This window comes from Hordeum vulgare, chromosome 7H (genome assembly GCF_904849725.1).
Source record: "Hordeum vulgare subsp. vulgare chromosome 7H, MorexV3_pseudomolecules_assembly, whole genome shotgun sequence".
NCBI lineage: Eukaryota > Viridiplantae > Streptophyta > Magnoliopsida > Poales > Poaceae > Hordeum > Hordeum vulgare.
In genome coordinates, this window is record NC_058524.1 from 576,517,170 (window position 1) to 576,588,947 (window position 71,778).

A 71,778-nucleotide genomic window follows, 5' to 3' on the forward strand; every position below is an offset into this window, starting at 1 on the left:
AGCTTAGGCTTTTGGCCTAAGTTGGTCTATTCCCAAGGAGGGAAATAACCAGATCCGGGGTACTCCGGAGTGGACTGAGGATGCCACTGCTGTGTGAGCTCCTCCGGCTCCCACTAATAAACTGGCGTCTGGTACTCGACTGGTGGCTCGGGCACGGTCACCTGTGGTTGGGCTAAGCCCCAATATGCGTAGATGTCCAAGGGCATAATAGTGTACCTGCCTGCATGAAGATTGAACAAATAAGGAGCAGGCAAAGTAATAATCTCACGAGTACCCTGACTAAATACCAGGTTATAAATCATCCTTCTACTTATATCTCTATCAAGAAAGTCATGGCGAACCATGCTATCGTAATCTAGATATCTCTCGGGAAGAAGAACATCTTCTTCTTCCTCAAGTATAATGGGTATCTCAAAGTGTGTGGCAAGACGGGTAGCATAGATACCTCCATAGACAACACCTTTAGAACGGTTCAGGTTCAACCGTTGAGCTACTATAGCGCCCAAGATATAAGTTTTATCGTTATAAAGGGCTTCGCGCAAGATCGCAAGAGCTGGGGAACTAAGTGACCCAGCTTTCCCACGGCCAATCAAACATTTTCCCACAAATAGTGAGAAGTACCATAGCACGGGAAAATGAATGCTAGCAGCTCTAGCGCAAGAACTTCTCTCTCCTCTCCTATAGCAATTGTACTAATAAAAGCTTCCAAGTCCCGTGGATGAGGTTCATGAATATCCCCAACGTAAGGTAATTTGCAAACATTGCAAAAATCCTGGAGTGACATGCACTAGTGAATATCATAAAGTTTAAACTCAACCATAGGAGGATTCTTCCTCGGATAGAAGTTAAAGTTTTGTACGAAGATATTAGTGAGGAGGAGGTATTGCGAATACTTATCTTCAACGAAGGCGGTAAGGCCTGCGTTTTCCACCAAGTGATAAAAGTCCTCATAAATTCCAGCGGCGCGTAAGAACACGTCGCTTGGCCACTCGCACGCTCGAACTTCTGCGACTCGAGGGACCTGATACTTGGGCTTCTTCTCACTCCCATCATCCTTGGGGTCACGGCTTGAAGAGCCTCTTAAGAACCTCCTCATCTTTTCCCTTTTCTATCTCTCAAAATTTCTAATTTTTTTAGTGATTCTAAGGAAAAGTGAATAAGGCTCAACGAAACTCGTAGCAACTACTCCCACAAGTGCCTAGAGACCATATTACGCATCAAAACTACTTGGGACCAGCTAGAATCAGCATGCAAAGCTCAAGAACATGGTCACCAAGGCAACAAAATTACGCGGAGTATAAGGCACTAGAGCAAAAACTAATTGTACCAATGGAGGAGTCACTTACCAAGGAGTAATTTTCCCAAAACAGTTCGGAGAACGGTGATTTGAGCAAAGAGATCGAAAATCCCAGCAAAAGGAGCAAGAACACGGGTTTGAGCTGCGAAACGATTTTTTCTGGATGTAGGAGAAGCGAATGAGAGCAAGAATGAGTGGAGGGGGTGCCTGTGGGCCCCACAGGCCTAGGTGGCGCGGTCACGGGGTGCCCGCGCCCCTAGGGCTTGTGGCCCACTGGTGTGGGCCCCACATAAGCTCTTTGTCCCAGTATTTTTCAAAAAATCCAGAAAAAATCATACTTGATTTTCACGGCGTTCGGAGAACTTTCATTTTCGGGGTACTTTTCTACCGGACGCTAAAACAGAAAACAAGGAAAACTAATCTAAACCTATAATTTTTCTTCTAATCAACCGAAGGTGAAAGCTTGGAACAAAGGTTTGTGACTCCTCGATTCATCCATCTCATGGTCATCGAAAGAAATCCGTCAATGGGGTTGATCAAGCCTTCTCGACAAAACTTTTCGAATCACAAAATAAGACGGAGAATTTTTGAATAGTCACTAGGTCACCTCAATGGGGATGTGTATATCCCCAACAAGCAAATCATACTTCACCTTAACAGGAGGTATAGGGCATTCAAAGCTCCCAATAAGAATCGATGAAGTTTTTTGATAGCATTGATGCAATGTACTCGATATTGTTTCTTCGGAAAGTGTACCGTATGATCATTACCGTTAACATGGAAAGTGACATTGCCTTTGTTGCAATCTATAATAGCCCATGTAGTGTTTAAAAAGGGTCTTTCGAGGATGACCGCCATGGCATCGTCCTCAGGAATATCCAAGATAACAAAGACTGTTAAGATAGTGACATTAGCAACCACAACAGGCACATCCTCACAAATGTCGATAGGGAAAGCAGTTGATTTGTTGGACATTTGCAGAGAGATCTCAGTGGGTGTCAACTTATCCAGTTCAAGTCTACGATAAAGAGAGAGAGGCATAACACTAACACCGGCTCCAAGGTCGCATAAAGTAGTTCTAACGTAGTTACCTTTAATGAAGCAAGGTATAGTGGGCACACCGGGATCACCTAGTTTCTTAGGAGTTCCACCCTTGAAGGTATAATTAGCAAGCATGGTGGAAATCTCAACCTCAGGTATCCTCCTCTTATTAGTCACAATATCTTTCATGTACTTAGCATACGGAGACATTTTGAGCATATCTGTCAAACGCATCTGCAGAAAGACAGGTCTGGTCATTTCAATGAATCGCTCAAAATCCTCATCATCCTTTTTCTTGGATGGTTTGGGAGGAAAGGGCATAGGTTTCTGAACCCATGGTTCCCTTTCTTTACCATGCTTCCTAGCAGTGAAGTCATTCTTATCGTATCTCTTAGTCTTAGGTTGTGGGTTATCAAGATTAACAGGTTCAATCTTCGCATTCTTATCATTGCTAGGTTGAGCATCAACATGAACATAACTATTGATATTATCATTAGGCTCATGTTCATCACCAGATTGTGTCTCAGCATCAGAGACAAAGGCATCGTTTGGACTCTCAGGTGTAGCAGCAACAGGGTTGCTAGCATGCAAGTTCCTATCATCTTTCTTATTCTTTCTAGGATGACTAGGTGCATCAGTGTTAACTCCTTGAGACTCATGTTCTACTCCCTTCGGATGACCCTCAGGATACAAAGGTTCCTGGGTCATTCTACCGCCTCTAGTAACGACTCTGACAGCATTGTCATTCAACTCATTGAGCAAGTCATTCTGAGCTTTAAGTACTTGTTCTACTTGAGTAGTAACCATAGAGGCATGTTTACTCAGAAGCTTAAGATCATTGACATTTCTGTCCACACAAGCACTTAAATGACTAAGCATACGAGCATTCTTTTCCAATTATCTGCTAACATAATCATTGAAACTCTGTTGTTTGGCAACGAAGTTATCAAATTCATCCAGACATAAGCTAGCAGGTTTATCAAAAGGAATATCACTCTCATCAAACCTACGCAGAGAATTTACTTCTACTACCTGTATCGGGTTATCGAGACCATGGATCTCTTCGGTAGGTGGTAGATTTTTGACATCTTCAGATTTAATACCTTTCTCTCGCATAGATTTCTTGGCTTCTTGCATATCTTCACGACTGAGGAATAGAATACCTCTTTTCTTCGGAGTTGGCTTAGGAGGTGGTTCGGGAATAGTCCAAGCATTCTCATTGCACGAGATGTTATTTAGTAGAATCTCAGCTTGTTCTACAGTTTGTTCCATAAAAACACTACCGGCACAACTATCTAAGTGGTCTTTGGAAGCATCGGTAAGTCCATTATAGAAGATATCAAGTATTTCATTCTTCTCAAGAGGGTGATCAGGCAAAGCATTCAGTAGCTGGATAAGCCTCCCCCAAGCTTGTGGGAGACTCTCTTCTTCAGCTTGAGCGAAGTTGTATATTTCCTGCAAGGCAGCTTGCTTCTTATGGGCAGGGAAATATTTTTCAGAGAAGTAGTAGACCATATCCTGGGGGCTACGCACACATCCAGGAGCAAGAGAAGTGAACCAAGTCTTAGCATCATCCTTTAACGAGAAAGGAAACAGCTTGAGCATATAGTAGTGGCGGATCTATCCCTCACTAGTGAATAGGGTGGCTATATCGTGCAGTTTGGTAAGATGGGCTACAACCGTTTCAGACTCATAACCATGAAAAGGATCAGATTCGACTAGAGTGATTAACTCAGGGTCGACAGAGAATTCATAATCCTTATCGGTCACAAAGATAGGCGAAGTGGCAAACTTCGGGTCGTATTTCATCCTAGCGTTCAGAGACATCTCCGGAAATTTTCAGGACATTCCGAGAACTTTCATTTCTGCACAAAACAACACCATGGCAATTCTGCTGAAAACAACGTCAGTCCGGGTTAGTTTCATTCAAATCATGCAAATTAGAGTCCAAAACAAGGGCAAAAGAGTTCGGAAAAGTAGATACGATGGAGACGTATCAGGTTTCGGACATCCTTTTTGAAGGATTTTTAAGATATTATGTGTTGTTCTAAAACATATGCCCTTAATTTTTGAGCTTTTTCCAAGGCAATCTTCATCGTCGTGTGGGTGTCAAATCGGCCGAATAATCTCGTTCCGCGACTTCTTAGTTGTGTCGGCATCGACTGCGTCGTCGCTCTATCGAGCCAAGGACAACCATATCGGGTCATCATCTCAGTCAGCCGACCAAGAGTTCGGCATCGCGAGGGCCGAATAATCATTAAGAGAAACTCATCTCACGGGCTACTAGGATCAGAGGTTTTTCTTTCCTTCACGTGCATCTCGGGTTTCGAACCGACATGCACCTTGAGGGATACTGGCTATACATATCAGGAGTAAATAAATTATGATGATCGAAAATAAATTCCGCAAAGATCAGCCCACGGCTAAGGTGATGCACCACCTCGGAAGCAGTTCGGCATACAGCTCGGGCACAAGTGGTTGGCTTCATAGAGAGCATTTCCGGCATTAAGCTCGGCTGAATTCCTTCTACTCCTTTAAAGCCTGAGGTAATCTATGATACCTTGGACATCGACCCTCATCAGAGCTTGAATGCACAAAAATACACCTCGGATACAATTCGGCGTTGGAGCTCGGACGCAAGAGGATATCGTGGCACCGGAAACATTTCAAACCCGAGGTATGCCGTGAAAAAATACAAGGCATGAATAAAGGCCGATAACTTAAAGGGGCTCCTTGGATGCCCAACGTGTGAAACTCTTCGGATTCACCCCGACTATCCTCAAGATCAGTGATGTGAAGATTTGTTGAATTAGTATTCAAGACCGACTATCGAAGATGAAGAACAGTTCAGAAGAACCGAGGAGCGACCCCAACTTGAAGACTGATACGACTCCATCGTATCTACTTTTCCAAACTCTTTTGCCCTTGTTTGGACTCTAATTTGCATGATTTGAATGGAACTAACCCGGACCGACGCCGTTTTCAGCAGAACTGCCATGGTGTTGTTTTTGTGCAGAAATGAAAGTTCTCGGAACATCCTGAAAATTTACGGAGAATATTTCTGGAAAATATGAAAAATACCTGCGCAAAGATCCACCGGAGGGGACGAGCCAGTGGGCCACAAGCCCTGTAGCCGCGGCCTCCCCCCTGGTCGCGGCTACCAGGCTTGTGGGGCCCACGTGGCTCTGCCGCCCCCAATTCCAGCGCTATTTATTCCCTTTCGTCCCGGTAAAAATCAGGAGAGAAGATTTCATCCCGTTTCACGATCTAGAGGCGCCGCCACATCCCGTTCTTGCCCTGGAGGGCAGATCTGGATTCTGTTTTGGGCTTCGGATCAAGGAGATCGTCGCCATCGTCATCATCAACCTTCTTCCCTCTCCAATTCCATGAAGCTCTTCATCGTTCGTGAGTAATCTATTCGTAGCCTCGCTGGGCGGTGATGAGTAGGATGAGATCTATCATGTAATCGAGTTAGTTTTGACGGGGATTGATCCCTAGTATCCACTATGTTATGAGATTGATGTTGCTACTACTTTGCCATGCTTAATGCTTGTCACTAGGGCCCGGGTGCCATGATTTCAGATCTGAAATTATTATGTTGTCACCAATATATGTGTGTTTTAGATCCGATCTTGCAAGTTGTAGTTACCTGCTATGTGTTATGATCTGGCAACCCCGGAGTGACAATAACCGGAACCACTCCCGGTGATGACCATAGTTTGAGGAGTTCATGTGTTCACCAAGTGCTAATGCGTTGGTCCGGTTCTTTATTAAAAGGAGAACCCTAATATCCCGTAGTATCCATTTGGACCCCGCTGCCACGGGAGGGATGGACAATAGATGTCATGCAAGTTCTTTTCCCTAAGCATGTATGACTACACACGGAATGCATGCCTACATCACATTGACGAACGGGAGCTAGCCACATATCTCTCCGTGTTATAGCTGTCGCATCATGAATGTCATCCAACAAATCACCGATCCATTGCCTACGAGTTTGTCCCACTGCTGCTGTTACTTGCTTTGCTCTGCTGCTGTTACTACTGTTGCTGCTACTGTTACTTGTTGCTATTGTTACTTGCTTTGTCCTGCTGCTGTTGCTGCCACTACAGTTGCTACTACTATTACTTGATGTTGTTGTTACTTGCTACTGTTGCTACTTGCTACTGCTGTCACTATTGTTGTTCCTTGCCACTGTTGTTACTCGTTACACTGCTACTACCTGCTACAATACTTTTCTGACGCCATTGATACAACAGTTAGGAATAGTCTGCCTTGTCAACAGATCATTTCTGGCACCGTTGCTATCATACTACCTTTGCTGCTTATATCCTGCTTGCAGATACTAATCTTTCAGGTGTGGTTGAGCCGACAACTCAACTGCTAATACTGGAGAATATCCTTTCACTTCCATCGTGTTGAACCAACAAATTTGGGTTGAATACTCTACCCTCGAAAACTGTCGCGATCCCACTAATTGTTCATTGCTGGTGGGCCATTGCAAGACAATTGCTAATTGTTGAGCAACTGGAAGCAGCTCTTTTCTGGCGACGTTGCCGGGGACTGCTAGCAAAGACCTATGCTCGGAAATCGGGAAGTCATCAACGGCCTAACTGGTGTTGGCCGAACATAGATGGGGAGAAGAACTCGCCCCGCAATCCAAAGACTTTGGGTACGAGAAGCAGTTGGGTATCAAGACTACGACATTGGAGGCCAGTTCGAGGGCTATTGAGGGAGTCCAGGACTAAGGGGTCCTCGAACCATCGACCTATATCTACGGGCCGGACTCCTGGGCTAGTTCGGACAAGCGAAGGCATATACGAGGAAGATTCCACAAGACTTGGTGATCAAGACAAGGACTCCTCTCCGCCAACATAGCCGAATATGACTCTCGTTATCCTAGGCCTCCGATGTGTTATATAAGTTGAGGCCAGGCTAGTTGATAGATATTCATTAGACATAATGCCTACATCGTTAGGATTTAGACCACAACATATGATCTCGAGGTAGATCAACATTGTACTCGATACTTCATCATCAATATCAACAAGAGCATGACATAGGGTTTTACCTCCACCAAGAGGGCCCGAGCCTGGGTAAACATCGTTTCCTATGTCCCTTGCTAACCATCGATACAAGATCCACAGTTCGCCCCCCTATTCAAGATCAACCGGTTTTAACACCGACAACTGGAGCAACATCGGCTCGCGTTGCGTCACATCAACGGCGAGCGCGGGAGCCATGAGGCCCTAGCGTCTATGACCGCGACGAGCCGGGACTTCGTCACAGAGCAGTGATGACCCACAAGTATAGGGGATCAATCATAGTCCTTTCGATACGTAAGAGTGTCGAACCCAACGAGGAGCAGAAGAATCTGACAAGTGGTTTTCAGCAAGGTAAAATATGCAGGCACTGAAATTGTCGGTAACAAGTGATTGTGTGGTGAGATGATTCGTAGCAAGCAACAAGTAACAAAATTAGCAACGGTGCAGCAAAGTGTCCCAATCCCTTTTGTAGCAAGGGACAAGCCTAGACGAAGTCTTATAGGAGGAAAAACGCTCCCGAGGACACACGGGAATTTCTGTCATGCTAGTTTCATCATGTTCGTATGATTCGCGTTCGTTACTTTGATAGTTTGATATGTGGGTGGACCGGCGCTTGGGTGCTGCCCTTACTTGGACAAGCATCCCACTTATGATTGACCCCTCTCGCAAGCATCCGCAACTACGAAAGAAGAATTAAGACAAAGTCTAACCATAGCATTAAACTAGTGGATCCAAATCAGCCCCTTACGAAGTAACACATAAACTAGTGTTTAAGCTTCTGTCACTCTAGCAACCCATCATCTACTTACTACTTCCCAATGCCTTCCTCTAGGCCCAAATAATGGTGAAGTGTTATGTAGTCGACTTTCACATAACACCACTAGAGGAAAAACAACATACAACACATCAAATTACCGAACGAATACCAAATTCACATGACTATTATTAGCATGACTTATCCCATGTCCTCAGGAACTAAAGTAACTACTCAGAAAGCATAATCATATTCATGACCAGAGATGTAATGAATAGCATCAAGGATCTGAACATAAACTATTCCACCAAATAATCCAACTAGCATCAACTACAAAGAGTAATCAACACTACTAGCAACCTTACAAGTACCAATCAGAGTCACGAGACGGAGATTGGTTACAAGTGATGAACTAGGGTTTGGATATGAGATGGTGCTGATGAAGATGTTGATGGTGACGAGTCCCCTCCGATGAGAGGAGTGTTGGTAATGCCGATGGCGATGATTTCCCCCTCCGGGAGGGAAGTTTCCCCGGGAGGATCGTCCTGCCGGAGCTCTAGATTGGTTCTGCTCAAGTTCCGCCTCGTGGTGGCGGCCAAACCACGAAAAAGCTCCTCTGTGATTTTTTCCTGGACGAAACCCTCCACATAGAAAAAGAGGGGAGCAAGTGGGCCAGTGGGCTGCCCACAAGCCCCCATGGCACGGCCTCGGGGGTGGCCGCGTCGTGCAGGCTTGTGGGCACCCCGTGGTGCCCCTTGTTGACGTGCAACTATTCCTGACTTGATGCCTCCATGGCAAAGGAGACAGAAAAGAGCTGCTCCCAGTTGCTCAACAATTAGAGATTGTCTTGCAATAGCCAACCAGCGCGTGGGATCGCGGTAGTTTTCGAGGGTAGAGTATTCAACACAAATTTGTTGGTTCGCGCGACGGGAAGTGAAAGAATATTCTCAAGTATTAGCAGTTGAGGCGTCAACTCAACCACACATGAAAGATTAGTATCTGCAAGAAAAGTATCAACAACAAAGTAGTATGATAACAACGGTGCCAGAAACAATCTGTTGACGAGGCAGACTATTCCTAACGGTTGTATCAATGGCGCAGTAAGTTGCCCGTGGACGGGAAATAGTCTTTTCCCGGCAACAGTGCTAGAATAAGTATTGTAGCAGGTAGCAGCAGTGTAACGAGTAATAGCAGTGGCAAAGAACAGCAGTAGTGACAGTAGTAGCAAGTAGCAACAGTAGTGGCAGCAGCAGGACAAAGCAAGTAACAGTAGGAGCAAGTAACAGTAGCAGCAATAGTAGTAACAACAGTAGCAGCAGAGCAAGTAACAGTGGCAGCAACAGTAGTAACAACAGCAGTGGGACAAACTCGTAGGCAATGGGTCGGCGATTCGTTGTATGACATTCATCATGCAACAGTTATAACACGGAGAGATATGTGGCTAGCTCCCGTTCTTCAATGTGATGTAGGCATGCATTCCGTGTGTAGTCATACGTGCTTAGGGAAAAGAACTTGCATGACATCTATTGTCCATCCCTCCCATGGCAGCGGGGTCCAAAAGGATACTACGGGATATTAAGGTTTTCCTTTTAAGAAATAACCGGACCAACGCATTAGCACTTGGTGAACACATGAACTCCTCAAACTATGGTCATCATCGGGAGTGGTCACGCTTATTGTCACTCCGGGGTTGCCGGGTGATACGTCTCCATCGTATCTACTTTTCCAAACTCTTTTGTCCTTGTTTTGGACTCTAATTTGCCTGATTTGAATGGAACTAACCTGGACTGACGTTGTTTTCAGCAGAATTGCCTTGGTGTTATTTTTATGCATAAATCAAAGTTCTCCAAACGTCCTGAAAATTTACGGGGAGCAGTTTTGGAAAATAAGAAAAATATATGCGCCAAGTTCAACCTCGGGGGGTGGGCCAGTGGGCCACAAGCCCTTGCTCCGCCACCACCCCCCTGGTGGCGTGGTGCAGGCTTGTGGGGCCCACACGGCTCTGCCGCCCCCAATCTCAGGTCTATAAGATCCCTTTCGTCCCAGAAAAAAATAAAAAGAGAAGTTTTCGTCGCGTTTTCGATACGGAGGCGCCGCCACCACCTGTTCTTCATCTGGCGGGCAGATCTGGAGTCCGTCTTGGGCTCCGAAGAGGGGAAATCGTCGCCATCGTCATCATCAACCTTCTTCTCTCTCCAATTCCATGAAGCTCTTTGTCGTTCGTGAGTAATCTATTCGTAGGCTCGCTGGGCGGTGATGAGTAGGATGAGATCTATCTTGTAATCGAGTTAGTTTTGATGGGGATTGATCCCTAGTATCCACTATGTTCTGAGATTGACGTTGCTACTACTTTGCCATGCTTAATGCTTGTCACTAGGGCCCGGGTGCCATGATTTCAGATCTGAAATTATTATGTTGTCACCAATATATGTGTGTTTTAGATCCAATCTTGCAAGTTGTAGTTACCTACTATGTGTTATGATCCGGCAACCCCGGAGTGACAATAACCGGAACCACTCCCGGTGATGACCATAGTTTGAGGAGTTCATGTGTTCACCAAGTGCTAATCCGTTGGTCCGGTTCTTTATTAAAAGGAGAACCTTAATATCCCGTAGTTTCCTTTTGGACCCCGCTGCCACGGGAGGGATGGACAATAGATGTCATGCAAGTTCTTTTCCCTAAGCACGTATGACGACACACGGAATGCATGCCTACATCACATTGACGAACGGGAGCTAGCCACATATCTCACCGTGTTATAGTTGTTGCATGATGAATATCAACCAAAAAAATCACCGACCCATTGCCTACGAGTTTGTCCTACTGTTGTTACTTGTCTTGCTCTGCTGGTGCTACTACTGTCGCTTGCTGCTGTTGCTACTTGTTACTGCTGTCACTATTGCTGTTCCTTGTCACTGCTATTGCTTGTTACACTGCTACTACCTGCTACACTGTTGATTCACTGACCATTGACGGGAACTGATAACTTCCGTCAACGTGGCAACGGAGGCGCCATTGATACAATCGTTAGGAATAGTGTGTCGTCAACTAATCGTTTCTGACACCGTTGTTATCATATTACTTTGCTCTTACTATTGTGCTTGCAGATACTAATATTTCAGGTGTGGTTGAATCTGACAAATTCAGCTGCTAATACTCGAGAGTATTCTCTCACCTCCTATAGGCGATCAACAGATTTGGGTCGAATACTCTACCCTCGAAAACTGCTGCGAACCCACGCGCTAGTGGGCCGTCAACAGCATTCTTCTAGTTTCATTAATGGGGAGTGCTATCAGCATTCTTCTCGTGTTGTTGCAGGAGAAGGTTTGTTGTCATAAGCATTCGTCTAGCTAACGCCAGAGATTGCAGATCACCAGGTCATAACACATAGTAGGTAACTACAACTTGCAAGATCGGATCTAAAACACACATATATTGGTGACAACATAATAATTTCAGATCTGAAATCATGGCACTCGGGCCCTAGTGACAAGCATTAAGCATGGCAAAGTAGTAGCAACATCAATCTCAGAACATCGTGGATACTAGGGATCAATCCCCGTCAAAACTAACTCGATTACATGATAGATCTCATCCTACTCATCACCGCCCTGCGAGCCTACGAATAGATTACTCACGAACGATGAAGAGATTCATGGAATTGGAGAGGGAAGAAGGTTGATGATGACGATGGCGACGATCTCCTTGATCCGGAGCCCAAAACGCACTCCAGATCTGCCCTCCAGATGAAGAACAGGATGTGGCGGCGCCTCCATATCGCAAACGCGATGAAATCTTCTCTCTTGATTTTTTTCGGGACAAAAGGGAATAAATAGTGCTCGAGTTGGGCGCGGCAGAGACACGTGGCCCCCACAAGCTTGGTTGCCGCGGCCAGAGGGCGCGGCGTCAGGGCTTGTGGCCCACTGGCCCGTCCCCTCCGGTGGATCTTTGTGTAGGTATTTTTCATATTTTCCAGAAATATTCTCCGTAAATTTTCAGGACGTTCTGAGAACTTTCATTTCTGCACAAAAACAACACCATGACAATTCTGCTAAAAACAGCGTTAGTCCGGGTTAGTTCCATTCAAATCATGCAAATTAGAGTCCAAAACAAGGGCAAAAGAGTTTGGAAAAGTAGATACGATGGAGACGTATCACCCCTCTAGCACTTCTTCGGCCCAGTATTTTTGATAAATCGGGAAAAAATCCCCGTTGATTTTTACGGCGTTTGGAGTTGTGCAGAATAGGTATCTCAACTTTGCTCCACTTTCAGGCCAGAATTCCAGTTGCCGGCATTCTCCCTCTTCATGTAATCCTTGCAAAATAAGAGAGAAAAGGCATAAGAATAGTACCGTGAAGTGAAATAACAGCCAAAGAAGCGATAAATATCAACATGAAGTCATGATGCAAAATGGACGTATCAACTCCCCCAAGCTTAGACCTTGCTTGTCGTCAAGCGAAAGCCTAGCTCAATAAATATGTCCACATGTTTAGGGAGCAAGGTGTCGACAAAACAAGATAAGAACATGCTGTTGGAATTATGCCCTAGAGGCAATAATAAATATAGTTATTATTATAATTCCTGTATCAAGATAATCGTTTATTATCCATGCTATAATTGTATTGAATGAAGACTTATATACATGTGTGGATACATAGACAAAACACTGTCCCTAGCAAGCCTCTAGTTGGCTAGCCAGTTGATCAAAGATAGTCAGTGTCTTCTGATTATGAACAAGGTGTTGTTGCTTGATAACTGGATCACGTCATTAGGAGAATCACGTGATGGACTAGACCCAAACTAATAGACGTAGCATGTTAATCCTGTCATTTTATTGCTACTGCTTTCTGCGTGTCAAGTATTTGTTCCTATCACCATGAGATCATATAACTCACTAACACCGGAGGAATACTTTGTGTGTATCAAACGTCGCAACGTAACTGGGTGACTATAAAGATGCTCTACAGATATCTCCGAAGGTGTCCGTTGAGTTAGTATGGATCGAGACTGGGTTTTGTCACTCCGTGTGACGGAGAGGTATCTCGGGGCCCACTCGGTAATACAACATCACACACAAGCCTTGCAAGCAATGTGACTTAGTGTAAGTTGCGGGATCTTGTATTACGGAACGAGTAAAGAGACTTGCCGGTAAACGATATTGAAAAAGGTATACGGATACTGACGATCGAATCTCGGGCAAGTAACATACCGAAGGACAAAGGGAATGACATACGGGATTATATGAATCCTTGGCACTGAGGTTCAAACGATAAGATCTTCGTAGAATATGTAGGATCCAATATGGGCATCCAGGTCCCGCTATTGGATATTGACCGAGGAGTCTCTCGGGTCATGTCTACATAGTTCTCGAACCCGCAGGGTCTGCACACTTATGGTTCGACGTTGTTTTATGCGTATTTGAGTTATATGGTTGGTTACTGAATGTTGTTCGGAGTCCCGGATGAGATCACGGACATCACGAGGGTTTCCGGAATGGTCTGGAAACGAAGAATGATATATAGGATGACCTCATTTGATTACCGGAAGGTTTTCAAAGTTACCGGGAATGTACCGGGAATGACGAATGGGTTTCGGGAGTTCACCGGGGGGGCAACCCACCCCGGGGAAGCCCATAGGCATTGGGGGTGGCGCACCAGCCCTTAGTGGGCTGATGGGACAGCCCAAAAGAGCCCTATGCGCCATAGGAAGAAAAATCAAAGAGAAAAAAAAGAGGAGGTGGGAAAAAGGGGAAGGACTCCTCCTTCCAAACCTAGCTGGACTCGGTTTGGAAGGGGAGAACTCCCCCCTTGGCTCGGCCGAAGTCCTTAGGGGTCCTTGGACCCCAAGGCAAGGCTCCCCCTCTTCCCCCTATATATACGGAGGTTTTAGGGCTGATTTGACACAACTTTGCCACGGCAGCCCGACCACATATCTCCACGGTTTTACCTCTAGATCGCGTTTCTGCGGAGCTCGGGCGGAGCCTTGCTGAGACGAGATCATCACCAAACCTCCGGAGCATCGTCATGCTGCCGGAGAACTCTTCTACCTCTCCGTCTCTCTTGCTGGATCAAGAAGGCCGAGATCATCGTCGAGCTGTACGTGTGCTGAACGCGGAGGTGCCGTCCGTTCGGCACTAGATCGTGGGACTGATCGCGGGACGGTTCGCGGGGCGGATCGAGGGACGTGAGGACGTTCCACTACATCAACTGCGTTCACTAACGCTTCTGCTGTACGGTCTACAAGGGTACGTAGATCACACATCCCCTCTCGTAGATGGACATCACCATGATAGGTCTTCGTGCGCGTAGGAAATTTTTTGTTTCCCATGCGACGTTCCCCAACACATGCATGCATCATGATCATGATCAGAACAACAATACCAACTTATAATCTCTCATGCTAAAGTGATAATTCCTTCACAAAGTAAAGCATGGATCAAGAACCTTACCAAGAAGTAACAACCGATAACCTTTAGTCATTTAAGCAATTGCAATTTATCACAACATCAGAAAGAGTCAAATAAGAGTTTGTAAAGCAAATCCACATACTCAATCATCCTTTCGTTCTCTACAATTGCTACAACTCATGTGGTACTCATGAGATCAAAGTTTCACCTGGACATAGAGAAAGATAGGGGCTTATAGTTTTGCCTCCCAACTGCTTACCACAAGGGCAATGTCAACAATAATAATTCATGAATACTCACCTCCAAGTTGACATATGAATATAGATCTTTCCCAAGCATATGACGGTAGCCAAGATAAAGGTGAAATAAGGAATTGGTGAAGATCGCCATGACTCTTTCAAGGGAAAAAGTAAAGGTACAAGATAGGCCCTTCGCAGAGGGAAGCAGAGGTTGTCATGCGCTTTTGAGGTTTGGATGCGTGTCCTTTTAGTGCGGAGGAACGTCACTTTATATTGCCTCCTGTGATAAAAAACTTTATTATGCAGTATGTCGCTTTTATGTCTTCCTCATCACAGGTTCGTATAAAGCTTATTTTCCACACACTAATAGATCATACATATTAGAGAGCAATTTTTATTGCTTGCACCTATGACAACTTACTTGAGGGATCTTATTCAATCCATAGGTAGGTATGGTGGACACCCATGGCAAAACTGGGGTTGATGGTTTATGGATGCACAAGTAGTATCTCTACTTGGTGCAGAAGTTTTGGCTAATGTGAGGTGGAAGCAATCGTCACATGCTAAGGGATCTCTAATCATGTAACATTGTTCAGAGCCAAGCAACACGATTCATTATGTTGTCTTCCTTGTCCAACATCTACTTCTAGGCATGCAATAGTTTAGTGAGTGTTCACAATCATAGATGGTGTCAAAGATGATATATTTGTATGTGAACCTCTCCTTCTTTATCACTTCCTATTAATTGCAACAATGACCAAGGTCTACGTTTGCCTACCCTCAACAAGTTTCAATCCTCATTCTTTTTATATGTGAAGCCATCACTTCACATCAGATCATTACATGATCTTTCATGCTTTTGTTCTATTCTCACTCTTTTGATCATGGCAAGAGGCAAAGCCCTTCAACTAAGACACTCTTGATTATATGGCTCACGAGCAAGAATACATTGGGGGTGACACAAAGCAAAACTCAAGACTAAAACACTAAGACTTTTACTCTACTAGAAAAAGAGAAAACTGAAAAGGAAAACTAAAACAAAGGTAAAGGCAAAAGATGTGATGGTGATACGATACCGGGGCAACTCCCCCAAGCTTGGCACAAGCCAAGGGGATTGCCCATACCAATGCTCAGTTGTCTTCCTTTCATGGTGATGGTGGAGTTGTTGCAAAATGAGTTTGATCCTCCATCTTCCAAGGCATAGGTGCTCCATCATGGAAAGATGAACGAGTCTCCGGAATCCTCAAATCTGCAATCCACCGTATTGATTTAAATCTATACTCATACTCACAGTTTTGGTTCTGCAGGTCATAGATCTGGCCCTGGAGATGATCAATCCTATCATAGAGCTTGGAGAGGTGCTTCCCAATGTCATTGGCATCAATCATGTGCTTGCTGGTGAACTCCATGATCATCATGTGGTTGGCGTTGAGTCCACGCTCCACCATCCCTTGGCACTTGAAGACTTGTTGCTCCACTGCTTCGAGCTTCGTCTCCATGCTTCCATTCTTCTTAGGCCCCTCAACATCATGGATGTGCAACATCCCCTCACGCATCTCGATAGATTGAGGGTGTTGCAGCACTTCCGTGAGGTCGGGATTGATGACCTTCTCGAAGATCTTGTCCTTCAGAGCTTTTGGAGAAGTCATAGCGATCTAGATCTGCAATAGAAACACGCTCGAAACTAAAAACAGAGGAAATCTGCGTGATGCAGAGGTCAGACCAAACGGAAGTATATATAATGATTTTTTCCAGACCAGAAGGAGTACCCTGCACGAAAACGGAGTCCGGGAGGCGCACGAGGTGGCCACAAGCCCTCACGGCGCGGTCAGGGGGTGGGCCCGCGCTGTGCAGGCTTGTCGCCTCCTCGCGCACTTTCTGGACTACTTCCAATTTTTGTATTTTTCAGATATTCCAAAATGGAGAAAATTTCCTATTGGAAAAGTTTTGGACTCTGTTTTCTTACCGAATCACATACCTCTTCGTTTTCGGAGTCTGAAACAGGCTGATAAACATCCCTTAGGTATTCCTCCGGAGTTATGGTAATGATGATATTGCTTTCAACATTTATGGGGGTACCTGAGATAAAATGCTTGATTCTCTGCCCATTTACAACTTGTCGGTGAATACTCACAACATATGCCATAGGTAGGCTAAAGTCGGTGAGAACCGAAGGGACAAAGGTGGACGCTGGGAACGAGGTTGGTACACGCATGGGACGCACGATGTACCCAGGTTCAGGGCTCTCCGTAGAGATAATACCCCTAATCCTGCCGGAGTGTTTGATGTGTATGAGAAGAGTACAAGGTTGCTCCTCGAGCTGTGTTGGGAGGAGGAAGAGGGGAGCAGCCGACTCGTCTCTGCCTCTCTCTCTGTGGTTGGTGAGCGTGTAGTGTTGTGTGACTACGGAATGATCGGCCCCTTTGCATGGAGGGCGACCGGGGGGTTTTATAGACGAACCCGCCGGCCTACAATATGGATAAAGGGTACAAGTGTGGGACCCGGCTGGCAGCCTCGCCGGCTGGCCACGGGCCCACTAGAGTCTTGTCGCGTCGCTTGAGGGGCCCGCCGGCTGCATGGTCTCGATTGGCAGTGGGACCCGCCGGCTGGCCAATGAAGCTCTCGCGTAAGGTTGACACCGAGCACGCGTTGTACGTCAAGCGTTGCCCCGCGAGATTCGTCATGGGCAGGTAGTACGGCCGCCTCCACTGTTCCACACGCCGAGTGCAGTAATGGAGTGGGAGTGTGACGGTCCGACACTATGCTAGGTGATGGATCAGAGCCGGGGTAGGTCAGTTGCATGGCCGCCGATGCTCGTACCTGCCGGTCGCCCCGATCCAGTACCTTTGCTGACGCGTAGCTACCTTTAATCGTAAGGTCCTATCCTGACCTACGATCTGATGTGACGTGATCTTCGGTCGACTAGCCTGCTTGGCTAGCCGGCTTGTGTGCGGCCGCCTCATTCCTAGCCGGGCTGGTGGGACCAGGCCAGCTCAGAAGAGGTTGCCACCTCGACTCTAGCCGTCGAGGGTTGCCTGGCCGGCCAGAGGGATGGCCGCCTCGTCCTCTAGCCGATAGGCGCTACCTAGCCGGCCAGAAGACTTGGGCCTTGGGAATCTGTATACGTTCATGTCCTTTGGGCCGGAAATGAAGGAGCAGGCTTGATGAGCCTACCCCGGGGTTATCCCCCCGACAGTAGTCCCCGAAGCTGGCGCAGTCTGCCGCCTGCGGGCGAGCGGCCTCACCGGCTTGTCGATTTGTCTTGATATTTTTGCCGCCACTTGCGACGAAGGGCGCCGGCTTTGAAACCGATTGGCTTCGAAGCGACGCCTCGGCCTCATCGCAATTCGCTAGGAGAACGCCACGTGCCAGGCCCCGCCTAGCGTCATGATGGTGATTACTGATGACGGGACCGGCCCTGGGCCCTGGGTCCTGCCACGACGCCCCCTCGGCCTCCGCGCGGGAGATCCTGTGTGGATTTACTCCGCGACGGTTGGGCTTAGGGAAGCGTTACCGCCCATAATACACGGGGTTAATGGGGGTCCAGAGCGCACCGGATCCCCTCCCCACGATGCTTCGTGGGGGTTTAAATGGGATGCGGGGTTCTGAGGAGGCCATTCACCCCCCCTTCTTGCCCCGCATCCGCGCTCTCTTCCTCCCTGCGCCTAGAGAGAAAGAGCTCGCATCCTTTGTCTTCTTCGTCTTCGTCGCCACGAAGTCGCCAACCCCTTCGGGTTCCTATCACCCGCAACCATGGCCGGTGGTTCTTCCTCGAAGAGGCCCTCGGCGCAGAAGGCGTCCTCGCAGGGAGCCTGGCTGAGCACTGATGTCGGCGAGGGCCACATCGAGGCGCTCCGTCACCACCGACTACTGCCCCCGGCCTCCTAAGCGCTGGTGCGACTCCCTGGCGCCGAGACCACTCCCACGCCCGCCGTGGGAGAGGTCGTGGTCTTCGTTGAGCATTTCTACGGGGGCTTCGGGCTTCCGGCCAGCTCTTTCCTCGCCGAATGGCTCCACTTCTTTGGCCTGCAGCCGCATCACCTGGCGTCGAACGCCATTCTGCAGCTGGCGGCCTTCCTGGTCCTGTGCGAGGGCTTTGTGGGGATCGAGCCCCGCGTCGATCTGTGGTGCAGCATGTTCTTCTTCAAACAGCAATCCATCGCCATGGAGAAATCTGAGGTGGAGAAGCTCAAGGGGCCGCGCCCGATGACGCCGTGCGGGGCTGCGTTGGTGCACCATCGCTTGAAGTCGGGTTTCCCCAAGATGCCTTTGCAAGAATCCATCAAGCATTGGCACAAGGGTTTCTTCTATGTGAAGAATGTTGACCCGGCCGTGGACGTCCTCAACATGCCCCCGTTCGACATCGCCCCGCCGACGAGGTTGAACTGGGATGCGAAGACCCCCAAGCCGATTTCTGAGGTGGCGCTGATCTGCGCCCACCTCGATATTTTGGAGAAGGGCGGCCTCCTTGGCCGCGACCTGCGTACCACCATGGTGGCCCGCCGGATCCTGCCCTTGCAGAGGCGGCCTCATCTGGTCTGCCAGATGAGCGGCCGACATGATCCATGCCGGCTATCCACCAAAAGGTTCACCCCTGGCGCAGTAGCGCGAAGGGTGAATCTGATCTCCACCGCCCGCATGGATGAGAGCGGGGAATGGACGTGGGGGATGTCCCCCTTCAACAGGACCCGTCTGCCTCCGATGGTAAGCGGCCTCTTTACTATTTGTTGTTTGTCTTGTAGCCGGTCGTGTTGCTGAGCCGACGACCGAATCTCTTTTTGCAGTTGTACGAGAAGCTGCAGGGGTCCCTCCGTCCGCCCGCTCCCGACGTGGATGTGTCCGACGCCTAGGAGATTGAGGACGGGGGCATGATTGAATCCCGCTCGGACTCCTCCGCCGGCTCGGAGAATCCCTTGGAGTCGGAAGGGACAGACCCGTCTGGTGAGTACGCACGACCCTTCGTTGCAGACTGGACGGACGACGACGAGATAGCCTCATTATGTTCTGGTGCAGCCTTCGAGGAGGACTCTGATGGGGTGGAAGAGGTCACCAGCCCGCCACTGACGCGTGGCAGGCGCCAAAGGGGCGGAGCGACCGCTGCTGACGAGGTAGCCGGGAAGAAGGGCAAGGGTGCCACAGCTTCCCGACAGTCTCCTAAGCGGTCGGCGCTGATGTCAGCTGTGCTTCCCCGGCAGTGGCGCCAGAAAAGTGATGATCCTGCAATCTCTAGTGTTAGCTAGACAAATGCTTATGACAACGAACCTTCTCCTGCAACGGCACCAGAAGAATGCTGCTAGCACTCCCCGGCAATGAAACTGGAAGAATGTTGTTGATGGCCCACCAGCACGTGGGTTCGCAACAGTTTTCGAGGGTAGAGTATTCGACCCAAATTTGTAGATCGCCAAAAGGAGGTGAGAGAATACTCTCGAGTATTAGCAGCTGAATTTGTCAGATTCAACCACACCTGAAAGATTAGTATCTGCAAGCACAGTAGTAACAACAAAGTAATATGATAACAACGATGTCATAAATGATATGTTGACGACAGACTATTCCTAACGATTGTATCAATGGCGCCTTCGTTGCCGCGTTGACGGAAGTTGTCAATTCCAGTCAATGGTAGGTGAACCAACAGTGTAGCAGGTAGCAGCAGTGTAACGAGCAATAGCAGTGGCAAGGAACAGCAGTAGTGATAGCAGTAGCAAGCAACATTAGTAGCAACAGTAGCAGCACAGCAAGACAAGTAACAACAGTAGCAACAGTAGTAGCAGCAGAGCAAGACAAGTAACAGCAGTAGCAACAGTAGTAGCTGCAGAGCAAGACAAGTAACAGCAGTAGAAACAGTAGGACAAACTCGTAGGCAATGTGTCGGTGATTTGTTTGGATGATATTCATCATGCAATAGCTATAACACGGAGAGATAAGTGGCTAGCTCCCGTTCATCAATGTGATGTAGGCATGCATTCCGTGTGTCGTCATACGTGCTTAGGGAAAAGAACTTGCATGACATCTATTGTCCATCCCTCCCGTGGCAGCGGGGTCCAAAAAGAAACTACGGGATATTAAGGTTCTCCTTTTAATAAAGAACCGGACCAACGCATTATCACTTGGTGAACACATGAACTCCTCAAACTATGGTCATCACCGAGAGTGGTTCCGGTTATTGTCACTCCGGGGTTGCCGGATCATAACACATAGTAGGTAACTACAACTTGCAAGATCGGATCTAAAACACACATGTATTGGTGACAACATAATAATTTTAGATATGAAATCATGGCACTCGGCCCTAGTGACAAGCATTAAGCATGGCAAAGTAGTAGCAACATCAAATCTCAGAACATAGTGGATACTAGGGATCAATCCCCTTCAAAACTAACTCGATTACATGATAGATCTCATCCTACTCATCACCGCCCAGCGAGTTTACGAATAGATTACTCACGAACGACGAAGAGCTTCATGGAATTGGAGCGGGAAGAAGGTTGATGATGATGATGGCGATGATTTCCCCTCTCCGGAGCCCAAGACGGACTCCAGATCTGCCCTCCAGATGAAGAACAAGTGGTGGCGGCGCCTCCGTATCGAAAACGCGATGAAAACTTCTCTTTTTATTTTTTCTGGGACGAAAGACAACTTATAGAGCTGGAGTTGGGGGCAACAGGTGCATGTGGGCCCCACAAGCCTGTCCACCGCCACCAGGGGGGTGGTGGCGGGGCAGGGTCTTGTGGCCCACTTGCCCACCCCCTGAGGTGGAACTTGGCGCATATTTTTTTGATATTTTCCAAAACTGCTCCCCGTAAATTTTCAGGACGTTTGGAGAACTTTGATTTCTGCACAAAAATAACACCAAGGCAATTCTGCTGAAAACAGCGTCAGTCCAGGTTAGTTCCATTCAAATCATGCAAATTATAGTCCAAAACAAGGGCAAAAGAGTTTGGAAAAGTAGATACGTTGGAGACGTATCAGGCGCCGGGTCCTCCAGCCGGACAGCAAGCAGGCGGCAAAGAGACGCCGGGGCGCTGGCCGGAGGCAGGTCCCTGTGGTAGCGGGGTAAGGTTTCCTCCCCTTTTTCTTCGTTTATCTTGCGAGGAGCTTTGTTCCTTAGGAGCCTTGCTTGACAGGGAGGCGGAGGATGTGGAAGAGTACACCGCCTCCGCAGCCGAGCAGGCTGGCTGGGCAGCAGCCGATGCTGCCCAGAGGGAGCTTGAGACAGAGTCCAAGCGCCGGTGGGACGTGGCTGCGGGGAAAGCGGCCGTGGGCCAGTCTCGCCCCAGCCGGGACGAGAGGGCGGTGGAGAAGCGTGCGAAGGCTAGACATGACCCCTCCGCACATGTTCGCACTGAGGAGCCAGCTAGCGAGGCCGCTTCAAGGCCGGCCCCAAGGGCTGAGGGGGCCCAACCTTCAGGGCCGGAAGCCTCGGCGCAGGTGGACCTAGAAACGGTCCCTGACCCCCCCAGGGCCGAGGCGGCACCCGACGCACTGGAGCTGGACCTGGCTGCGTCGGACACGGCCCCTGACGCTCCAGGGGCGGCCATGGATGCGTCAGACGCGGCCCATCCGCCTCCCGCAGAGGAGATAGCGCCAGCCGGGACGGCGCCAGAGCCGGCAGCCGAGCCGACACCAGGAGCCGGTGCCATCGTCATTCCCCAGCATGGCCCTGTTGCGCCAGGAGCTGGGGGTCGGGCTGGGAGCCGGCCCATGAAGACATGGCGGGCGGCCAACCTGGCCCACCTGCGACTGCCCGCCGGCACCGCGCTTTTCGGCGTCCCGGAGCTGGTGTCGATGTTTACCAGCAGCCGGTCCAAGGTGGAGCAGTCGGCCCGCGTGGTGTGCAGCGACATGGAGCGCCTGGAGGCCCGCACCCAAGTAGGTGTTTCCTCTTTGGCTTTTTGAACTTTTTTCTTCCTTTCGCATTAGTGGGGGCGCGACAGCGCACCCACTGGGTGTAGCCCCCGCGAATCGGGCCGGTCGATCGTCGGCCGGTCCGAATCTCTTGGAGCTCCTTTTCCCTGTATTGTTTCTTCAGTGGGGGCGCGCTAGCACACCCACTGGGTGTAGCCCCCAAGAATCGGGTTGGTTAAGTCTTAACCAGGCCGAATCTTAATCATGTTTGCTTTTTGGCAGGAGCTTTACGATGCTCGGGCGCAGGCTTATAATGAGCTGCGGACCCAGCACCTGGGAGCTGATGGCCGGATTGCCGAGCTCGAAGTCCGGCTGGGCAAAGCCGCCACGGAGCGGTATGCCGTGCATAGTGCCGGCAACCGGCTCCAGGAGCAGCTGGCCCTTCTTCAGACGGAGAAGAAGGAGCTCGAGGCGGCCAGCCGGGTCGAGCTGGAGCGACTGCCTGATACGCTGAAGGAGAAGGAGGCCTCCTACTCTGCCGACGTGGATCGCCTCGCGTCGCTTCATCTTGAGGAGATGAACCTCAAGGACGCCGCCTTGAGGGAGAAGGAGGAGGCCCTTGTCCAGAAGCAATCACAGCTGGCCAAGGCCTTGGAGTATGCGGCGACTCTCCAGGAGGAGGTTGCCCGCTTACTCATGCAAGTAAGGTGCGGGAGCTCGAGGTCCTCGAGAGCTCCCACGAGACCGATGGCGCCTTCCATCGTGAGTCTCTCTTCCTTGTCTTGTTTTTGGTCTTTTTGGCCGTCTCCTCTTTTTACTGTGCTCTTACGTCCTGGATGTCGCCCTTCCAGGTCTCTTTCTTGAGACCCAGATCGCGGCCGACACCGCCGTTGAGGTGAGCCGCAAGGAGCGCCGCGCGGCCGGGCAGGAGGTAGACACTACCTCAGGCTGGAGCGTGGAGGAGATCGGGGTGGGCCTTCGGGCCCGCCTCCGCGCTCTGGGCGAGTCTGTGGCTCAGCTCCAGATTGCAGGCTCGTGGATGGTGGCGGCCTTGTGGCTTACGGAACGAGTAAAGAGACTTGCCGGTAAACGAGATTGAAATAGGTATGCGGATACTGACGATCGAATCTCGGGCAAGTAACATACTGAAGGACAAAGGGAATGACATACGGGATTATATGAATCCTTAGCACTGAGGTTCAAACGATAAGATCTTTGTAGAATATGTAGGATCCAATATGGGCATCCAGGTCCCGCTATTGGATATTGACCGAGGAGTCTCTCGGGTCATGTCTACATAGTTCTCGAACCCGCAGGGTCTGCACACTTAAGGTTCGACGTTGTTTTATGCGTATTTGAGTTATATGGTTGGTTACCGAATGTTGTTCGGGTTCCCGGATGAGATCACGGACGTCACGAGGGTTTCCGGAATGGTCCGGAAATGAATATTGATATATAGGATGACCTCATTTGATTACCGGAAGGTTTTCGGAGTTACCGGGAATGTACCGGGAATGACGAATGGGTTCCGGGAGTTCACCGGGAGGGGGGGGGGGCAACCCACCCCGGGGAAGCCCATAGGCATTGAGGGTGGCGCACCAGCCCTTAGTGGGCTGGTGGGACAGCCCAAAAGATCCCTATGCGCATTGGAAGAAAAATCAAAGAGAAAAAAAAGGAGGAGGTGGGAAAGGGAAGAAGGACTCCACCTTCCAAACCAAGTAGGACTCAGTTTGGGGGGGGGGGGAGACCTTCCCCCTTTGGTTCGGCCGACCCCTTGTGAGTCCTTGGACCTCAAGGCAAGGCTCCCCCTTCCTCCTCCTATATATAGTGGGGTTTTAGGGCTGATTTGAGACAACTTTGCCACAGCAGCCCGACCACATATCTCCACGGTTTTACCTCTAGATCGCGTTTCTGCGGAGCTCGGGCGGAGCCCTGCTGAGACAAGATCATCACCAACCTCGGAGCACCGTCATGCTGCCGGAGAACTCTTCTACCTCTCCGTCTCTCTTGCTGGATCAAGAAGGCCGAGATCATCGTCGAGCTGTACGTGTGCTGAACGCGGAGGTGCCGTCCGTTCGGCACTAGATCGTGGGACTGATCGCGGGACGGTTCGCGGGGCGGATCGAGGGACGTGAGGACGTTCCACTACATCAACCGCGTTCACTAACGCTTCTGCTGTATGGTCTACAAGGGTACGTAGATCACACATCCCCTCTCGTAGATGGACACCACCATGATAGGTCTTCGTGCGCGTAGGAAATTTTTTGTTTCCCATGCGATGTTACCCAACACCTATAGCCAGTAATAATCCTCTGTGGGATCAATTCATCTTTATCATTAGGGACAACGGTAATGCCTCCCTTCTTAGGGATGCAATGCACCAGACTCACCCAATCGCTATGAGCAACAAGATAGATGATACCTGCTTTCAGGAGCTTTAGTATTTCTTTTCTCACTACTTCTTTCATCTTAGGATTCAATCTCCTTTGATGATCATCAACTGGTTTGAAGTCAGGATCAGTTTTAATCTTGTGCTGGCATAGAGTAGGACTAATGCCCTTAAGATCATCAAGAGTGTATCCAATTGCAGCACGGTGCTTCATCGGAGTTTTTAGTAACTTCTTTTCTTCATGCTCCGAGAGGTTAGCACTAATAATGACAGGATATATCTCCTTTTCATCAAGATAGGCACACTTAAGAGTATCCGGCAACTGTTTAAGCTCGAACACAGGATCACCCTTTGGTGGGGGTGGATCCCCAAGCAGTTCAACAGGCAAGTTATTCTTAAGGATATGATATTTTTCTAAGACAACTCTATCTATTTCATCCCTTTCATCCATATGCATATCATTTTCATGCTCAAGCAAGTATTGCTCTAAGGGATCAGTAGGAGGCACGACAATAGAGGCTAAGGCAATGGTTTCATCCCTACTAGGCAACTCCTTTTCATGAGGTTGTCTACCAAACTTGGAGAAATTGAACTCATGTGACACACCTTCAAAGCCAATAGTGACAGTTTGCTTCTCGCAGTCAATATGAGCATTGACGGTATTGAGGAAGGTAAAATCTGCACGCACTAAAATTGTCGGTAACAAGTGATTGTGTGGTGAGATGATTCGTAGCAAGCCACAAGTAACAAAAGTAGCAACGGTGCAGTAAAGTGGCCCAATCCCTTTTGTAGCAAGGGACAAACCTGGACAAAGTCTTATAGGAGGAAAAACGCTCCCGAGGACACACGGAAATTTCTGTCATGCTAGTTTCATCATGTTCGTATGATTCACAGTCGTTACTTTGATAGTTTGATATGTGGGTGGACCGGCGCTTGGGTACTGCCCTTACTTGGACAAGCATCCCACTTATGATTAACTCCTCCCGCAAGCATCCGCAACTACGAAAGAATAATTAAGACAAAGTCTAACCATAGCATTAAACTAGTGGATCCAAATCAGCCCCTTACAAGTAACGCATAAACTAGGGTTTAAGCTTCTGTCACTCTAGCAACCCATCATCTACTTACTACTTTCCAATGCCTTCCTCTAGGCCCAAATAATGGTGAAGTGTTATGTAGTCTAAGTTCACATAACACCACTAGAGGAAAAACAACATACAACGCATCAAATTACCGAACGAATACCAAATTCACATGACTATTATTAGCATGACTTATCCCATGTCCTCAGGAACCAAAGTAACTACTCACAAAGCATAATCATATGCATCAAGGATCTGAACATAAACTCTTCCACCAAATAATCCAACTAGCATCAACTACAAAGAGTAATCAACACTACTAGCAACCTTACAAGTACCAATCAGAGTCGCGAGACAAAGATTGGTTACAAGTGATGAACTAGGGTTTGGAGATGAGATGGTGCTGATGAAGATGTTGATGGTGACGAGTCCCCACCGATGAGAGGAGCGTTGGTGATGACGATGGCGACGATTTCCCCCTCCAGGAGGGAAGTTTCCTCGGCAGGATCGTCCTGCCGGAGCTCTAGATTAGTTCTGCTCAAGTTCCGCCTCGTGGCGGCGGCGAAACCACGAAAAAACTCCTTTGTGATTTTTTCTGGACGAAACCCTCCATATAGCAAAAGAGGGGAGCAAGTGGGCCAGTGGGCTGCCCACAAGCCCCCATGGAGCGACCTGTGTGTGTGGGGGGGGGGGCGCGCCGTGCAGGCTTGTGTGCACCCCCTAGTGCCCCTCTGGCACTTCTTAGGCCCAATATTTTTGATAAATCGGAAAAAAATCCCCGTTGATTTTTATGGCGTTTGGAGTTGCGCAGAATATGTATCTCAACTTTGCTCCACTTTCAGACCAGAATTCCAGTTGCCGGCATTCTCCCTCTTCATGTAAACCTTGCAAAATAAGAGAGAAAAGGCATAAGAATAGTACCGTGAAGTGAAATAACAGCTAAAGAAGCGATAAATATCAACATGAGAACATGATGCAAAATGGACGTATCAAGCAGCGTGCTATCTACGATGCCATCTGCGCTCAAGTCACCGCTCCCTAGGAAGCGCTCGCCGTGGAGGCGCAATTGCAAGCGACCGCGGAGGAGGACAATGCGAGCCGTGCCTCCTACGCGCCACCGAGTAACCATTAGGTGGCCCGACGGGACGACGACACCTAAGGTGTCACCATTTCCCTCGTGGACCCCACGTCCACCGGCGGCGGACAGGGCGCACGCTCCTTCGAGGATGAGCAGGGCACAAGAGGCGGTATGGCCCGATGTCTCATGTGGGCTAGTCCGTCTCCCTCGTTCTAGTCTTCATCGTCGGAAACTGCACCTTCACTTCATCGACCTTATCGTCGGTGCTCATGGAGACGGCGGATGGAGGACGACACGGGTTTGGAAGCCGAGCACAGTCGTTGTAGGATAGGTTTAGGGGCGGATCTTCTTTTTTTCTAAATGTTCGGAATGTAATGAAATTCACCGTGTTTGTATGAAATCCATCATGTTTGCACAAAATTTAGCCGTGTTTGCACGAATTTCGTCCGGTTGATTTGTGTTGTTGTGAAAATGCGTGCGGCTAGCGTTGGATGACGCCCTCTATCATCCGTGTCCGCACTGCATCCCTGCCCGCGTACGGATGCAGTACGAAATTTCAGAACATGACCCCGTTCAAAAGTATTTCAGGATCCGACCCTTTTCCTACTATCAGGATCGATGACGGTAACGTATACCAGCCTATCGCCGAGACACCTGGCATTAGGATGCACGTCCTACCGCAAAAATAAAAAAATCTAAGTATCAGATACTCCCTCTGTATCCAAATATCTGTAGTTGCGGAGAACTAGATTAATTCTCTTCAACTACAAGTATTAAGATACAGAGGGAGTACAATGCATGTGCTCACCTACCGTTGAGGTGCCGAGCGGAATGGTTGCACAGACGACCGCCAACCTTTATGACGGTAGAGTGTGCCCTGCGCTAATGTGGATAAATTGACCTTAAAGATAGAGTGTTATATCTGTAGTCATGGACCCAACCGTATGAAAAAAATTAAATAATACTCCCTCCATTTCAAAATATAAGACCTTTTAGAGATTTCACCAACAGACTACATACAAAGCAAAATAAATGAATCTACACTCTAAAATATGTCTAAGTATATCCGTATATAGTTTATAATGTAATCTTTAAAAGGTCTTATATTTATGAACGGAGGGAGTATATATATATGATCCGGCTAAACTTTTACAGAAGAGTCAAAACACGGAAATTTGCCGCACACAGCGGCAGACCCAATCCACCGCACCGGTTCACTTTCGACCGCCCCGCTATTCGGCTCGCGCGCTCCCGAAAATTCCCCGCCTCAATCGCCCCTTCCTCCCGCCATGAGCTCCTCCTCCGGCCGCCGCCCCTCGCCGCCGGCGAGGCCGCTGGCCTCCTCGTCCGGACAGAAGCGGGCGAGGGGCGACGATGATCCCGGCACATCGCTTTCCATTTCCAACCCCGACTCAGCCCCCGCCCCCGCCCCCGCCCCGGCCCAGAACCCTCGCCGCGCCTTCGCCTCCTCCCCGTTCGCCGACTTCGGGAGCTACATGTCCGCGAAGAACAGCAAGCTCTCCGCGCAGTTCGACGCCGACGCCTCCACCTCCGCCGCCGCGGCGCCCGGGGCCCTGTTCGCGGGCGTCTCCATCTTCGTCGACGGGTTCACCGTCCCCTCTAGCCAGGTGCCCCACCGCTCGCCGCCGGCTCATACTGTAGCCGTCTGATTTTGTTGTAGCTTCATCAGTGGATGCTATGTCGATTTGTTCCAATCTTATTATTGTTTGGGGATTGGCAGGAGCTGAAGGAGATTATGCTGAATAACGGAGGCCGGTTCGTCAACTACTTCTCGAGGCACACGGTGACGCACATCATCTGCACGCACCTCCCGGAGAGCAAAATGCGGAATATGAGGTAATACAAATGGAGGTTCACTTTCTGTGCCTGTCTACGGATGCGCGTAATAACCATGCCATTTTTTATGTGGGTTGTCCCTGATATTGTTGCTGCTTAATCCAGAGCATTCAGTAAGGGGCTTCCTGTTGTGAAGCCGGGGTGGGTGGTGGATTCCCTTGCAGAGAACCGGCTCCTCAGCTGTACTTCCTTTCCTCCTTCCTTTTTTGTAACAAGCCTGTTAGTGCTGAATGATCTGCTTTATCGTTGTAGCTTTCCCTTAAGGCCTCGTTTGGTTAAGGGGGATTGGGGAGGGTTTGAGAGGAAAATCCCTGGGGGGTCCAGAAACCCCACAAATCCTCGCGCGCCCATTTGGTAGGAGGGGTTTGCTTAGCCCAATCCCCTCCGTTCCCCTTCAATCCCTTTCTATCCATGTGTTTTAAAACCCTCCTCGGGGGACTAGTGGAAGCAAAACCCCGGGGATTTGAGAGGATTGGGTGAAACAAAGGGATTCACCCAATCCCGTGAAATCCCTCCCTCTCAAAACCTCCACAATCCCCCTTAACCAAACGAGGCCTAAGTGTTCAGTTAAACCATGTTGCTAGTTTTTTCTTTCTTTGTATACTACTCCCTCCGTTCCTAAATATAAGTCTTTTAAGAGACTTCACTAGTCGTCTACATACGGAGCAAAATGAGTGAATCTACATTTTAAAATATGTCTATACACATCCGTATGTAATCCACTATTGAAACCTCTAGAAAGACTTATATTTAGGAACGGAGGGAGTAATAGGTTTGGTTGAGTTGTGAGTTGCTTCAGTGTACAGGAACTCAAACAATGCCTGTGATGAAATAGAGGGTACTTTGCTAAATTATTGTATTATTTTTCTCTAATGAACGAACTATTCCTGGAAACGTTGTTTTAAGCTTAAGATAGGCAGCCCTGCACGGTCGTCTATTCGCTAGAAATCCAGAACTATGTTAAATCGTGAAGATCCTACAGTTTTGCCTAGTTACTTACGTGCACATCTTCCCTTAGCTGTGGTGCAAATGCAATTAGCAAATTCCTTTTGTTCGAAATTTTAATCTATGATGAACAGGCAGCCATATTTCCCAATAAATAGCAGGTGCTAGCACAATTAGCAAAATTTGTTAATTGAACACAATGTTAATTCTGTAGAGCACATTTATAGTCTGATTTTTTTATGACGCCTATAGTTTGTATTACCTCATTTGTTCTTCTATGTAATTATGTTTCTGTTTTCTTCTTTTTCATTTAGGGGTTCCATATCAAATAAGTCAGCATAATTCTTCAAGCCGAAAGCAGATGAAGCTTTCTGCTTTCTTTTCGGGGAAACAAAATGGAATACAGTATCAGGGCAATCAAAATGATGAAAACAAAGACCCTGAGTTCCAAACTTCTTCTGGTCAGGAGGGATCACGTGATCAAACCGAGTCTTGTGAACAGGAAGGGCCATTACTGAATGTGGAGGTAGCAGAGGACTCACTATCCTCAGATGAACATGGAGTTCCAGTAATGAATATGGAGGTAGCAGAGGACTCACTATCCTCAGATGAACATGGAGTTCCATTAATGAATGTGGAGGTAGCAGAGGACTCACTATCCTCAGATGAACATGGAGTTTCAACATTTGAAAAACGAGATGGTGAAGATATTGCAGTGGATGAGGATGATAATGCCTGTCAAATCGCATTTTCAGAAAGTATGGATAATGACATGGATGCTGAACTTCATGTGGCTCAGTCTCCTGATGCTACTTCAAGGTGTTCAGATGTATGCGGTACAGGCTCTGTGGGCAGCCATTTGCCAATTGGTTCATTGGAGAAAGATACAGCTAAATCTTCTAGCCGGTCACATTCAACCCTGACAGATCCTAATTTTGTAGAGAATTATTTCAAGGCATGTTACTGAAACAATTTAGCATAATCGATGTTCTGTTTTCATAATCATTATACTATTCTTGGCATGCTGTGGTTTAAAATTGTTTTCATAATTGTTACACTATTCTTGGCATGCTGTGATTTAAAATTGTTTTTGATAATTGTTACACTATTCAAGGCATTGCCACTGGAGTCGAAAATATTCTCTTTTAAAGGAATAACGTTTATGTCCAAATCCTGTTCTTGTGTTGGTAAGGATTGGACAGAATGCAATATTGTGAGCAGTAAGTGTATATGAAGGTGTGGTTTGAGGTTTCATTAATAAAATTTGAAGCTTGCAATTACTGAAATGCTTTGCTGCTTCTATTTCATTAGAATATCAGATATCTTATCATAACTGTGATGTTGCAATTTTTTGCCACACTTTTTTTTACAATGACTTTATTTGGCACCGTAGCATTCTCGACTGCATTTCATTGGGACTTGGCGAAATCGCTACCGCAAGCGCTTCTCAAATTTACCTGGAGCCAAAAGCAGTAAGGGCAACAATGATCATTCAGGGACGAAGAAAACAATCATTCATATTGATATGGTAATCTTGTTAACATGTCATCCTTTTTGCTAGCTGCACAAACAAATTGCACTTCTATAATGCTGAATTTGGTCATGAAGATTTTGTTTTTGCTTTGCACTATATTTAGCTGTATAATTAGGCATATCAATTTGTGACCTTTAGAATCCAGGTTTAATTATGCCATGCTTGTGAGTTAGGAATCCCTGATCAGTGACCAGTCAAAGTTTTGCAATTTGGTTTTTAAATATAATAATGAATAACGTGGTAAATTGAAATTCTCCTTGTGAAAGACACACCATGTTTTGAGAGGAATGTGCTGAAAAAGAGGTAAATACAGCTAACCATGGAGTAGTTCTCCATGTCATTGGATTCCATGATTTTTTTTTTCATCCACATAGACTAGCAGGTAAGCAGCAAATTAGATCCTTGAAACTTCAATCCAAGGCTCCAAGCTACACATTTTAGTCAGTAGTTTACTTAATACTCACAGAAGATTGAAGATCAACATTTTCTCAGTTGCTTATTTTGATCCTGGGCATAACGTTTCTGCAGATTCATTACTGTATTTTGGTATCTGCTGTTGTCAGACGTATGCCAGAGCTATCTGCGTCATAGTTGTTATCTTGACATTTTACTCATTTTCCCTGCAATTCCAGGATTGCTTTTTTGTATCGGTCGTCATCAGAAATAGGCCAGAGCTGCAAGATAAGCCAGTAGCAGTTTGTCATTCTGACAATCCTAAAGGAACTGCAGAAATATCATCTGCAAACTACCCTGCACGAAACTATGGTGCTTTTATTTTTTATTGGATATCATGACCGGAGCTTAAAATCTTGTTACTATGGACACATCTGAGTACTTATGTGTCTTCTTTCGTGGGTTCCAGGGATAAAGGCTGGCATGTTTGTCAGAGATGCCAAAGCTCGGTGCCCTCACCTAACGGTTGTTCCTTATAACTTTGATGCATATGGGGAGGTATATAGTTTGCTATGATGGTCAGTTCACCTTCAACTTTTGTCCCGACACTGCCTTTTGTTATAATTGACATGTTGGTATGGAACTATTGTAGGTTGCGGACCAATTCTATGGTATTTTGCATAAATATTGCACCAAGGTTCAGGTTTGTACTGTATTATCCCATGATTACTCAGCATGTATTCATGTCGATACAATCCTGGCACTGGGATTGCCACACTTGCATCCAGAAGTCTAACAAAGTTATTTAGGCATTGAGCTGTGATGAAGCTTTTTTGGATATGACGGAATGCTCACACGATAATCCAGAGGAAGTTACAGAGAGAATGCGAAATGAGATTTTTGGTACAACGAAATGCACTGCCAGTGCAGGTATTGCTGAAAACAGGCTCCTAGCCCGATTAGCCACCAGATCTGCAAAGCCGAATGGGCAGTTATTTATTTCATCTGAGAAGGTATGCGTCCATGTTAATCGCGTCCATCCTTAGATTTGTAAGATAGTTCCATTCCATGTACCAGGTTAGTTTAAATGAGTTCCTGTTTAGAACAACAATTTTGTAGGAATATGAAGGAATTGCCCTGTTTCTTACATATTTCTGGCACTTCAAAAACGAGCCATCAAAGTTGATTACAACTGTGTAGTCAACTACACAAGCTTGTTGACTAAGAAAGTGCATGTTCTGTTGTTTAGAAAATTTCACTTGTAATTTGTTTATGGGTATATTAGATGTAACTACACTGTAATATGCTAATGGCTATTCAGCTGGAGAGTATGAGATAAATGAACAATCTTGTGGGGTTTCCGGCATGTCACATTTTAACATGCCAACCTGTAAATATTTCCTCCTTAATGAAAAGGCAGCGCTCCTGCCAGTTGCTCCCAAAAAAAAAAGAAAAAGAGAACAATCTTGAGAGTCTGTAACTGTGTGCCATGTAAATCGTTTGTGCAAAATATTTCTGATCTGCTTCACAACTTCAGGTTACTGATTTTACTTTAGTCTTTGCATACAGTTCAATATAATTCAAGACATTTTTTTTTGGAATAGGAGGAAAGCCCCCGGCCTCTGCATCAATTGATGCATGCAGCCATATTATTAATAAAGATGGAAAATACCATCATAGGTCCAAATAAGTCTGTAATTCTAAAGGGAAATGGCAAAAATAAATGATCTCTTAAAAACACTGCCCCATCCGGCGTATCAGATAGCAGACTGCGATGCCTATACACCTATACCATCATAGGTTCGAGACATTTAATTAGTGCAAGTATTTGCTTTGGTCATCATGGCACAGTTTCTTTTGACTTGCTTAATCAACTATTGTTTTGTCTAAGAGCAACGTTGTTCCAGGTTGATGATTATTTGAGTACCCTCCCTGTCAAAGCACTTCCAGGCATTGGTTATACTGTTTCTGATAAACTGAAAAGCAAAGAAGTTGAACACTGTGGTCAGCTTCGCAACATTTCAAAGGTTTGTCAACATCGTATCTGTGTAACTTTTGTATATTGTCCCTTCTCTTCACAAGGAAACTGACAGGGGCACAGTCAAGTGATCCTTATTTTTACAAGTTTGGTACCATGTTTGACTAAATTTATGAATGTGGAATCGAATGAATATCAGTTGTTCCATCTTTTACAGTTTTAACGAGAAACTATTTATCAGTTTATCTAGGATCTGCTACCTAAAGATTATATTTCGCATTACCATATCTGTGATTTGGAGCTTTCTACATATGGTTTCTTTACTGATTTCATTCAATTAACTTTACTACCGTGCAATCACTTCTTTTGTAGGATGCTCTCCATAAGGACTTCGGAAAAAAGATCAGTAATATGCTATGGAACTATTGCAGAGGAATTGATCATTCAGTTGTTGAATTTGTTCAGGTAGAAGCATCCTAGTTAACTTTCTGTTGTGAGAACCTGCACCTGTATTGTCAAGGTCGTAATTTTCTTGCAGGGAGACATGCAAATTTGATGCCAGTTTTGTGATAAGGTTGTATATCTAAGAATGATATCTTGAAACGGCACACTGTTAACTCATTGTTGCAAACCCCTCAAACTAACTTCATTTATTTTGTTGTTTTCTCCCAAATTGATTTCGTAGACAGGAATTATGCCTTGTGAATACAAGGAACTGTTAGACCTTTCAGCCTGGGCATTGATGGCTGTGGATGACACTAGGAGAGTTGGGACAATTTTCGTTGGTTTATTTCTCACACAATGCCATGCCAACCTGAGGGGTTGGGATACATATTTATAGGCTGCTAGCCAGCCAAGCATATGCTAAGATGCTAGTCTAAGATGCTGCTAAGATGCTAGTCTAAGATGCTATCCTAACTGCCAGTCCTTGATGGTCAAGGATTCTATCCTAACAGCCACAAAGAGCATGTGCTGCAGCCCCACAAAGACCCTAGTACATAGACTTATCCATCATTCTCCCCCTAAGTCTTGTACGTCGTCTTGTGGGAGAGTCGAATCATCCCGATCCTGGAGCAGAGTTTGAGGAACTTGATCCTCCCAAGAGGCTTGGTGAGCAGGTCTGCTAGCTGGTCCGTGGTGTTGATGTAGCTTGCCTCGATGCTCCCTTCTTCCAGACAACTTCGGATGAAGCGATACCTCAGTCGGATGTGCTTGCTCCGTTCGTGGAAAACGGGGTTCTTTGCCAGGGCCAGGGCGGACTTGTTGTCCACCAGGAGCTGCACCGTTCTGGTGTCTCGGACGAGGAGATCACCAAGCAGTCGAGCAAGCCAGAGCGCCTGAGTGCTGGCGGTGGAGGCCGCTATGTACTAGACCTCACAGCTGGACAGGGCCACCACCTGCTGCTTGACCGATTGCCAGCTCACGAGACACTTGCCGAGGAAGAAGAGGATCCCGCTCGTGCTCTTGCTGGTGTCGATGTCGTCGGTGTGGTTGCTGTCGCTGTACCTGACGAAGTGTGCCGCCCCCGACACCTAGGGTAGTGGAGGCCGTGGTCGAGGGTCCCCGCCACGTAGCGGATGATCCTCTTCACTGCCTGCTGGTGCTCCGTCGTCGGTCGCTCCATGAACCGACTGACATAGCCGACGGAGAATGCCAAGTCCGGCCGTGTGTGGGCGAGGTAGCGAAGGTTCCCCACAAGGCGTCGGTACTGCGTAGCGTCCACTTTCTCCGTCGTGCTGTCGCGGCTCAGTTTCAGCCTCTCCATCGGAGTGAGAGCTGGGTGGCAGTCGGTGAGCCCAGCTAGCTCAACGATGCGCTTGGCGTAGGCGAACTGTCGAAGCGCAATCCCGGAGTGATCGTGGTGCACCTCGATCCCTAGATAGAAGGAGAGGAACCCAGATCACTCATCTGGAAGGTGGCCTTCATGTCTTCCTTGAACGCCGCCACCTCTGCATCCTTGATGCCGGTGATCACCAAGTCGTCAACATAGACGCCCACCAGCAACGCCCACCAGCAGGGCATTTCCTCCACTGCCCCGTCGGTAGACGACCGCCTCATGCGGTCTTTGCTCGAAGCCCATCTTCTTTAGCGTGGAGTCCAGCTTGGCGTTCCACGCTCTAGGTGCCTGCCGTAGGCCATAGAGAGCCTTACGCAGGCGGAGTACCTTGCCCTTCTGGCCAGGGATCGCAAATCCCGGCGGCCGATGCACGTAGACTTCCTCCTTCAAGTCGCCGTTGAGGAATGCCGACTTGACATCCATGTGATGGACATGCCAGCCCTCCTGGGCAGCTAGCGCAAGGAGAAGTCACACGGACTCCATCCGTGCCACGGGAGCGAAAGCGTCGTCGAAGTCGACTCCTTCCTGCTGCAAGAAGCCTCGGGCCACCAAGCGAGCCTTGTGCTTGATCATGGCGCCGGCTCCATCCCTCTTCAGCTTGAACACCCACGTAAGGGTGATTGCGCGGTGACCACGAGGGAGGTCAGCGAGCTCCCAGGTGCAGTTCTGCTCGACCGCATCCATCTCCAACTGCATCGCGGTGCGCCATGCCGCGTCTCTCTCGGCCTCTGCAAAGGACCGAGGTTCGCCGTCCTCACACACGAGTTGTAGCTGCGCCTCCAGGTCGCGTGGCACCAGTCCCGACACCGGCTAGTCGACGAGTAGATTATCCATCGTACGGTATCGCAGCGGTTCGCTTCATCGGGCTGTGCTCTGCGTGAGCTGGTGCTGATGAAGTCGAGCCCGGAGTGGTGACTGCCGGGGCTGGAGTATGCGGCGTCGCCGGTTGTGGTGCTATTGGTGTAGCAGGCACCGGGGTTGGAGTTTTGGGGCTGGGGTAGACGTGCTCGGCGAAGAGGAGCTGCTTGCTCCCCCGGCTTCCTTGAAGTGGACGTACTCGACAATGAAGTCGTCATACGTCGGCGTCGAGCCGTCGTCCACCGCCTTGTCCCATTTCCACCCTCGCCCTTTGTTGAACACGACGTCTCGCGCCGTGCGCACACGCTGTGTCTTTGGTTCGAGGATGCGGTAGGCCTTTGAGTCCTCCGTGTAGCCGATGAAGACTCCCGGAGTACTCCTGTCGTCGAGCTTGCCGATGTGGCCGAGCTCCTTGGCGAACGCAAGGCAGCCAAAGATCCGCAAGTGGGATACCGCCGGCTTCCGCCCATGCTAGGCCTTGTACGGCGTCCTGCCGTCGAGTGCCTTAGTAGGCGAGCGGTTGAGGATGTAGACGGCCGTTAGCACCGCCTCTCCCCAGAAAACAGCCGGCATCCCTCTCTGCTTGAGATACTGAGCCATCCCCACAACCGTTTGGTTGCGCCGCTCGACGATGCCGTTCTGCTGCGGGCTGTACGACGCGGAGTAGTGGCGCTGGATGCCCTCATCAGCGTCGTACGACGCGAATTCAGCCGCCGTGAATTCGCCGCTGTTGTCAGTGCGCAGCACGCGCAGTTTGCGACCGCTCTCCGCCTCCACAGCAACCTGCGCGCGCCTGATGGCGTCCGCCGCCTCTCCCTTACCGCTGAGGACCATCACCCACATGTAGGGAGAGAGGTCGTCGACGAGCAGCAGGAAGTATTGTCGACCTCCTGGTGTGACTGGTGTCACCGGGCCGCACAGATCTCTGTGCACGAGCTCCAGCCTCTCCTTGGCCCGGAAACTCGCCCGCCGGGGAAAGGGGAGTCGTCTCTGCTTCGTCAACACGCAGATGTCGCAGTACTGCTCCACATGGTCGAGGCATGGCAGGCCTCGCACCATCTCCTTGGCACTTAGACGCTTCAGGGCCTCGAAATGAAGGTGCCCAAAGCGCTCATGCCATTGCCACGCCTCGTCGTCCCGACGGACAGCGAGACAGATCGGTTGTGCCACCTGCACATCAAGGACAATTTTCACCTCCGGGTACCTTGGCGAGAAGGCGACGCTGGCGATCCCAGATGCGTAGGACCCCATGCTCAATCAGCACGCGTGAGCCGTTCTCATCCAGCTGTCCCAAGCTGATGATGGAGTTCCTTAGCGCGGGGATGTAATAGACACCGGTGAGCAGCCGGTGCTCTCCCGTCTTGGTGGTGAAGATGACGGAGCTGACGCCCTTAATTTCCACAGCAGAGGCATCCCCAAACTTGACGGAGCCTCGCGCGTCGGAGTCGAGCTCGGTGAAGAATTCCCTTTGACCGGTCATGTGGTGGGTGGCGCCGGTATCGAGGCACCACCCCGCAGTCTTGTCCTTCTCGGATCCATCGCCGAGAAGAGCGTGCGTTTTTGGCTCGTCGAGGTGGAGGAGAGCCTTTGCGGCTGGTGTCGCTGAAGGTAGCTCGATGCTTTGCGCCATGAACAGAGCCGTCTCCTCCTCCTCCGCCTGAGCGACGTGAGCCTGGCCGTGTCGTGGCTGCCGACACTCATTGGCCCAATGGGCAAGCCGGCCACAGTTGTGGCAACTGTTGTCCTGTGCCGGCTTGGGCTTGCCAGCGGCGCCGTCCTTGGCGCCTCCGCGTGCGTCACCTTCGGCACGTCCTTGTGCCTTGCCCGGGGGGCCTCTTTGTGCTTTGCGTTGCTTGCCGCGCCTGTGGCCACCTGTCGTGGAAGAAGGCTCCCCCTTCTTCCTGTCACCGAGGCCGGCATCCCACTGCTCCCGAGATAGGAGCAGCTTCCCGCCGGTGGTGATGGGCCCCGAGAGATGCTGTGGCTTGTCGGTGTTGATGACCTTGAGGCGGCCTATCGCCTCCTCAATCGTCATCGTGGAGAGGTCCAACAAAGACTCGATCGAGCGAGCCATTTGCTTGTACTTCTCGGGGATGCACCGAAAAAGCTTCTCGACAGCTCTCTCCTCGGTGTAAGTGGCATCGTCGAACTTCACCATCTTCTGCAGCAGAGTGTTGAGACGGGGAGCAAAGTCATCAACGTCCTCACCTGGCTTGAAGGCTAGGCTCTCCCACTCCTTACGAAGTGCCTGCAGTGTGGACTTGCAAGCACAGTCGCTGCCGATGCGTGCCGCGGCGATGGAGCTGCCGGAGCCGCCGCGGAGTGCCTTGACATCCGCCGTAGCCTCACGTGCTGCCTTCGCCGCTCCTGCTGCTTCTGTTAGGAAGTATTAGTATTAGTCTAGGAGTCTAGGAGTCATTATTAGTCTATTAGTATTAGTTTAGGAGTCCTTATTAGTCTATGTTTACTTTGCTTGCACCTCAAGTCTTGTGTAATATATATATGCCCCTTGGGCCTTCAATAAACATAAGTTGCTTTCCTAACATGGTATTAGAACCTAGGTTTAGGTCTCCGGACGCCGCAACTCGTCCTCACGATCCAAAAAAAATAATTCCCGTTCCCGTCGCTGGATCCCGTCTCGTCCTGCTGAATCCATCACCCCGATTGAATCCAGATCGCAGCAGGCTCCTTCCCGTCAGCCGTGCTTCTGCTCCGTTGACTCCCTGGCTGCTTTGTTCAGATTCGCAGGCGTCCCGTCAGCTGTGCTCGCGATCTGGCCGTTGGGCTCGATCTGCTGTCCTCCAGCCGGATCCCGTCGCCGGCCACCGTCTCTCGTGATCTTCAATCGGATTCCGTCGCCGGCCGCCGTGTTCCACCGCTTCCAGCCGGATCTTCCAGCAGATCGCGGTGTCTCGTCTCCAACAGGATTATAGGCAACGGACAAGCATCTAGTACAGGTGTTGTTGCTTTCCTAACATGGCCGTGCCTGCCATCCACCTCCACGCTGCTCAACCTCCCTGTTGCTGGCCCAGACAGCTCCTGCTCCTCCAGCCTATTGTGGCTGCTCACGTGTTGCTCTCCTCGTTCGGCTGCTCTACGTACTGCAGCTAGCTGGTGCTGTTGCCTGATTCTGTGTGCGTGTGATTCCATCTGTACGTGGGCACTTGGCCTGCTGCTGCTAGTCTGCTGTTTTCCGTCATGGTTCTCTTCTTCTGCTACCGCATCTAGTTTCATATATGCTTTTCAGTTTTTTTTCCCGCTGCGTCCACCAAATCCGTTAATATTTTGTGTTTTCTCATGCCATGCGAGTCCACCATACCTTTGTCCGTCAGCCTTTTCTTTGGTCCTGATCCTTTCTATGCAACTTTTGTGGCCTATTTGCCCTTGTTGTTTTCTATAGGATTTTCTGGACTTCTTTTGCATTGTCGATCTACGTCCATCGTGCCTTATCCGCCGAGCTTCTTTCGCCGGCGGTTGTCGTGGACTATGATTTTCTGCACAATGCTTTATTCTCTTGATGTGCCATCTTCTTTTGACAACCCATCTTCTGTTGATACTTATGTTGTATCTTCAAGTGATGCGTTGTCTTCTTCTGATGTGCCATCTCTTCGGTGTCTTCCTCTTGATGTGCCATCTTCTTTTGACAACCCATCTTCTCTTGATACTTATGTTGTATCTTCAAGTGATGCGGTGTCTACCTCTGATGTGCCATCTCTTCGTTCTCTCCTTCGGCGACTCGACAAGTTTTGAAGACTCTTCATGCTACGACGACACTCTCAAGACGCGGATTTGGATTATCATTGTTTTTTTTTTAGTATTACACTTCTTCAAATGCAATGCTATTGCATACGCTTTGCATTTGAGGGGGGTGTTAGGAAGTATTAGTATTAGTCTAGGAGTCTAGGAGTCATTATTAGTCTATTAGTATTAGTCTAGGAGTCCTTATTAGTCTATGTTTACTTTGCTTGCACCTCAAGTCTTGTGTAATATATATATGCCCCTTGGGCCTTCAATAAACATAAGTTGCTTTCCTAACAACTTCTACCTCCGCTCTGGCTGCTGCCAGCTCCGCCACAGCCAACCTCGACGCCCTTGCTACCGCAACAGCGACTGCTGTAGCTGCTCGCTCACGCTCCTCTGCCACGGGGCGTTCGGCCTCCTGCCGACGCCGCGTGCTCGAGGTAGCCGTGTGCTGAGAGCGACCTGCAGACATGGCTTGCTGCAGGGGGGCTGTTGCGTGAAGAAGAGGCTGCTACTGACGAGCTGTTGCTTGACAGTCCGGAGGGAGGGAGGTTACCAGGGGCAGTCGGAGCAACTGCTGCTACCGGCTTGGGCTGCTCAGCTCCCGGTGAGAGAGGTGAGCAGGAAATGCTCAGGGTGCAAGATAACGAGGCTCTGATACCACTTGTTAGACCTTTCAGCCTGAGCATTGATGGTTGTGGATGACACTAGGAGAGTTGGGACAATTTTCGTTGGTTTATTTCTCACACAATGCCATGCTAACCTGAGGGGTTGGGGATACATATTTATAGGCTGCTAGCCAGCCAAGCATATGCTAAGATGCTAGTCTAAGATGCTATCCTAATTGTCAGTCCTTGATGGTCAAGGATTCTATCCGAACAGCCACAAAGAGCATGTGCTGCAGCCCCACAAAGACCCTAGTACATAGACTTATCCATCAGGAACAACAACCCTCCTGAAATTCTAAGAACTGTTTTATTCAAAAAAAATCTAAGAACTGTTTTTGTTTCGTACGTGTCCTGTCTTTTGGATAATTAATTACGTCAAGGATGCATGCCTTCAGTGTGAATTCAGATTAATATTGCTAATTTCGTGCATGTCTAAAATGCTGAAGATAATTTTTTCTTACAGATGTACAAAATGTCCTAATGTTCCTTCTCTTATCGATTGCTTCTATTGGATACAAAAGTCATAAGGGAAATCAAATATAATGTAAATATTATTTATTTTACTTTACAGTATTATGTGCTGTTAGAAATAAGCAACTTGTATTCCCATGAGGCCATAGGCCAGTATATATACACGTACACGCGATGGACTATATGCAGGAAACCCCTTATATATTGGGATAAATACAAAAGGGTACATGACTTATATTATAACTCTAACACCCCCCTCAAACTCATGGTGGATGAACAACACTGAGTTTGGAGAGATAAAAGCCATGTTGTGCTCTAGTCTGGGCCTTCGTCAGGAAATCCGACAACTGTAACTCGGAAGACACATACTGAAGAGCAACAACCTGATCCTGCACAACAACGCGCACATAGAAAGCATCAACACCAATATGCTTGGTGAGCTCATGCTTCACAGGATCGCGCGCAATGCTAATAGCACCTGTACTGTCAGATAAGAGCAGAGTCGGTGTAGTGACAGAAACACCGAAATCCTGAAGTAACCACCGTAACCAAGTCACCTCTGCCGTCAAAAGAGCCATCGCTCGCAACTCAGCCTCTGCACTCGAACGGGAAACTGCAATCTGTTTCTTCGTCTTCCAGGCAATGAGAGAACCACCAAGAAAAACACAGTAAGCAGAAAGTGAACGGCGATCTGAAGGATCACTAGTCCACGTAGCATCCGAATAGGCCTGAAGCTGTAAAGAACTGGAGCAAGGAAAGAATAGACGGTGAGAGATCGTGCCCCGAAGATATCGAAGAACACGGAGGAGATGACTATAGTGAACCGATGTGGGAGCAGAGACGAACTGACTCAGAATATGTATCGGATAAGAGATATCCGGACGAGTGACAGCTAGATAAACAAGACTGCCAACAAGATGACGGTAACGCGTCGGGTCAGGCAGGGGATCACCATCAGTAGCAGAGAGGTGAACATTGAGCTCCATAGGAGTCTCAACAATGCGCTCATCAGTAAGAGCAGCATGAGCAAGAAGATCATGGATATACTTTTCCTGAGATATAAAGAAGCCATCAGAGGTAGAAGAAACTTCAATCCCAAGAAAGTAGCGAAGAGGTCCAAGATCAGACATAAGGAACTGCTCATTAAGGCGGGCTTTAACAAAAGCAATATACTCGGGGTCATCCCCAGTGATGACCATGTCATCAACATAGAGTAGAAGAAGAGTTTGACCACGAGGAGAAAGGTGAATGAACAATGCTGGATCATGAACACTGGGTGAAAAACCAGCGGCAGTCACCACAGAGGCAAAACGCTCAAACCAGGCGCGGGGGGCTTGCTTAAGGCCATAGAGAGAGCGACGAAGACGACATACCATGCCATCAGGAACAAAATACCTAGGTGGTGGCTGCATGTACACCTCCTCATGCAGCTCACCATTAAGAAAAGCATTCTTAACATCAAGCTGAGAGATAGACCAGTGGCGTGTAGAGGCCACGGCAAGAAGTGTATGAACAGTGGTCATATGAGCCACAGGAGCAAACGTCTCGTCATAATCACGACCATGCTCCTGCTGAAAACCACGAGCCACAAGACGAGCTTTGTGACGCTTAAGAGAACCATCGGAGCGAGTCTTAACCTTGTAGACCCACTTACAAGTGATGGGACGGACTTCGGGAGGAAGGGAAACAAGATCCCACGTACCAGTGCGTTCAAGAGCAGCAATCTCCTCTGCCATCGCAAACTGCCATTCAGGATGAACAACATCATGATGATAAGTAGTCGGCTCAAGAACAGCAGCATCAGCGGTGGAAAATCCAAAACGATCAACAGGTGGACGAGGACGAGAACGCAAGCCATAAGTAGGCTGAGACGAGGAGGATAACACATCCACAGAGGCATCCACGGAACGTGAACGACGAGTGTAACACTGAGGAAAAGATGGAACAATGGAAGGAGGCATCGCCAATGTAGAATCGGGGAGTGGCGACGAAGAAGTCACCGGAGATGAAGGTGTAGAATCCGGTGACATGCTAGACGAGGAGACCGTGGAAGATGGTGGCGACAAATCGACTGGAGGTGGAGAAGCAGAGGGAGCGGAGCGAATAGGCAAAGGCTCGACGGGTGTGATAGGTGTGCCAGGAAAAGTGAGGAAAGAGATATCCTCCAAAGTCGAGGAAGATGGGCGTGGGTAGAAGGGACGAGACTCATCGAAAGTCACATCCCGAGAGATACGCATCCGACGACCGATAGGACCCCAACAACGATAGCCCTCATGCTCATCATTATAGCCTAAGAAGACACACTCAACAGACTGAGCGGTCAGTTTGGTGCGTTCGCGGGGGGCAAGAAGAACATAGCAAACACAACCAAACAAGCGAAGCATCAAATAATCGGGAGAACGATCAAAAAGACGCTCGAAAGGAACACCATCCTGTAGGGCAGCGGAAGGCTGGAAATTGATGAGATAGGTGGAGGTGGAGACGACCTCAGCCCAAAAATGAGGTGGGAGAGAGGCAGCAATCATCAATGCACGAGCTGTCTCAAGAAGATGACGATGCTTGCGCTCAGCCACGCCATTCTGAGCGTGAGCACCAGGACAAGAGAATTGAGAGAGAGTCCCTTGCTCAGCAAGAACACCACGCAACATCTTAGAGATATACTCGCCAGCGGAGTCAGCACGGAACACACGAATGGGAGAAGAGAACTGAGTATGAACCATGGCAACAAATAAATGGACAACACCTCACTATGAGAAGTCATGAAATAAAGCCATGTGTAACGAGAGAAGTCATCTATGAAAATAATATAGTATTTATGACCCCCTTTCGAAGCGAAGGGAGCCGGACCCCATACATCCGAATGAACTAAATCAAAAGGACGCTTAGACACTGACTCACTATGTGGATATGGTAACTGAATCTGTTTGCCAAGACGACAACCCTGACACTCTAAAGAGGCATCTCCTGAGACAGACCCCAGAAGACCTCGACGAACTAACGACGACAAACGAGAACCACAAAGATGACCAAGTCGATGATGCCACTGCTGGAAGGAACCGGTAGCCGAGGCGACCAAAGCGGAAGAACTGGCGATAGAGCGGGCAGCGGAAGGAACATGAAGCCAGTCCAGCTCCCAAAGACCCTCAGAATCACGGCGGCGAGGACCAGCCCCAACCAGAGTGTGCGTGCGACGGTCCTGGACAGAACAAGAGTCAAGGTCAAGGATGACACGACAACCAGAATCAACAAGTTGACCAGCGGAAAACAGATTCATGGTAAGTCGAGGAACATGAGCAATATCTGGAACAGAATAAGGAGTGGTAAGAGTGCCTCTAGTAACGACAGGAAGGGGAGTACCATCAGCGGTGAGGACATGAACAGGAGAATCAAGCGATCGAAGGGAGGATAGGCGGATGCCACGCATGTGAATGCGCATGAAGCCAATGAACTCGGTGTAATTAGTGCCATCAAAGATCACCGGACAACGAGGACCAGCAGCGTAGCCGGATGAAGCAGACATTTTTTTTCTTCCTTTTTTCCTTTTTTTTTGGAGGGGAAGGAAATCAGTATTCGATCCGAGGCAAGGCGGCGTGTGGATCTTCAGCGGCCCTCGATCCGGATTCGTGGCGGCGGCAGGAGGGGCTGCTCGATCCGGCTGACGCGGAGAGAACAGCCGCGATCTGCCTGGGAAGCCTCAATCTGGCTCGAGGGAACAGCGGCACCTGGGAACCGCGGCTACTGGAGGGGAACAGCGGCCTGGGAAGCCTCGATCTGGCTCGAGGGAACAGCGGCTCGGTCGATCTGGGGAACCACGGGACGAGAGGGACAACGGCACCGAGGGAACAGCGGCGCTGGCACGCCCAGTGGAGGGATCGATTTGGTGAGCCACGAGACGAGAGGGACAGCGGCGCCTCGATCTGGACGGGATCCAACGACGAGGAGGAGCGGATCAACAACACGAGTTGCGGCGTGCGAAAGTTAACCTAGCTGTAATACCATGTTAGGAATAAGCAACTTGTATTCCCATGAGGCCATTGGCCAGTATATATACACGTACAGGCGATGGACTATATGCAGGAAACCCCTTATATATTGGGATAAATACAAAAGGGTACATGACTTATATTATAACTCTAACATGTGCCTCCTGCATAAATGGATTATTTATAATGTAAATACAACTGTGTCATATGGCATTGCTTCACTAATAGCTTGAGATAGCGGGCACAATAAGACATGCTAGGACTACCATGGTCTCCAAAAATAATACTCCCTCCGTCCGGAATTACTTGTTGCAAAAATTGATTAAAATGGATGTATTTAGAACTAAAATACATCTAGATACATTCATTCCTTCGACAAGTATTTCCGGAAGGAGGGACTAGTTGTTTCTTCTTTAGAATTGCGTTAGCTGTTGACATGGGCACATTCTTCTTATCGGGATTCAAAGTTCGATTTTATTTATCACTGATACCTAACTGGCACTATTTTTTGGTAGTATTTTTCTTTTGGAATTGAATAATCTGATATATTTAAACTTATTTGGCACCCAAATAATACAGGAAACAAAATCTGTGGGTGCCGAAGTCAATTGGGGAGTCAGATTTAATGAGAATAAAGATGTATGCCCTTTTTATATTTTTCTCCTGTGTAATATTTCAATTCTGCACCTTTTCGTGTTTGATATTTTTATGTTTATTCGCAGGCTGATAATTTTCTAGTCAACCTCAGCAAGGAGGTTTCTTTACGCTTACAAGGATGTGGACTACAGGGCCGTACTATTACCCTTAAGGTTCTTTGGGCTGACTCTACGTGCTTCTCTCCATTTCTCGCCAGTTGGTCAAACCGTCAAAGGTTCATAACCATATGTTCTGCCTTGAAGGTGAAAACAAGAAGGAAAGGAGCTGGAGAACCACTAAAATTTATGGGGTGTGGTGACTGCGAAACCATGAGTCGTTCTACCACGGTAAGGGTTAAATAGTACATTTGAGTATATAGAGTTGTGTCATTGTATTCTAGTCTTAGTTTTCTTTGGTCTTTCTGTTTTGAACTTGCTATTCTGTCTCATTGTGTTGTAATGTTGACCATTTTCGGCAAGGATTTGACAATCAGTTCTTATTGCATATGTGCCTGCTATTGTATTTTGCACCATGTGATTTATTTGATCGCTACTATTTTACCTTCCTTTCTTCTCCTTTGCTGTTTCAAAGATCACAGGTGCAACTGACAATTTAGTCACCCTTCAGAGAATTGCAAGGCAATTGTTTGCAGCTTTGCATGTTGGTAAGTTCGATATATTCTCCTCATATCTTATATACACTGCTGTACACTGCCATATGAGTCTGTTTAAGTAGCCTTTTTTTGCGGTTACTTTGTTGATGACTAAGTTCTGTAATGCCATTTTCTAGATGTGAAGGAAGTTAGGGGAGTTGGACTAAAAATGTCGAAGCTTGAGCATGCAGATTTAGTTCGGGGAGGTATCTTCTAACTATTTAATTCCTTAACACCCTTTTGGGCACGGTATACATGTTGCTGCACTGTTTATGTAACTACTTTATTCTCTTAACACGTTTCTAAATGCGTGTTGTTGTGTATTAGAACGGCAAGAAGGCACAGTGCTTATTTAACAATGTTTTCTCAAGGTACTCTCTGGTAGTATTGGTTTTAAGAGTTATAAGACAAGTATCAAAGATTCCTTTCAGGGCACTAATGCAATAAGTCAATAACGTTTATCTCCTCCACCACCCTTATGATAGCTTGCCCCAGTACGTCTCAAATGATTTGTGCTAAAATAACATTGACAAAGCAGTTCAAATACTATCTCCAGGTTGCAATGCTGATAAATTTCTTCCAAATGATAAGCGTGCTTCATGTTCTTCTTTCCCTGTTGCTTACCTGGTTTTACTAATGCTTATTTCCTTATATTTTTTATTTTTAATGAAGCACCACAAGGAAATATGCTTAAATCATGGCTTGGTTCATCATCTGAGAAGCTCAAGAAGCAGGGCAGTGAGAGAACCTGCTTTCTTGGGAACAGTGATGATGCAGGTATTGGGCATTTCTGTTTATCATATGGAAGTGTCGTTTTCCATCGTGTAGCAAATGCATTATTTTGATGTTGCTTTACATGCTTACTTAGTGTTGAATTTGCAAATTTTTCATTCTACGGATCTGTTTAAAAGATTTTGACTTGCGAAAGATCTTGTAGGAACCAGTGAGGTTCGAAATCTCGGAAGCTCCAGACCATTATTTACAGGTGTTAAATCCCAGTCGTCAAAGGTGAACCTTACAAGTGGTAGGTCTACCAGAGTTCATGCTGTTGAGTTGCCACCACTATCCGAACTTGATTTGGAGGTCCTCAAGAACCTTCCTCCAGAGATAATATCTGAAATGAATGACATGTACAAGGGAGAATTGCATGGTTTTCTGGGTAGGAGAAACAACAATGAAGGCAAGGAAAGCAATTCAAAATCTCGTGTTTTACCTGCCGTCAACCAGAACTCTGTACCTGTTAGTAATGCAAGGTTGCCCCAATATGGGGAGCGCACTGACTCCATGCATTTGGAAAGGTGGAATAATATTAAGGTGAGATGATCAGTAAACTAAAACTGGAAACAAAGTGGAAGCACTAGTCAAATCTGCTACTCTGTTATTCCTATTTTAAACCACTCCTCGAGTATTCTAATTGTTGCCATTATTCCCATAGGGGCCGTCAGACGAGGAAGTTCAAACTGCCCATGCTTCGTGCTCAAGAGCCAATGAATTGATTGATACGGAAAGTGTAACACGGCTTGATTTCATGCCTAATTCTCTAAGCCAGGCAGACTTCACAGTTTTGCAGGAATTACCCGAGGATGTCAAGGCTGATTTGTTCAATGTGCTTCCATTACATAGGTCAATAGATCCTACACGCCACATTTCAAATGCTACTGAAAATAAATCTCTGAAGAATGGAGGAACTGATGATCCAAAAAATCCAGTGATCTGTGTTCTGCCAGGAAATTCTGAGAAATGGGTCGAACAGTTCAGAGTTAGCAGTTCCCTACTCTTGAAAGCTATTGCACAGCAACATGCAAATTCTATCTCCTGTCAACCTTTATCTTCAATTTTGGAGCATGCTGCTTCCCTCCTCCCTCTGTGTCCTACCTTAGGTGGCGAAGAATGGAACGACACACTCTCCCGACTCTCTGTTCTTCTTACAGAGTATATACACCTGAAAGTTGATTCTGATATTGAAGAGCTGTACAAATGTTTTCTTCTTTTGAAAAGGTAAAGCGTAGTGTTTGAGAAAAAAAATGGTAAATCATAGTCATTTAACCATTATTAGATATGGATTTGTTGGGAAATTGTTGCAAATCAAGATGTGCATACTTGGTGAAGATGAATTGGTATAAATGTTGTAGTTAGTCTCCCTCATGAAACCAGGTTCTTATTGTTAATCACTGAACTTTCCCATTGTAGGTTCTCGTCAGCATCTGAGCTTTTTCTGGAATTGCACAATAGCGTTCTTCCTTTACTGCAGGTAAAATTTACATGTTCAGTTATCATCATTTGGGTCGTGGACGACATTGTTAGGATTTACCTCTGTACTTGTTATGGTTGACCTTCGAGTCCTTTGCTTCATCACTTTTGGCTTTCTCAAACTTGAGGGATAAACCACCTTAGTTTTTAGATGGAACCAGGGATTTGTCCACCTTCATCTTTGTTCTGATTATAAAGTTTTTAGTTGTTTCAGTTTAAGTTTTAATAAAGGTCCCCTACATTTTGAAATTTGAGTAAATTGCGCTGCATATGCATAAGTTTGCAAGGTGGATGCTAGTAGACACATCGACCCAGCAATTCAGATTCTAGACATTTTTGTCCACAAACTTGTCAAACCGATCAAGTGGAAGTCCGTCCCAGTAACTGTTTCATCCTTTTTGTAGGATTCCATCACTCAACATTATGGTGGGACACTGCGTCTCTAGTTTGAAGCCCAGGTATCGCGGACCGTTTGGTGATAGAAAAGGATAACGAGATGTACTTGTGGATCTCTGTGCCCTTGTTTATCAGTGGTGACCATGGAGTGCGATGATTGGCTCTCTTGATCTGCGGGGGTTGGAATGCGAACATTGCCGCCACGTCATGTATAGAAGGGGAATCATGTACACTTGTAAATATTACTTCTACATGAAAGATAAGATGGCACGAGCTTGCATTTTGTTCTTTGTAAAATAGCCTTTTCTGCATTAAAATTAAAATACCTTGCTGTAAACAGAAGAAGGGAAAAGCTGATATGCGCTAGCCCAGATTTTGCTGCTGCTTTTTATGCAACCTGTGTTGAGTACAATCCAACTTGCAAACCTCAGAAAAGGATTTATCTTTTTATGAATGTATATGAGTATGACAGTCTGTCTTACAACAAGAGGAGAATTATTCGGAACATGGATATGAGAACTCAAAATTGTAAAAGGAGAGTTTTGTTTATTGCTCAGATGCGTGCAGAATTACATCTTTCCCAACACGACGAGCAATTTCTTTCCAAGTTCTTTGCAGATTTCAGAGATTTGTAACACTAAATCTTGCTTTCAATTAATAAACTTCTTCCGATCACAATTCACATACATCAAAACATGCGATTTGTAACACTAAATCTTGCTTTCAATTAATCAACTTCTTCCGATCACAATTCACATACATCAACACATGCGATTTGTAACACTAAATCTTACTTTCAATTAATCAACTTCTTCCGATCACATGCATCAAAACATGCATACGAGCAACTGCACTGCAGTGCAGTAGTGTTACAACTCCAGTATGCCGTGTTCGAGTCTTGACTAGAGCCCTAAGCCATGTGAAGCTGCGTCCTGACCGCGAAGGTCTTCTTGACCATGGAGCTGGTGCGCCTCCTGATTGGCTGCATCTGAGACGCGGGCTGCATCATCTTGGGCGTCGGCACCAACTGCGTCCTGCGCCGCCGTTTCGCGTCCTCTGCTTCCTGGTAACCTTGGCGGAGCTTTCGCTTCGCGGCTTCCATCTTGTCCTCCCAGCTGAGCACAGCACGGTCACCGTCGACAAAGCCGGCGGCAGGATCGGACGCCTTCTTGGGAGGTCGCTTCGTCTCCGCGTTAGGGTTGACGGAGATGTCCTGATGCTGGCCGACGGCCGCCTTGGACTGCGGCAGCTTCTTGATGGGCATGGCTGGTGTGACCTTGGCGACGTTCTCCAGCTTGTTCATGGGCGTGGCTGGCGGGACCTCGGCGACGTCGTCCTGGACGGAGGCCTCCCATCCGCTCACGATGCCGCGCGCGAGGAGGCGGACGCGCTCCGAGTCGTGCTCCCGCAGCGCGCGCACAGCCTCGGCGAGTTCCTTGGAGATGGGCGCCTCCGGCACCAGCCTGAGCGTCTCGAGAGACTCTGCCATGACGTCGTCGAGAATCCCGCAGAGACGCTCCGCCTCGTCGTCGTCGGCGGCGCTGCAGAGCCGCCCCACCAGGTCTCCCTTCGCGCGCCGGAACACGTGGCGTGAAAACTGGACTGGGTCGGCGGCTTCGATGGCGTCGTCCACGGCGTCGAAGGCGACGTACAAGGTGTTCCACCGCCGGAGCATCTGCCCGGCCATGGCGGCGGCTTTTCGGCGAGCTCCTGCAAATCTGTGATCGATTTGAGATTGGATGGGGAAGTGGGGAGGAGGAGGATGGGATGGTGCATTGGGGAACGAAGAATTGGTGAGCTTATATCTCCCGGCGAGCTCCTGGTCGAATTCGGAAGCGCGTTTCGCTCTAGTCGGACGGAATCCGATTCAACAGCGGCAAACGCGTATCATAATTCATATGCACGGCCATGCCGCCGGCTCCCGCAAGAAACGGCGCAACAGGAGCACCGACGATCATGAGCTGACGCACGTGCTCGGGAAGGGCGGCTTCGGCGTCGTCGTCAAGGTGCGCCACGGCGGCACCGGCGTGGACGTCGCCCTGAAATGCCTCACCCGCTCGCCCGACGACGGCAGCGTCAAGACGAGGCGCCGCGCCCTCGTGCTCCAGCGCAACCTGCTGCGTGAGGCGTGCTACCTCGCGGCGTGCTGCGGCCACCCCTCCGTCGTCGCCTTGCACGAGCGTGGCATCGTCCACCGGGACATCAAGCCCGGAAACATGGCGGGCGCATCGCCGCCGCGCGGACACGCTCTGGTACATGGCTCCCGAGGAGCGCCTGTAGCGCGACGGGTTCGAGGTTTTAGAGAGGCTCCTCACGTGCGACCCCGGCGTGGGTCTGCCAGCGGCCATGGCGCTGCAATGCCTGTGGTTCGCTGGCACCGACGTCCCTGCCTCTCCTGTGTAGCATGCGTGCTCTACAAAGTGGACCAGCAGGTGTCGCGAAGTGCACCGACGCCGCCTCGTCGGCCACTGCCTTCTCCGGCGGCCTCCCCATGCTCTTCGACAGTGCGCTCAAGTGGCGAGTAGGACACTACGGGGGGCCCACTTGAGGAGTCTATGGTGTTCCGCCGTAGTGCTCGCTGCAATGTGGTTACTTCTGCCAATGGTGTCGCTGCAGCTGTTGATGATTCGTTGTCTAAGGCGATGAGGATGGGATGGCAGCAAAAAAGAACCTCGACGAACCAGTGGTGTCCAAGACGGTGTTTCCAGCTACGCCCACTTGTTCGTCTACACCATTTTGTGACGCCTCAATAGGTACATCTTCCACACCTATCAATTCTATTATTCATTTACCCAATGATCGTTTTACATCAAATTTGAGTAACTTAGGGGTTTCTTTGGGTGATGGTGTTCAAAAAGTTGAATTCTCTGTTAATACAATTAAACACATGGAGTTTGATAGGTTCAGGGTAGCAGCCAATACCAATAAGAATAAAAATGCAAGCTCTGCATGTTAACAAAATCCTTTTGAAAGTGATGACGAGGACGCTACACCTGATGGTGGCGCCCCTGCTCGCTCACTTGCTCAAAGATGTTTCTGAAGTTGATTTAGATGATGCGGACCCTGAGTACAAAAATTTGTGACCTAATAGCTACCCCTCGGAAATCTAAGTCGGCTTCAAAAAAGAAGGACAAGAGTAACAAGAAAAAAAATAGTTTCCTGATGAAAGGTATATTACGGAATATCATAGGTCTTGTAGATCCTTGGCTAAATATCGGTATGTTGCTGATGGCATCAGGGACAATAACCTTGACTTCGTTGCCTTACTAGAGTCAGGGAAGAGTGACATGTCAAAAACAAATCTTAACCGACTCTCTGGAGGTGCATATTTCGTTTGGCATTGCCTACCTCCTCGAGGCAGATCCGGTGGTGTTCTACTCGGGATTAATGCATCCATTTTTGATTTATCTTTGATTGTGGAAGGGGAATTTTATGTTAAATTCCATCTACACAACAAGGAGGATAATTTCAAATGGATCCTTATGGCGGTCTACGGACCGGCGCAAGATGACTTCAAAGCAGGTTTTTTAGCAGAGCTTGTGCCTGCTTGTCAACAGAATCCCTTCCCCACGCTAATTGGGGGTGACTTTAATATTTGGCGGAGTAGTAGTGAGAAAAGCAATAATAGATACAATGACCGTTGGCCACTTCTTTTCAATGCTGTAATTAATAGCTTTGATCTAAGAAAAATTGGTTTAACAGGAAGACAATATACTTGGGCAAACACTCTTCCGAATCCAACTTACGAGAAGCTGCATAGGGTCTTAACGACCACGGAATGGGAATCAAAATATCCGTTGGTTACTGTACATGCCCTTGATAGGGGTGTTTCAGACCATACACCTTTGTTGCTTGACACTGGCTCGATTGCTTTTGCTGGGAGTCAAAAGCAGTTCAAGCTAGAACTAATCTGGTTCACACATGAGGGTTTCTTTCCGTTGGTTACGATCGTGTTGTTGAGATCTGGAATCGTCCAGCTAAGGGGCGCAACTTTGTCCAACGTTGGAACAACAAGATGAGTGCCTTGCGTAAGGATCTCACGGGTTGGGCAGCCCATCTCAGTGGTACTTACAAGTAAGAAAAATCGAAACTTCAATCCATCTTAAATGAGTTGGATATAGTTGCCGAGGTACGAGGCTTGTCTGAGATTGAGAGAGAGCATATCTCTCATTCACGAGATCAGCTCGCGAAACTTCTTCGGGAGGAAGAACTCAAATGGTACCAAAGAGCAAAAGTTTCTGATGTTCTGTTTGGAGATAACAACACAAAGTATTTCCAAATGATTGCTAATGGAAAGCATAGGAAGAAACACATGTTTTTCTTGGAGCAGGATGACGGAAAAATTGAGGGGCAAGCAGCACTCAAGGCCTATATTAGTAAGTTTTATAAAAACTTGTTTGGCCCACCGGAGGATACTACTTTTTCCCTCGATGAATCTAGGAAGGAGGACATCCCTCAGGTATCCGCGGCTGAAAATGAATTCCTAACGACACCTTTTTTGGAAGAAGAGGTTCATGACGCTATTTTCAATATGGAACATAATAAGGCGCCTGGACCAGATGGGCTTCCCACGGAGTTCTACCGGAAATTTTGGGATCTCATTAAGCATGACTTGATGACTATGTTCCATGAATTGCATGTTGGTGAGTTGTCCTTGTTCATCCTTAACTTTGGGATAATAACTCTTCTGCCAAAAGTTAAAGAGGCAAACAGAATACAACAATATAGACCTATTTGTCTTCTTAATGTTAGCTTCAAGATATTCACTAAGGTCGCTACAAATAGGATGAATTCGGTAGCTGATCGTGTGGTGAGTCCAACTCAAACAGCTTTCATGCGAGGACGGAATATCCTAGATGGGGTAGTCATTCTGCATGAAACTGTACATGAGGTGCATAGAAAGAAAATGAATGGGGTGATCTTTAAAATAGACTTTGAGAAAGCCTAGTGAAATGGCCTTTTTTGTTACAAACTCTTAGTATGAAAGGTTTCTCGCCCAAGTGGATATCTTGGATTGAGTCTTTTGTATCGGGAGGAAGTGTAGCTATAAAGGTAAACGATGATGTTGGGCCTTATTATCAAACGAAGAAGGGTGTTCGACAAGGCGATCCCGCTTCCCCTATGCTCTTCAACATCATAGTTGACATGTTGGCCGTTCTAATTAATAGAGGCAAAACAGATGAGCAGATTAGTGGAGTAGTGCCACATCTAATTGATGGAGGCCTATCTATTCTTCAATATGCGGATGACACAATTCTTTTTATGTATCATGACCTAGAGAAGGCTGGAAACATGAAGATATTACTTTCCGCGTTCGAGCAACTATCAAGTCTTAAGATTAATTTCCATAAGAGTGAGTTATTCTGTTTTGGAGAAGCCCAAGCTATAGAGAGTCAATACATCGAGATTTTTGGTTGTGCCTCCGGTGAATTTCAATTAACGTATTTAGGTATTGCTATTCACCATAGGAAACTGACAAATGCTGAATCGAAAAAGGTATTAGAATGGTGAGAGAGAAGACTTTGTAGCTGGAAAGGAAAATATCTTTCTTCAGGAGGTCGCCTTACACTGATTAACTCGGTGCTTAGCAGCCTTCCCTTGTATATGATGTCCTTTTTCACTATACCAAGGGGTGTACTTAAAAAAAATGATTATTTTCGCTCTAGATTTTACTGGCAGAGTGATGATCAAAAGAAAAGGTACAGATTGGTTAAATGGAGCATTTTGTGCCGCACTAGAGAGCAAGGGGGTGTAGGAATTCATTATTTGGACATGAAGAATGTTGCCTTGCTAAGCAAGTGGTTGTTTAAGCTACAGACAATTGATGGAGTGTGGCAACAATTGATACGCGATAAGTACTTATGTAGTAAGCCATTGTCACAAGTCCAGTGGAGAGCTGGATATTCGCTCTTTTGGGCCAACCTCATGAAAGTTAAGGGAGATTTTCTCCGCTTTGGTACTTTCATGATAAAGGATGGGACCCAAATCAGGTTTTGGGAGGACAAGTGGTTGGGTAATATCCCGCTGCGGGAACAATATCCAAATCTTTACTACATTGTAAGGCACAAACAGTCTACTGTAGCAAACGTCCTCCAAACTTACGCCCGATGTTACAATGGAGAGACCTTGTGGGGCCAAAATTAGTAGCTTGGAATAATTTACTTCCTCGACTTGCTAATATTGTTCTCACACATGAGCAAGACGTTTTTCGCTGGAACTTAACTCCTGATGGGGTGTTCTCGGTCAAGTCTCATTATCTTGCTCTTGTGCATTGTGATGTTCCCAATATCAACAAAAGCCTGTGGAAAATTAGGGTGCCGCTCAAAGTTAAGATATTTCTTTGGTACTTACGACTTGGAGTAGTTCTAACACGGGATAACTTGGCTAAATGTAATTGGCAAGGCAGTAAAAATTGTTGCTTCTATCACAAAGATGAGACTATCCGGCGCCTTTTCTTTGAATGTCGCTTTGCACGGGCCATCTGGTCTATTATACATGCGGCTTCAGGGTTGTTCCCACCTCAAATCATGTCACATATGTTTAGTGGTTGGCTACGGGGCATAAGGAATGACCTAAAACGACAAGTCCTGTTAGGGGCGGCTACTACTTCTTGGTCGCTTTGGTTATGCAAGAATGATGTGGTTTTTAACAAGAATTTTTTTTCATCTCCTCTACAGGTTATTTATTCAGTCACCCAGTGGCCCCGTACCTGGGGTATTATTCAGAAGCTGGGTTCTCAGGAGTTGGTTGCAGCGGCGTGTCAACATTTGGAGCGGGTGGTCAGGGAGTGTTTTACCCAGGAGCATGGGTGGCGGTCTAGTCTAAGGATTGACGATCCATAGCATTTTTCTGTTATTCCACTTGTCATAAAACTCTTGTGTGTGGGGGGGGGGGGCTGTGTGCATTCTAGTTATGCAGAGGCTGGGAGTGATCTTAGCATGATTGTATCATCTTGATGTAATGCTCTGAGTTCAATATAAGCTTCCTTTATCGAAAATAATGTTCTACATCATCGCTCATCATCGCTTCGGAGTGCATTTTTAGTCTTTGAGGGTACAAGATGGTTTGTTTTGTATGACTTGTAATAGAATTGTAAATAGGGTTTTCTTTGCGAGGGAATTGTAAGTAGGAAGGATGTTCTGTATAGTAGGATCTCCCTCCTCTGCAACTACTAATACACATTAGTGATCTATACACGTTCTTATATTTCTTTACAAAGAGTGGATCAACTCGAGGAGAATTGCAGTACAAGAGACGAACTTGAATAAGAAGCACCATATGTCTAAACGCTGCTCTTTCGAGGACTAAAAGAACCCATAAACTGAGTGGAGGCACCAAAATTCCCCTTCCCCCACCAACCAACGGAGCGACAGACAGAGAAACGACGAATCCACAGGCGAAGCCTAGGGGGGAGAGAGTTTTTCCAAGGAGCCAAGGGTTAGGGGAGGAAAAGAGAAAAAGTGGTTGGACCATGACGTTTGTAGAAAACTATAGGATAACTGAATATTTGTTGTTGTGTTGTTGTATTGATCTGACCCAGATGTGGGGTATATATAAAGTATAATATGAGGGAGAGAGACTTGAAGTAGAGGGCAAACCGTACATGATTAAATCTTATTCTATCTCTAACTCTTAATCTCCAACTTAAACATAATTATACTTCTAACATTCCCCCTCACTTGTAGCGGGAGTGAAGTAGACGATTGCAACTGGATTTGAAGTCTTGCATTTCTGTCATCTTTACCGCTGCACCATCAACTATGTTTCTCATGGGTCGGCACCTAGTGCCTTCCTCGTCTCCTCCTCTATTTGCTCCCGTGGTCATAACGAGAGTGACGTGGACGCTAGTGACGACGCATGCGCTGTTGACTGGAATAGTTGCCGATGTATTGATGTTGATGTAGTCGTGTGGTCGATGTTGAGGTTGCCGATCGTGATGTAGCCGTGGTTGATGTAGAATTCGTCATAGTTGATGGAAACATAATCGCCGGAGACGCAAAAATATGTGTGATGTGTATGACGGAGCTGCAATCACGTAGCCAATGTTTTGCACTTATTATAGAGGTACTGTTGAGGGCGACGTTTTGCACCTTGAGAGGTACCGTCCCAGGTGCCAGAGGACGCGGTTGTAGGTGAGACCATCCGTTTTGTAAAACTGAAGGAAGCCCATCGAGCATACACCAGTTTTGCCATGACCGTGCGCGCGATTATAGTGGCTTTCATAAAAGTGATGTTAATGTGTTGTTGCAGTCGTAGCCGTCGGACGCGGTCAATGCCATCATTAGTGTTGTACGCGTCTTGCAGTACTACTGTCAGAGAACACATGTGGATGAAATTGTACACGCGATGATAATGTGTTGACGAGGTTGTTAATGATGACCATACCCAGGCCCAGGCAGCCCGAGCAATTGTTGTTTTCTTCATTTCCTATAGCTACAATGTTCAAAGATGGAGCCATATTTTTTGGTCCACCACTGATCATACTGATCTAGACCTTGGCAGTGGAGTGTCAACGGAGATGTTGCAGCGGCGTGCAATGATGATTCGTACCCTTAAGATGAACCATGGCACATTGAATACTTTTTTCGGTTTTGTTATTTTTCAATCAACTGATTTACAATTCACCATCGTTCAAATCTTTGTCCGTCCGTTCTCGTGCGGAGATTCGTGCTCGATCGCCCTGTACTTTTGTGGTTTTCGGGTTGTTTTTATTTTAGCGAGTTGGTTTTATTTTTAGCCCGTTTGCGTTGCCATGCGTCGCCCGGACCGTTCACTGTTAGTTTTTGTCCTTTTTGAATTCTGAGAGGGTCGTGTCCTTTACCCTTTTATTTTGTTTAGGCAGAGGGAGAGAAGGAGAGCGGCGGAGCAAGCGGTGGAGATTTCCCTCTGTTCATGGCGATTCTAAGCTCCTCCACCGGTGGATTCTGATTTCTTCTCCATTCTCCCCACGGCCTGCTGCTGATGTGGTTAGCCGTCCTCCTCTCTCGCATTTTGCTCGTGTTTTTTTGCGGCTGTGTGCTTCTAGATTTAGAAATTTCATGTGTCTGTGCTTTCGTTTGTAGGTGCCTTTTGGGATCCCTGGCAGGTGTATGTTGTTGTTGTGGTGTTTTTTTGGTTCCCCGGGGCTCGGTGATTCGGAGGCGTTGGTGATTTCTCGTGGCCTCCTCGGTTTTTGCTGTGGTATTCTGTGAGCCCTGTGTGTATCCTCTTCCCGATGCAAGGTTAGTTTGCCGGTACCCCCTCCCCTTTGTCGCTAGATCTGGCATTTTGTTGTGGTGTTTTGCTTCAATATGTGTAGGATTTCGCTAGATCTGGCGTTCTGTGTGTTAGTGCTCGTGTAGGATTTCGCTGAAGTGGAACTAGATGCAGCAAACGTCTGGATCTATGTGGATGTTGGAGTGCTCGATGTAGTTGTCCAGGTGTCCTTTCATGCAATTTCTTTCCCTTTTTGTGTGGATGTAACTAGCGAAATCTAGCTCGTAGGGTTATCTCTGTAAGTGTGCATGTGGGTTGTCAGTGAGTTGTAGTGATTGTGATTGAATATTTTTCAGCTAATCCACTCAACTTTAGTTGTGGTGCTGGTGTTTTTAGCATTTTTGGATGATGAAATGCATGTGTTTAGTTTCCTAGTTACCCTAGATTTTACCTAGTATTTCCAGTGTACTTTGTCCCAGCTTTTGAGTTGATTTCCATTGTAAGTGTAATGTATTTTGTCAGTGTAATTTATTCCAGTGTTTTAATGTACTTTGTCCCATCTTTTTCAGTGCCAATGATTCCATTGTAGTCTGTTTTATGAGTGGATTTATAGTGTAATTTTAATGTATGTTCAATGTAATTCATCTCAGTTTTCAGTGAATTTTTTACCAATAACTCGAGTGTATTTTTCCCAATAATAGCACTCTAATTTGTCATCGGATTTTAGTAGACTGTAATTTAAATGTATTTGCAGTGTACTTCAGTGTATTTGTATTCGGATTTCAATGGACTGTAATTTGATTGAAACTACTTTATCGGAGTTATAGTCGGAATCCAAAGCAATTTCTTAATAGAATCACAACATATTTGTTAGTGTTGTTGTGTATTTTATTATTGGAGTTGCAGTGTAATTGCATGAATAGTGTAATCCTAGTTTTGATTTTTCTTATTGGGTGTTTTTTGTTAGTATTTAGTATCTGTTTTTCAATGTAAATTTAGTGCAGTTGCACTGTAACAGTATTTGATAGGTGATTTACAGTGTAATTCCACTGTAAGTATTGATATCTGATTTACAGTGTAAATTCAGTGTAATTCTGCAGTAATTTTGAGTGTACTCCGAGTGTAATTGTTCCGTTGGCGATTTTGTTCGTTGGATTCAGTATTTTCCACCCTCCCCTTTTGTTGTTGTTGTGATGTGTTAGCTAGAGAGTATGATTTGTGTGTTGGATCTGTTTGTTGTATCTGCCTATAGCTATTTCCCGTGTAGATTTTGTGAGGCTGGGTCGTTCGCTTGATGCTTTCAATTGATTTGGTAATTGCGGTAGTTGGGGTAGGTCTATTTGGCTTGTTTACTTCTAGTAGTCTGGTGTATCCAGTTTGTAGGATTCTTGTCATGTTTTGATGAATAAAGTGATTCGTCATTTTTACAGGGCCACCTACCATTTACATTGTCATGTTTTGAAATAACTGTGTAATTTAACCTACATTTACATTGTAATCTAACCTTATTTTACTCCGTAATACTTCATTTGTAGTTCTCAACTCTGAATGTAATTTACACCGTATTATGTCCCAATTTTAAGCGTAATTTTGTGCTATATTTATAGTATAATATATCCCAATTCTCAGTGTAATTTTCACTATATCTACTGTGTAATTGTCCCGTAGTTTCAGTGTAATACCCAACATACTTTCACTCTAATTTTCACTCTAGCTACTGTGCATTTTGTCCCGTACTTTCAATGTAACTCAGCGTATAGTTTCAGTGTAATTTTCACTGGAATTACTGTGTAATTTGATCAGTAGTTTGTTTGTGGTGTTCTTTTTACTGTGTTATTTACACTAGAGTTACAGTGTAGTTTTCATCGTAACTACTGTGTAATTTGTGTGAGAGCTACAGTTATGATGTTTTTTCACCAAGTGCTCAATTATTGTGTAATTTGTAGTATACTTCCACTGTAGTCTGTCCTTTTTCAGTTGATTCCATATTTACACTGTAATGTCAACTATTGTAATTTATTGTAGTATATTTTTACCCATAATTCCACTGCATTTTTACCCTTTTTTGCAGTGTACTCTGTGATTTCATTGTAATTTTACCCTTATTTTTATTGTAAGTTTACTCATTTTTACAGTGTACATCACTATGTGATTCAACTGTAATTTTCCCCTTAATTCCATTGTAATTTTACTTTTTTTTACAGTGTACGTGTGTGATTCTACTTTAATTTTTCCCATAATTCCACTGTAATTCTACCCATTTTTACAGTGTATTATTCTGTGATCCCACTGTAATTTTATCCACAATTTCCGCTGTAATTCTATCCATTTTTACAGTTTTCCACCCATAATTCCACTATAAATTTACCCTGATTCCACTGTAATGTTACCCATTTTTACAGTGCACATCTCTATGTTATTCCACTGTAATTATGCCCCTAATTCCACTGTATTTGTTTCCCATTTTTACAGTGTCTATCTTCTTCAACTGTAATTTTAACCTTTTTGTCAGTGTGCATCTTCTTTAATTTCTGTGTAACTTGATTCCTGTGTAATTTTTGTCATTTTTGCAGTGTAATTATACCCATATTTCCACTGTAATCCTTTTTTCTATGCAATATTATGCAGTTTATTTATTTGTTTAGTTTTAGTGCCTAGTTATCCTTTGTAATCATCATTATAAGCCTAGTTTTATTCCTTATTTCTCTTATTGTGCCCCATTTATCTTGTATTTTTCAGCTTCAATCTCAATGGGTAGGCTTCAGAAAGTATCTCACGAGGATGTTCCACTTGTTTCTTCAGTGGAGAGTGATGATTCTTTGAAAGATACTTTCGTGCCTAATGATTTGCCGATGATGCCTCTAATGCAATGTCTTTGGTAGTCATTTTTGTCTTCTTAATTTCTTTCAGTTTCCGTCTTTATTTCTTTTTAGTTTATTAATTGTTCTGGTTGTTCTATGAATGTTTTTTCCAGGATTGTTCTGGTGAGGATGCGGAGTTTGATAAATCTCTTTATAATTTCTATGTGAATAATGTAGGTCCTTTTTCCGTTCTAGCTTTTGTGAGTGTTATGTTTTTTTGTATTGATTTTTCCTTTTTTATCTTTGTCTGAATATCTGTATTTGTTCTTTACAGAAAGTGAAGTACCTGAAGAGGAAAATATCATCTGCTAGCAGGAGGAATGTTGTTAGTCCATTTTCCCTTCTTTTTTTAACTCGTCTATTTTGGTTGCTAGTCTGATGTTATTTATGTTGTGGTTCTCCTTATGTGTATTTATTTTAGTTTTGCCTTATTATTGTTGTCCTTAGTTGTCTTTTTTGTAGAGGCAGAAACGATCTTCAGATTTGCCCAATTGATCAACATTCACTAGATACTCTCGAAAGTTCTTCTTTGGTGTTGTTGATGGCTTGTGTCCTAGATATAAGGGTGTTATTAATTGAGGATTATGGTATGGGTTGTGTCCTCGGCTTTGTCTGAACTGAGGTTCCCCTTCGGCTTGTTAAGTGGCTTGCATCAAGATTTGATGTTCCTACTTCTGAGTTTCAGTTGAAAAGGAAATTCATCCCCTTAACTAAGTATGACGTCCATGACATTCTTGACCTCCGAGTAGATGGTGAACCCCTTGTTTGTGATCCAAAGTCTGGTCGTGATTTTATCCTCTCTCATTTCAATCTTTCCAGTATTCCTCTAGTGTCTTTTTTGCCAACAAGCTTAAGTCTGTTGAAGGTGATTTGCCCGACGAGGACGTCTTCATTTGTTTCATGATCGTCACTTTCTCTATTTTTCTTTGTCCAAACTCTAGCCTCAGTCCTAGTCCAAAATACCTCCATATCTTTCGGGATTGTCAGTCTGTGTGCAGTTATGATCTGTCTAGGTTTGTGTATGAGTGGCTTTTGAGTAGAATCAAAAAGTTCAAGGATACTACTAAAGTTGCTTCCAAAAGATCAGTGACATTTGGTGGATGTCACTATGCTTTTGATGTAAGTTTTCTCTTTTATTTATTTATTTATTTTTGTATTGTTTGTATTTATTTATAGTTTTCTGTAACTTTTGTTTGACTGTGTTTTTGTGTTTGGTTTGTAGGTTTCTCACCTTGATCAATTGAATTTTGGCCTTCACTCTGTCCCTGATGTGAAACCTCGCATACTTGCCTGGAGAGGTAACAAAGTGAAGCAATTTGCAGAGCATGATAGAAACAACAACCGCTCTTTTGGAAACAGGTCATTGAAGCGACTCTGTGTTCCAGCTAATTTGCACGTTTTATTTCCTTTTCTTTCATATTTGTTATTTTTTAGGTTTTTGTTGTTTTATTCTTCTGTATTGCATGACTTCTTTTGTTTTTTTGTTTTAGGGTTCTGTTGGAAAAACCACAAGCAGTAAGAGTGTTGATATTGGCCCTTCTGATGGTACATTTGCAATGAAAGTTCAAAGTTCTATTGGTCCTCGCTTTGGCTCTCAGGTATTTTGTTCTACTGTACTTGTTATTTTCAGTATTTTTTGGTTATTTTTGTCTTGTTATTTGCTCATTTTGTCTCTTATTCAGGCTGCTCTTGATGTCATTGAACTTGTTGAGTCGAGTAACCAAGACAAGCCTAAGATATTCTTGGATTGGGCAGAGTCCCTTGTTCTTAATGTATTGGATTGTGCATTGCATTCATCCATCCCAAAAATGTCCGCCAGTGAGAATCAGTCAATGAACAAGTTCTCTTTTGGTTAGTCCATCCGCTTGTTTTTTATTATTTCATAGCTTTTTCATTTATCTTGTTTTGTTGTGTTTTTGACTCCCTTTTCTTTGCTTATTTTTTGTTCATAGGCAATAAGTCTATTTCAATTCATTCTGCAATCGCAAATAGGGAGTTTGTTAAAGTTGCTCATAATCTAGAGACTGAAGTACAACAAGAGAATCTTCATTTGCCGTATCATACTACTGTTGTTGTTCCTCCTGCTGTCCCCGATGGTGGTATTGACAACCCAGCAGTGTTATCTAGCTCCTGTGTTCCTGCTAAAGTACACACTGAGGTATGCATGTTTTCGTTGTTGCAATGTTTCCTTTTGTGGTTCAACTTTTTGTTGTAGTTGTTTCTTTATTTTTTTTCATGGTTTTGATTTTGAACTGTTGGTGTAGGCTGTGCTTTGTGTGACGTATCCAGGAGTGTGAGGTTAAGGACGCGTTAAAAAGGATGAAAGTAGGCAAGGCGATGGGTCCTGATGGTATCCCCATCAAGGTGTGGAGAGGCCTTGGAGACATAGCGATAGTATGGCTAACTAAGCTTTTCAACCTCATTTTTCGGTCAAACAAGATGCCCGAAGAATGGAGGCGGAGTATTTTAGTACCAATCTTTAAGAACAAGGGGATGTTCAAAGTTGTACTAATTACCACGGAATCAAGCTGATGGGCCATACTGTGAAGCTATGGGAGAGAGTCATTGAACACCGCTTAAGAAGGTTGACAAGCGTGACCAAAAACCAATTTGGTTTCATGCCTGGAAGGTCTACCATGGAAGCCATCTTCTTGGTACGACAGCTGATGGAGAGATACAGGGAGCAAAAGAAGGACCTTCAGATGGTGTTCATTTATTTGGAGAAGGCCTATGATAAGATACCTCGGAATGTCATGTGGTGGGCCTTGGAGAAACACAAAGTCCCAATAAAGTACATTACCCTCATCAAGGATATGTATGATAATGTTGTGACAAGTGTTCGAACAAGTGATGGCGACACCGATGACTTTCTGATTAGAATAGGGCTACACCAAGGGTCATCTTTGAGCCCTTATCTTTTTGATTTGGTGATGGATGAGGTCACAAGGGATATACAAGGAGAAATCCCATGGTGTATGCTCTTTGCGGATGATGTGGTGCTAGTCGATGATAGCCGAACGGGGGTGAATAGAAAGTTAGAGTTATGGAGGCGGACTCTAGAATCGAAAGGTTTTAGGCTTAGTAGAACTTAAACTGAATACATGAGGTGCAGTTTTAGTGCTACTAGGCACGAGGATGGAGAGGTTAGCCTTGGTGGGTAGGTGGTACCGGAAAGAGACACGTTTTGATATTTGGGGTCCATGTTGCAGAAGGATGGCGATATCGATGAAGACGTGGGCCACTGAATAAAGGCTGGGTGGATGAAGTGGCGCCAAGCTTCTAGCGTACTCTGTGACAAGAGAGTGCCACAAAATCTAAAAGGCACGTTTTATAGGATAGCTATCCGACCTGCGATGTTGTATGGCGCGGAGTGTTGGCCAACCAAGAGACGACATATCCAACAGTTAGGTGTAGCAGAGATGCGCATGTTGAGATGGATATGTGGCCACACAAGGAAGGATCGGGTACGGAATGACGACATACGAGAGAGACTTGGGGTAGCACCGATTGAAGAGAAGCTGGTCCAGCATCATCTCAGATGGTTTGGACATATTCAACGGAGGCCACCGGAAGCGCCGGTGCATAGCGGACGGATAAAGCGTGCTGAGAATGTTAAGAGGGGTCGTGGTAGACCAAACTTGACATGGGAGGAGTCCGTTAAGAGAGACCTGAAGGTTTGGAATATCGACAAAGACTTAGCCATGGACATGGGTGCGTGGAAGTTAGCTATCCACGTTCCACATCCATGACTTGGCTTCGAGATCTTATGGGTTTCAACTCTAGCCTACCCCAACTTGTTTGGGACTGAAAGGCTTGGTTGTTGTTGTTGTTGTTGTGGTGTAGGCTGTGGTAACTGCACATGTTGCTCCTGTTCGACCGGTGTTATGTGAAGTTAAATCAAAAGGTTCTACATCAATTCCTCTAGAGCCCCCAATAGGTATTACCTTTGTAATCATGTTAACTTTAGTTTTTCAGTTGCATTTTTATTGTAATTTTGTATTCTTTTGTTTTTTTCTAGGTAATTATCCTTCAAATTCTAAATGCGGCAACCCAGATGTTGATTCTGTTGTGGTGCTTTCAGGTATTTGGCTAAGTTTATATCTCACATTATTTCTGTAGAATTTCTTTTTTCAAGTGTTTTTTTTTCAGTAATGTTATTTGTTAAGTGCTTCTTTAGTTGACTTTTTGTTTTTTATTGTTGTATAGATGGTCCTCCCAAGGAAAAAGTTGGTGTTAATGCATTTGGGATCCCATCTTTGGCTGAGCTTAATTGTTCTCTTGGTATCCAATCATCTTCTATAGCTTGCAATGGCACCCCAGTTAGTGCTGACAGAAATTCTGCTATGGAAGATGGAAATTCTTTTTGTGGCATGTCACCCCTTGTTCCTGTTCGTCTATCGCAGTATTTCTGTAATGAGGTTTCTATTATTTTTGTACCGAATCTTTGTTTTCCATGTTCCCTAGTTTCCCCTATTTTTTGTTTGAATTCTTTGTTTTCTTTTTCTGTGTAGTTGGGTGATGTACAATGTTCTCAGTATGTTGCTGATGTCTACTACGCAGCCTTCTCCTTGTAGACGTTGTTGGGCCTCCTAGTGCATAGGTTTGTAGGACAGTAGCAATTTTTCCTCAAGTGGGTGACCTAAGGTTTATCAATCCGTGGGAGGCGTAGGATGAAGATGGTCTCTCTCAAGCAACCCTACAACCAAATAACAAAGAGTCTCTTGTGTCCCCAACACACCCAATACAATGGTAAGTTGTATAGGTGCACTAGTTCGGCGAAGAGATGGTGATACAAGTGCAATATGGATGGTGGATATAGGTTTTTGTAATCTGAAATTACAAAAACAGCAAGGTAACTAAAAGTAAAAGTGAGCACGAACGATATTGCAATGCGTGGAAACAAGACCTAGGGTTCATACTTTCACTAGTGAAGTTCTCTCAACAATGATAACATAATTGGATCATATAACTAGCCCTCAACATGCAACAAAGAGTCACTCCAAAGTCACTAATAGCGGAGAACAAACGAAGAGATTATTGTCGGGTACGAAACCACCACAAAGTTATTCTTTCTGATCGATCTATTCAAGAGTCCGTAGTAAAATAACACGAAGCTATTCTTTCCGTTCAATCTATCCTAGAGTTCATACTAGAATAACACCTTAAGACACATATCAATCAAGACCCTAATGTCACCTAGATACTCCACTGTCACCTCAAGTATCCGTGGGCATGATTATATGATATGCATTACACAATCTCAGAATCATCTATTCAACCAACACATAGAACTTCAAAGAGTGCCCCGAAGTTTCTAACGGGGAGTCAAAATGTGTGCCAACCCATATGCATAGGTTCCCAATGTCACGAAACCCGCAAGTTGATCACCAATACATACATCAAGTACTCACATTAATATCCCATTGTCACCACAGATAGACATGTGCAAGACATACATCAAGTGTTCTTAAAGACTCAATCCGATAAGATAACTTCAAAGGGGAAACTCAATTCATTACAAGAAGGGAGAGGGGAAGAACATCATAAGATCCAACTATAGTAGCAAAGCCCGCGGTACATTGAGATCAAGACATATCAAGAACACGAGAGAGAGAGAGATCAAACACATAGCTACTAGTACATACCCTCAGCCCCGAGGGAGAATTACTCCCTCCTCGTCATGGAGATCGCCGGGATGATGAAGATGGCCACCGAAGATGGATTCCCCCTCTGGCAGGGTGCCGGAACGGGCTCCAGATTGGTTTTTGGTGGCTACAGAGGCTTGCGGCGGCGGAACTCCCGATCTAGGTTTCTTTTTGGGGGTTTCTGAATTTATAGGAATTTATGGTGGTGGAATTTCGTCGGTTGGGCCCACGAGGAGGTCACAAGCCTGGTAGGTGCGGCCTAGGGGGGGAGGGGTCGCGCCTCCCGGGCTTGTGACTCCCTCGTGGCTCTTCTGTCGTTCTTCCAAAGCTATGAGTGTCTCTTTTGGTCCCAAAAAAATCATCGCGAAAGTTTTATTCCATTTGGACTCCGTCTGAAAAAGGGTCAAAAACACGAAAAAAATCAGAAACTGGCACTTGGCACTGAGTTAATAGGTTAGTCCCAAAAAGATAAAAAATAGCATATTCATGCATATAAAACATCCAAAGTTGACAAGATAATAGCATGGAACCATAAAAAATTATAGATACGTTGGAGACGTATCAAGCATCCCCAAGCTTAAGTCCTGCTCGTCCTCGAGTAGGGAAGTGATAAAGACCGAATTTTGATGTGGAATGCTACCTAACATATTTGTCCTTTGTAACTTCTTTCTTGTGGCATGAATGTTCAGATCCGCAAGATTCAAAACAATAGTTTACTATTGACATGAAAACAATAATACTTCAAGCATACTAGCAAAGTAATCATGAACTTTTGAAATAACAAGGCCAAAGAAAGTTATCCTACAAAATCATATAGTCTGGCTATGCTCCATCATCCCCACACAACGAATTTAAATCATGCACAACCCCGGTATTGACCAAGTAATTGTTTTTGCACTCTTACTTTCTCAAACTTTTTCAATTCTCACGCAATACATGAGCGTGAGCCATTGATATATCACTATAGGTGGAATAGAGTGTGGTGGAGGTTGTGAGGCAAAAAGGAGGAGATGGTCACATTGACTCGGCGTATCAATGGGCTATGGAGATGCCCATCAATAGATATCAATGTGAATGAGTAGGGATTGCCAAGCAACGGATGCACAAAGCTATAAGTGTGTGAAATCTCAAAAGGAAAACTAGTGGGTGTGCACCCAACTTGCTTGCTCATGAAGACCTAGGGCAATTTTGAGGAAGCCCATCATTGGAATATACAAGCCAAGTTATATAATGAAAATTCCCACTAGTGTTATTTTGAAGAACATGGTGCTATTTTGAAGCACAAGTGTGGAAAACGATAGTAGCATTGTCCCTTCTCTCTTTTTCTCTCATTTTTTTGTTTGGGCTCTGTGGCCTCTTTTTTTTGGTGGCATCTTTGGCCTCTTCTTTTATTCCTCACATGGGACAATGCTCTAATAATGATGATCATCACACTTTTATTTACTCACAACTCAATACTTAGAACAATGATGACTCTATAGGAAATGCCTCCGGTAGTGTACCGGGATGTGCAACGATCTAGCTTAGCGTATGACGTTGAAACATCTCGCTAGCTATCTCAAAATCATGCAATGGCAATATGAAAGTGACGACACATGTCATGAGACAGAATGGTGGGAGTTGCATGGCAATATATCTCAGAATGGCTATTAAAAAGCCATAATATGTAGGTATGGTGGCTGTTTTGAGGAAGGTATATGGTGGGTTTGTGCAGCAGCGAAAGTTGCGCGGTACTAGAGAGGCTAGCAATAGTGGAAGGTGAAAGTGCATATATACCATGGACTCACATTAGTCATGAAGAACTCATATACTTATTGCGAAAGTTTTTATTAGTAATCGAAACAAAGTGCTAAATGCATACTCCTAGGGGAAGGGTTGGTAGGTGTTAACCATCGCGCGATCCCGACCGCCACATGAAGGATGACAATCAATAAATCAATTATGCTCCGACTTCCTAACATAGCGGTTCACCATACGTGCATGCTATGAGAATAACTAACATCAACACAAGTATTTATAGATTCACAACACCCTACTAACATGACTCTAATATTACCATATCCATATCTCAAAACTAATTGTGAGGAATCAAACTTCTCTTACTAATCAATGCATTTGAATATGGAAGTTTTATTATATCCTCTTTGGATGCCTATCATATTTAGGACTCTTTCATGGCACACGCCAACTACCAAGTTACTCAGAGAGAGCACTCTCAAAAAGATATAAGTGAAGGTCGAGAGTTTTTATTTCTCCAAAATATGACACCGCGTGCTCTAAAAAGATTTAAGTGAAGCACTAGAGCAAAATTATCTAGCTCAAAAGATATAAGTGAAACACATGCGAGCTAAATTGCCTAACTCAAAAGATATAAGTGAATCTCATTGAGTATTCTAGCAAATTCACGATGAGTGCATGTCCCTCTCAAAAAGGTGTGCATCAAGGAGGATAGTGACAAAACAAAAAGCAAATACTCCTATAATACACGACGCTCCAAGCAAAACACATATCATGTGGTGAATAAAAATATAGCCCCAAGTAAAGTTACCGATGGATTGAAGACGAAAGAGGGGATGCCTTCCCAGGGCATCCCCAAGCTTATGCTCTTTGGTGTCCTTGAATATGGCTTTGGGGTGCCTTGGGCATCCCCAAGCTTAGGCTCTTGCCACTCCTTGTTCCATACTCCATCGAAACTCTACCCAAAACTTGAAAACTTCACAACACAAAACTTAAGGGAACTTCGTGAGATGGGTTAGTATGATAACGAGCAAATCAATCACTTGGGTACTGTAAAAACAAGACTCATAATTATTTTCACACAATTCCTACTGTATTTTACTATTTCCATAATTTATATTAGTCAATATAATCTATGGAAACACCAAAACAAGCAAACTATGCATTGAAAACAGAATCTGTCAAAAACAGAACAACCTGTAATGATCTGAATGCTAACCATACTTCTGCACTTCCAAAAATTCTGAAACAATTATGAAAATTAAGGCAATTTGTATATCAATCAGAAGCAAAAACTAATCAACTGAAAAGCACTCTCTGGATAGAAATTATAAATGATTTCGCGAGTGTAAAGTTTCTGTCTTTTTCAGCATGATCAAACAACTATCATCCAAACTAATCATAAAGGCTTTACTTGGCACTTTATTGAAACTAAGGAAATAAAACATGATTAATACAGTAGCTTAATCATGTGAACACACAAAAACAGTAAGGATACATATTGTTTTGTCTCCCAACAAGCACTTTTTTAATGCCTTTCAAGCTGGGCATGATGATTTCAATGATGCTCACATAAAAGATAAGGATTGAAACATAATGGAAGCATCATGGAGCATATGACTAGCACATTTAAGTCTAACCCACTTCCTATGCATTGGGATTTTGTGATCAAACAATTTATTGGAGCAAGAATCAACTAGCATAGGAAGATAAAACAAGCATGACTTCAAAAGTTTCAACACATGGAGAGGAAGCTTGATATTATTGCAATATATAGAAGCATATGATCCTCTCTCATAATAATTTTCAATAGCATCATGAATGAATTCAACTATATAACCAGAACCCACAACATTCTTTTCATGATCTACAAGCATATAATTTTTACTACTCTCCACATAAGGAAATTTATTCTCATCAATAGTAGTGGGAGTATCGTAAAAGACTTGAACACTACGAATTGTTTCCACATTAAAAGAGTAATGTTCAGTGAAAGGATACTCAAGAGTATGACAAGTTTTATCATCCCTCTTCTTTATAGCATAAGTATCATCACAATAATTATCATAGATAGGGGGCATGCTTTCATCATAATAAATTTGATCATTCAAAGTGGGGGAACTAAAAAGATCATCTTCATCAAACATAGCATCCCCAAGCTTGTGCTTTTGCATATCATAGACATAATCACTCTCATCATTAATAGTATGAATAGCACCAGGATTATAGCAATTATTGTCATCCTCCACATTTATTTTTAATTCATTCTCATGAGGCATATCAATAATAGGAGCAACATTATTTGGGAGAGATACCTCTTTACCTTTACTTTTTCTTCTTTTCTTCTTCTTCACCCCATGTGAAGATTTACTTAATTCTTCCAAGCTTCTTTTTGGAGAGGTTGGTTGAATAGAAAGCTCCTCCTCGTTACCTGATTCATCATAAGAAATAATAGGAGGGTATTGGGAAACCTCTTCCCCTTCGTTAGTCTTATCTTTATCTTCTGTTTGTTTCCTTGTCTTTAAGTAATTGGCAATGTAGGGATTCTCAATGCAATTCACCACACAATATAAGCAAATTTCTTCTAGATCAAAATCAAGCACATTCATGATAGCCCAATCTGGAAGGCTCTTAGTTTTATGTTTCATGTCTTCATACCCCAAAAGTAGACTAAGTTCATTACGATGCTTGAGGGTAATGAAGTTATCACAATTTTTGGACACCATTTGATCATGAAAGAATTTGCATTGGAAATTAAAATGGCCTCTTTCATTGCAAAGATCACAAGTAATGCGAAGAAAATAAAATTCTTCAGCACAATAAGCCAGCCTTTCATGCAACCATTTAGTTTCTAAATACTTATGCCTCTTGCAAAATCTATTTCCCCTTTTTGGTATATATTTGCAAACTCTAGGCACTCCACAGAAATCGACATGCTTATAGGAAACATTTTCATCATGAATGG

At 45.9% G+C, this 71,778-nt stretch overlaps 2 protein-coding genes across 4 annotated transcripts; both read left to right on the plus strand.

Moving 5' to 3' along the window:
• Positions 1-28,373: 28,373 nt before the first annotated feature.
• Positions 28,374-49,829, plus strand: LOC123409889 (DNA repair protein REV1). 3 transcript variants are annotated; one of them, XM_045102761.1, is made up of 21 exons: positions 28,374-28,804; positions 28,918-29,033; positions 29,139-29,215; positions 30,293-30,933; positions 31,372-31,506; positions 32,145-32,277; positions 32,375-32,463; positions 32,558-32,608; positions 32,715-32,918; positions 33,813-33,932; positions 34,256-34,348; positions 46,021-46,080; positions 46,164-46,250; positions 46,341-46,424; positions 46,669-46,741; positions 46,867-46,935; positions 47,402-47,506; positions 47,658-48,043; positions 48,165-48,727; positions 48,920-48,980; positions 49,384-49,829. In XM_045102761.1, exons 1-21 carry the CDS (start codon positions 28,466-28,468, stop codon positions 49,423-49,425), a joined length of 3,528 nt encoding a protein of 1,175 aa, XP_044958696.1. In that variant the 5' UTR covers positions 28,374-28,465; the 3' UTR covers positions 49,426-49,829. The 3 variants fall into 3 exon arrangements, with proteins under 3 accessions (XP_044958696.1, XP_044958697.1, XP_044958698.1); XM_045102762.1 differs by having other exon boundaries at positions 47,667-48,043; XM_045102763.1 differs by lacking the exon at positions 46,021-46,080.
• Positions 49,830-58,209: 8,380 nt separating this feature from the next.
• On the plus strand, positions 58,210-66,001 carry LOC123409664. The gene is made up of 12 exons (XM_045102533.1): positions 58,210-58,341; positions 58,438-58,596; positions 61,310-61,448; positions 61,545-61,604; positions 61,706-62,550; positions 62,654-62,790; positions 62,922-63,029; positions 63,114-63,282; positions 63,384-63,589; positions 65,275-65,368; positions 65,450-65,512; positions 65,638-66,001. The coding sequence occupies exons 7-12, from the start codon at positions 62,988-62,990 to the stop codon at positions 65,940-65,942; spliced, it is 879 nt and encodes a 292-aa protein (XP_044958468.1). The 5' UTR covers positions 58,210-58,341; positions 58,438-58,596; positions 61,310-61,448; positions 61,545-61,604; positions 61,706-62,550; positions 62,654-62,790; positions 62,922-62,987; the 3' UTR covers positions 65,943-66,001.
• Positions 66,002-71,778: the final 5,777 nt, after the last annotated feature.

Coding starts and splice junctions, on each gene's coding strand:
- LOC123409889 (XM_045102761.1), top strand. CDS start 28,466: ATGAGCTCCTCCTCCGGCCGCCGCCCCTCGCCGCCGGCGAGGCCGCTG. Junction 32,464..32,557: donor ACTTTGATGCATATGGGGAG/GTATATAGTTTG, acceptor GAACTATTGTAG/GTTGCGGACCAATTCTATGG. Junction 32,609..32,714: donor AATATTGCACCAAGGTTCAG/GTTTGTACTGTA, acceptor AAAGTTATTTAG/GCATTGAGCTGTGATGAAGC.
- LOC123409664 (XM_045102533.1), top strand. CDS start 62,988: ATGAAAGTTCAAAGTTCTATTGGTCCTCGCTTTGGCTCTCAG. Junction 63,030..63,113: donor GTCCTCGCTTTGGCTCTCAG/GTATTTTGTTCT, acceptor TCTCTTATTCAG/GCTGCTCTTGATGTCATTGA. Junction 65,513..65,637: donor TTCTGTTGTGGTGCTTTCAG/GTATTTGGCTAA, acceptor ATTGTTGTATAG/ATGGTCCTCCCAAGGAAAAA.